The following is a 72,089-nucleotide window of genomic DNA, read 5'->3' on the forward strand; positions in this document are numbered from 1 at the left end:
TCCCAAGGACTGTCTCTAGAGCTCACCTGTGTGCTGCTTTCTGTAGCTGCTCATTCTCCTTCCTCTGAATTGAGCTGATTTTTCAAGACCCTGTATTAGGCCATAATTCTTTCACTTCTTCCTTCTGAGCCCACTGCTTTCTGTCTACCTGTAGATAAATATTTGAAGGTAACATCTAGAGATTATCATGCTAAGTGGAGTAAATGAGACAGAGATGAATACCACATTGTATCACTTCTATGTAGAATCTAAAACAAAATGATACAAATAAACTTATTTACAAAACAGACACAGACTTACACTTCAAAAACAAACATTGTTACTAAAGGGGAAAGGTAGTGAGAATGGATAAATAAGGAGCTTGGGATTAACAAATACACACTACTATGTATAAAATAGATAATCAACAAGGACCTACTGTATATCACAGGGAACTGTCCTCAATATTCTGCATATGAATATATTCCCTACTTGGGAGAAGAATCCAAAAAACTGGATGTATGTATAGGCATAACTGAATCATTTTGCTATACACCTGAAACTAACACAATATTGTAAGTCAACTATACATCAATATAAAATAAAAATTAAACTCAAGAAGAGGTGAGGCTATACAGACATGCTCTACACAGCAACTTTTCAAGAAACTCTCTAATCAGGATGTTTACTCAAGCCACTTGCTGAAGCCTGTGTGCAGGTGGCAGGGCCAGCAGAGACCCAGCATCCATCTCCCCTCTGAGGCCGCCGCAGGGCACCCACTGCCAGCCAGGTGGAGGGGAGTTGCTCTCCGAGAGCGCACACACGGTGCCCAGGTGAGGTGCTCTTAAAACCGGCTCATCACTTTGTGGTCTAGGCTCTGTTTTATTTTATTTTATTTTTTTTCTATTTTCACTGGGACTTCTATTCTCTATGTTTTTCACATGTTAAAGATTTCTTTAAAAAGAGAAAAGATAGTAACTTGCACCTAGGTGGTGCTGCTGGAGGAGGTGAAGGTGGTGGCTGGTGGCAGCCGAGGACAGGGTGGGGGTGTGGCGGGTTGGTGCTGTGCGTCCAGTGTGATATATGTTCTCACATGCCCTCTGCATGAACTTTGCATGTGTAATAAGCTTTCCCCTGTTGTCCCCCAATCCAGACACTTGTGTATGAGTTTTGGAACTTGAGAAGGAGGGACATATTTTAGAAGCATGCTTTGTACTCTCCTATGTCCCTGGAGTGGTTGATACTTTGGGATCCAGTCTCACTGGTTTCCTCTCTATACACTGGCAACATCTCATTCTTGCTAGGATACTTAGTCCTGGGCCATATTGGACAATGATATGAAAACCACAGTTTATTTCACTTGCTCTCTTGACTTTCCTCCCCTTTTTCTTCCAAAAAAAGATGAGAAACTCTAGGTGTATTCTCAAGAGAAGAACAGAAGCCTAGAAAAATGACTACTTCTCTGGGGTCTAGTGGGAGACAGAAATGCCAGCAGCTTGTTTCTTTTCTTTTCTTTTTTTAAAAATTTACTTTATTGAAGTAGAGTTGATTTACAGTGTGTTAATTTCTGCTGTGCAGAAAAGTGTTGAATTATACTTTTTTTCCCCAGGTCATTTTATTTTTTATTTTTTCCATTTATTTTTATTAGTTGGAGGCTAATTACTTTACAATATTGTAGTGGTTAGGCTCTGTTTTAAATTTGAGAATAGTTTACTAAATTATTCAGAATGTACCATAGGCAGAAGTGCCAAGTTCTTTTGCAGTCCTTGATGGATTTAGCTTCTGGCTTCCAACACAGGGATCCTGAGGCTTCCTACTGTTTAAAATCTCCAGTGATGAAAGAAATTACTCTGCCAAATACATGCATGCACACTCTGAACGCCACCTGTTCTAAAATCCCCGAGTCAAATTTCTAAAATGGTGTTTTTCCCAAAACGAATGGTTACCAATAAAGATCCCACCTAGTTTTGGGAATCAAATAAGTTAAAGGATGAGAAAACATCCAAAGTGCTGGGGAAAAAAATGTCATTGTATGGGATTTGCTCTCCAGAGGAGTCCTATCTTTCTGCCAAACTGATTTGCCAATAGTGGAAGTTCAAGTGCCTGGAAATAGGGCGGCCCTGCAATTCTTCAGATTGTGCCTTCTACCTGAATGTACCGGTTCCATCCTTGCTTACAGGACTTAAAAGCCCACCAGAATGCTGGTTATCTCCAGAGAAGGCAATCCAACAGCTACACTAGCAGGTGCTGGTCCACTCCACAGGTCTTGCATAAGGACACCATTTGAATCTGGCAAACATTTTTGAAGTACACACTCTGTGCCAGATGTTATTCAGAGTTATTTGGGCTTAAAAGTCAGGGATGGTTCTCAAATATCTCTCCTTTCTGGCTCAATGTAGGCTCTAACCAAATCTGATGGAATAAAAATGAGTCAGATAATGTCTCATCAAACTGTAGGTGAGAGAAGAGATGAAATAGATGCAAGCACCAGGCAAGATGTGGGGCGTCTTTTTTCTGACCCCAGCCGACACTCCCAACTTCAGACCCCCTGGCAGTGCCCACCAGCTCTTCCCAGGCTCTCTTTGGGGCCAGGGCTGGACGACAAATTTAGGTTAGTGTCTCTGACAACTAGAGAAATAAGAATTCAACTTCTGAGGTTTTGCCTAACCTTTCATGGCCATTGCTTGAACATCCGGCAAAAACCCATTCTTCTAGCAGATGCCCTGTTTACAATTTACAGTGACAGTTACTGCCAAAATGAATGGAACCTATTGTTCATCCTCTTAAGTTCAGTACTGAAGTCTTAGCCACTTCAGTGATGAGGACTAGCCTGCCCCCACAAATCTGATTCACGAGATCAGACATCCTCTTTCTAACACGCCAGTTATCCTTGGCAAGGGTGACCGAGGGTTGGGAATGGCCGGGAAAGCCCGGGTAAGTTCAGGGTGATGCTGAGCCTGCTGCACATTTGTGACCGCAGTTGGAATTTGTTTCCTATCAGATCCCTCAGCCCAGATGCCAATAAGTAGTAGTATCTTCTCACTGCCTTTCATCGCCTCTGTCTTTCTCCTTGTTCGGTGGCAAAATAGGGCACGCAGAGGGAGGCTGCAGCAAGAGACTTACACAATTCAGAGCTTTAGAGAAGAGCCGGTGGAGTTGCATGCCTTGGTCCTAATTATTTTCCCCTGGGCCCCAATTACAGGTCGGGAACTTTCAGTCTTTCCACACGTTTATCATCTTCAAATTCCCACGGATTATAGAAGCCGAAAAGCCTGATCCCAAAGCTTAACATTGTTTCCAATGCCAGCAGGAGGCTTAAGGGATTAGATCATGCGGAGCCGGGAGAGGACAGTTTCTGTCTTGAGTGGATAAATAACTGCCTTAAATAACTGGGCTGCCTTGCTGGAAAATCTCCCTTTTCTCATCATTGTCAGAGGGCCCACAGCATTATAGTTTCTTACGGTGACTCTGTGATCTTTGGACACAGGGCAAAGGCTGTGAGGGGCCAAGATTATTAATGCTTTACACCGGTCTGGCCGCTTGATGTTAGTGTTTTGCAGGGTCCTGACTTTTTTTTAAAGAGGACAATTGAAACTTTTATTAAATAGAAATTTCATTACATTACAAATGATGAACTAGATAAAGGAAAATTCCAGAAGATATTGAACCATGATTTTCCTTAGTTCTTAATCCCAGCACTTACCCTTCTTTCAAGGAGTCCTAAGTTCCTTATTTTCTTTTGATATGTTCCTGGAGAATTTGGGGAAAGTTGGGCTACTTCCCCTGAGTATATTTTTAGTGTGGGGATCATAGATATTTTCTATGAAGTAGCACAGGTCTAAAACAAAGTTTTACTTGGATAATTGTTTATTGAATTCTTATTTGGGGCCAGGGAATATTTCAAGGTGCTCTGGTCAGGAGGCTAGTGTAAGGCACAGCATACACTCAAAAGTAGTGATTGAAAGGTACTTAATGAGGGGAAATATCTGGGTAAAGTAACAGTGGATATTATCCTGCTAGCAATAGTCTTTATCACTCATTGGCCTGAAGGAGGGGGAATTTTAAAGTTCCTCGGAGAGGACGACCAGACCGGAGAACAGGGGCATTTCCTTGGCTGTCCAGTCTCCTGGAATGACTTCCCGTTGGGCAAATCCAACCAGAATTCAGGGGCCAAGTGAGCTGGATGGTACAGTCCTTACAGATCAGCATACTGGGGAGAGAGCTGGGTTAGACAGGACCTCATATTCACTTTATGGTTATCATCACTGTTTTATAGGGAAACAGGTTAAATAACTGGCCTATAGTCACCCAGGGAGATTGTGATAGAAACTGGGATTCTAATCCCAGAGTCTCCTTCTGGACTCTAAACTCCTTGTTACCATGTTATACTGCCACTGGGGGCCTCTGGGCACAAAACACTGAGAGAATCCCAGAGTTTCCCTAGACCAGTGCTGTTCTGCTTATCACTCTTGGCAAATGCAGGTTCATCTGTGAGTCCATCAGCCCCCAAACCACCCCCACCCCCCAGCTGACCATCTGTTCCAGGAAACACCCTTTTATTCACGGCTGAATTTCTAGTACAGAGCACATAGTAGACACCCACTCAGCATCATTTCTAAGGAATGAATGAATTTATGGAGAACCTCCCTTTGGGCCAGGTTCTATCCTGGGTGTCACCTCGCTCCTTTCTGTAGGATGGCTTTCAGCAACCCACTCTGTTGACTTGCTTCCAGGAATCATCTGTTTTTTTCAAGTAGAATATTTTCATGTCAGTTCTCCAGCCTGGATGGGCAGAAGTTTGGAGTTTCAGGCCACAGCCCCAAGTGGCTGAATAGGGGTCGCAGAGGCACTGAGCTCCTGCCTCCCTCGACCTGCTCGTCCTGTGCCAACTTCAGGTGGCCTGAGAGGATCTCGGTGTTCAGTCTGCTGAAGTCTTGGTTTTCTCCCTCTTTCTTTCCTTTTTTCCTTTCTTTGCCTCAAATATGCAGCTGAAAAGTGATACTCTCTGACTAAGGCTAGACCATATCTGGTCTTTATTTCTCCCATTTTTTCAAACTGGGAAAACCCCAGTGTGCCAAGCAATTGGATTTGATTAACCAATACTCAAAGGAGATTGGTGGTTGTACTTGCGGAAGGAAGCTGGCCAGGGCAGCACAGGGAGTTTCCAGCGGCTGATTTATTCATCATCGACAAGAACACTTGAAGACGCAGATGCTAAATCTCTCATTTCCACTGGCATCCTGTATTGGAAAAAGAAAAACTCAGTAATGCGCTTCCCTCTCCCACCTAGAGATTTCAAGCACATGCTGCATTATTGATGGTTTTCTGTGTTCTCAGGCAGGAGAATACCTTGGCCTTTGTTTTGGGAGAAACACTTCAATTTCCAAGATAGTGTAGTGGAGCTGATAAGTGTTTGTGTATGTGTGTGGTGTGTGCAGAAGGAGAAATTCTAAAACATCTTTTGGTCCATTTCTGTGTTTCTGGGCCAGTTCACATCATCCATGACTGATGTCTCTCTCTCTCTTTTTTTTTTTGTAAATAAATTGTTCTAAAGGTTTTTTTTTTTAAACAAACAAACAAATAAAACACTAGCATGATGAACTGGCTTTTTGGAGCTGTTGTTTAATCAACTTAATATATTTAAAATCTAATTTTTTAAACTCTAAAAATAATTTTAATACTTTTTCTAATGAAATTTTCTAATACACACAAAGTACAATGCAGAGTACAATGAACTCCCATGTAACCTCCACCAGATTCAACAATTACCAAGATTTTGCCAAACTTGCTTCATCTATTTCTTTTTTCTTTTTCAAGTTTTATTATAGATTTATTCCAGTATTCTTGCCTGGAGAATTCCATGGAGACAGGAGCCTGGCAGGCTCTAGTTCATGAGGTCGCATAGAATTGGACATGACTGAGTGACTAACACTTGTATGTACTTGTATGAATTTATTATGAAGCAAGTATCAGAAGTCATTTTGTGCCTACACACTGCAGTATAAACTGTAGTACTATGTACTATATATATATGCATCTATAAAAATTATGGCCACTGGAAAGAAAAATTATGGCCACTGATTTCCACAGGATTAATGTCAGCTAATAATAAAAATAATAACCACCATCACATTATTGAATAGTTATGATCTAGAAACTACATATTGCTTCAGCCAGGGCATGTTTATGACAAGAGGCTGAAATTTCTTAGAACTAATTTTAAAAGCAGCATCTGTGCATCATTATCTCCCTGAACCAAGGGCAAAGGTATCAGGTTGAACCCAAAGGCATGAAAAGCAGGAAATGCGCAGTTGTCAGTAAAAGAAGTTTCTCAGAGCTGTCATGTGCGTCTCCGGCAAATCTATAGCAAGAGAAATCTCTGGCCCCTCTGCTTTTGTTCAGTCTTATCAAACTTTGCATGTATCCACTACTCCTACACAATCCTCAGAACCTGAGGGTATGTGGTGAGGGAGTTGTTATAACAACTTCAATCTGCAGCTCAGCTTTTAACAATGTGTTGCTGAGCTTCGCTGGTCTTGACGCTCAGGTTCCGAAGCTCTGGTTTTATGGGGTCATCTGTCTCTGGGTAGAGTTGTTTTCTTTCCCAGTCTCGTGTCTCTGATACTGGAGGATTCCAAAGACTGGACTCTGCAGTAAGGGTTTAGCATAAATAGTCAAGCATAGGGGACCCTTCGTCTCCCTGGTTTCTATGCTTATCCATAAGAGGATGTGGGTGCTTGAGGGACCGAGATGAGTGTGCAGCCTGGAAACAAGGGGAATGGTTCAAGAGTGTTCCATCCAGCAGGAAAAGACTGCTTTCATTCTCTCCACATAAATATCTTGCTACATGTCTGTTCATTATTCTAAGTCTACAGACCAGTTTCTTCTACCTTTGCTTGTGACCAAACAGGTGGCTCAATCTAAGTGCCTCAAGTTAATGAACTAGAATTTCTGTTCCATTTTCAGTAATTGAGGGGAAAGGGGTAGTTTGCCCAGGACAGATTTGGCATTTGGTGTCCATGCTTTATGCCATCGATTGTGGCCAGAGCAGAGAAGGTTGAGAGACCTGCCCCGGCTACCTCAGGAGCTGGGGGACAGTTTTCAGAGAAAGGACTTTGGGATGGGCAAGCACACCTAGACGGTGTTTCTCATCTCTAATTTAATCACCCTAGCATCTCACTGGGAAGATAATTTTATTCCCATTTTACAAAAAGTTTCACTGAGGCTCAGAGAATTGCCAAGACTACATGTATAGAGGGTGTGAATGCAGCTCTCCATGATGCCAAAGCTCATAGTCTTGCCAAACTCTAGTCTACATGATTTTCAATCTTTAATCTATTAATTCAATATTTGTTCCCTCAAGTCTGGAGGGTTGAGTACATTTTTAAAATAACCTCTATCCTATTAGAAAAGAGGAGTGACTATTTCTGTATTTCAATATGGGAGTCACAGAATCATTTTAACTATTAGGGTTCAGCTGAAAGGTTAAGAATATATTCCCTACAGATGGAACCCCAAGAATGATAAAAGTAACATTTTATCAAGGGATCAACAAACTTTTTTGTGAAGGGCCAGGTAGTAAGTATTTTAGATTTTGTGCCATAGGGTCTCCATTACAACTACTCAACACAGTTGTTTTAGCAGAAAATCACTGAAGGGTAAAAGCTACATGTTACAAAGACACTATGTGGGTGAATGGGGATCACTGCGTTCCTAAAAACTTTCTTTGTGGGTACTGAAACTTGAATTTCAAACAATCGTCACATCACATGATACCATTTTCTTTTGATTTTTTTTAACCATTAAAGAAAGTAGAAACTATTCCTAGTTCAGAAATCAAACAAAAATAGGTGGCAGGCTACATTTGGCTAGTGGGCTATAGTTTGGTAACCCATGGTTTAAATTTTTCTCATCCTAATATTAGTTTATGTATACAACAAACATTGAGAAGACACCAGCTATATAATAGGTAGTGTGGTGGGCACTGCATACATGATGAAAATAGATTTAGACTTTGCTTTTCTGGAATGCACCATTAGTGGGAATGCACTGTTAGTCAAATAATCATGCCAAAGTTTTAAAAAATTCAATAGTGATAAAGCCCCCTAAAGAAAAGACAGAGGAACTTGAGTATTCAAGGGAGTCAGAAAAAGCTCTTATGTATTTAAGGTAATGTTTCTTGATTCTCCCATGGGCTCCTTGACTGAAACTAACATTGTTAATTCCTCTACCCCCTGCTCCCCCAGCATGGCGCCATTGGCTCTGGAACAAATGGTTTACCTACTACGATTGTATCCAGATAGTCTTATCCACCTTCGCAGCTACTTGGATTTTCACTGAGATGAGCTATCTTTACATTTGTTTCTACCATAGTTTATTTCATTTCTAACCAGCTGCTTTTTAATTTGTCCAGGATTGTATTGAATTCTAGTTTTGTCCCTTGACCCCTTTGGAACTCCATCTAGTTTCATCTTGCTTGCTGTTTTAATCCTTATTAATTCTCAATTCCTTCAGCTAGGCAATTGATAAAGGTATTCTATATCCAGAGTAAAATATTCTTCCCTCTTGGGTGCATAGTTCTGGTGCACAATCTAAGGATTGTTTATTCCATTTTCTTTGCTCAGAAAGGCAGCAAATAATTCATTTAGTTGGCACTAGTACAATACCCAGCTTAAGCAAATGGGTCAGAATATCCCAGGATACAGTGCAAGGAAATAAAATATCCTAATGTTCAAAACATCTAGGGGCTTAATGAAGAATTGGTCACTGAAATGACTGATACTCATGTAAACTCTGAATTCACAGAATTGTAGCTGTAAACATTGAACTTAGGGTCAGAAAACGTAAGTTTTTAACCCTGCAACTTAACAGCTAGGGGACTGTGAGCCTTCTAGGTTTTAGTTTCTTCAAATGGAGCAGTTAGATAACAATGCTTCTTCTACAACATTATCAGATCAAGGATCTGTTTTCATTACAGGGGAGCATCTTGTTGCTTCTTTGATAATAAATATTGAAGAAATTTTGTTATTTGTTTTGCATTTCTGTGACTACTTGTTACTTTCTAGGTGAAAACCCCAGGGAACATTGGTATAAGGAAGCAGTCGGTTACATTTAACATAGTTATTGTTTTGGTCACACAGCATGACCAAAATTATTAGAAATTCATTGTTGCTCCTCCCCTCCAAAAGTGGGGTCTAATCCCCTCCCCTCTAATTTGGGTGGGGTTGTATCTCACGTGTAACTAACAGAATGCAACAGTAGTGATGCTGCACATCTTCTGAGTCAGTGTCAGTTCCCCTGGGTCCTCAGGGAACACTCACTGTGGGGAAGCTAGAAGTTAGGCACCCTTTGAGAAAGCCAAGAAAACGGGTTCTTGTCAGAGCGCGACCTGGAGTGGGACTGGGCAGCTGCTCCCGGCATCTGCCCTGTCCCACAGTGGCTGCAATGGCCCCTCTTCTTCACTCACCCACACTGGGGATACAGTGGAATGTTTGCTGAAAAATCCGAAGCTGCCAGTGCTATGCTCACAGGAGCGTCGCTGCTGTGTTCACTTGTCTTGAGGCTACTGTAAAAGAAGGACTGAAACCCAGAGGCAAGGAGGCTTAACTCCAAAACTTTAGAGAGTCAGAGAACTCCAGACTCCAGAGAACATTAATAGACAAGAGCACACCCAAAAGTCTCCATCCCTACACTGAAATCAACCTCCACAGAAAAGCCAACAAGTTCCAGTGCAAGACACACCACGATAATTTTCCAGCAAAACAGGAACACAACTCTGAACATTAAAAGACAGGCTGCCCAAAGCCATGCCAAGACCACAGACACCCCAAAACACTCCTGGACACTTCACTGTACACAGAGAGAAGATATTCAGCTCCACCCACCAGAATGCAGACACAAGTGCCCCCAACCAGGAAATCTTGACAAGCCACTGGTCCAACCCCACCCACAGGGAGCAGACTCCACAATTAAGAGGAGCCGTGAACTTCCAGCCTGCAGAAAGGGCACCCCAAACACACCAATCTAAACAAAATGAAAAGGCAGAGAAATATACAACAGAGGAAGGAACATGATAAAAACCCACCAAACCAAATAAAAGAAGAGGAGATAGGGAGTCTACCTGAAAAAGAATTCAGAATAATGACATTAAAGATGATCCAAAATCTCAGAAACAAAATGGAGTTACAGATAAATAGACTAGAGATAAGGATTGAGAAGATGCCAGAAATGTTTAACAAGGACCTAGAAGAAATAAAGAAGAGTCAGTCAATAATGAACAATGTAATAACTGAGATTAAAAGCACTCTAGAGGGAACCAACACTAGAATAACTGAGGCAGAAGAGAGGATACGTGAGGTGGAAGACAGAATAGTAGAAATAATTGAAGCAGAGAGGAAAATAGAAAAAAGAATTAAAAGAAATGAGGACAACATCAGAGACCTCTGGGACAATGTTAAATACCCCGATATTCTAATCATAGATGTCCCAGAAGAAGAACAAGACAAAAAGAAAGGGCATGAGAAAAATATTTGAGATAACAGTCAAAAACTTCCTAAAATGGGGAAGGGAATAGCCACTCAAGTCCAAGAAACCCAGAGAGTCCCAAACGGGATAAACCCAAGGCAAAACACCCCAAGACACATGTTAATCAAACTGACAAAAATTAAACACAAAGAGCAAATATTAAAAGCAGCAAGGGAAAGTAACAAATAACACACAAGGGGATCCCTATAAGGATAACAGTTGATCTTTCAACAGAAACTCTTCAGGCCAGAAGGGAATGGCAGGACATACTATGAAAGAGAGAAACCTACAACTGAGATTACTCTACCCAGCAAGGATCTCATTCAGATATGAAGGAGAAATCAAAAGCTTTATAGACAAGCAAAAGCTGAGAGAATTCAGCATCAACAAACCAGCTCTTCAACAAATGCTAAAGGATCTTCTCTAGATGAGAAATATAGAAAAGGTTTATAAAAATGAACCCAAAACATCAAAGTAAATGGTAACAGGATCATACTTATCTATAATTACCTTAAATGTAAATGGGCTAAATACCCCAACCAAAGGACAAAGACTGGCTGAATGGATACATGAATAAGGCCCCTATATATGCTGTTTACAAGATATCCACCTCAAACATAGGGACACATACAGACTGAAAGTGAGGGGCTGGAAAAAGATATTTCATGCAAATGGGGACCAAAAGAAAGCAGGAGTAGTGATGCTCATATCAGATAAAATACACTTTGAAATAAAGACAATGATAAGAGACAAAGAAGGAAACTACATGATGATCAAAGGATCAATCCAAGAAGATATAACAATTATAGATATATATGCACCCAACATAGGAGCACCGCAATATGTAAGGCAAATGCTAACAAGTATGAAAGGGGAAACTAACAGTAACACAATAATAGTGGGAGACTTTAATACCCCACTCACACCTATGGATAGATCAGCCAAACAGAAGACTAGCAAGGAAACACAAGCTTTAATGATACAATGGATCAGTTAGATCAATTGATATCTATAGGGCATTTCACCCCAAAACAGTGGATGTCACATTTTTTCTCAAGTGCACAGGACATTCTCCAGGATAGATCATATCCTGGGCCATAAATCTAGCCTTGGTAACTTTTGAAAAACTGAAATAATTTCAAGCGTCTTTTCTGATCACAGAGGCAAGATTAGATGTCAACTAGGAAATAAAAACTATAAACAACACAAACATATGGAGGCTAAACAGCACACTCCTGAAAAACCAACATATCACAGAATAAATCAAAAAGGAAACCAAAATGTGCATAGAAATAAACGAAAATTAAAACACAACCCAAAACCTATGGGATTTAGTAAAAGCAGTGCTAAGAGGGAGATTCATGGCAATGCAAGCCTACCTCAAGAAACAAGACAAACATCAAATAAACAACATAACTACACATAAAGCAACTAGAAAAAAAACAACAGAAGAACCCCAAAGTTGGTAGAAGGAAAGAAATCATAAAACTCAGAGCAGAAATAAATGAAAAGAGAAACGAAGGAGACTATAGCAAAGACCAACAAAACTAAAAGCTGGTTCTTTGAGAAGATAAATAAAATAGAGAAATTATTAGCCAGACTCATCAAGAAAAAAAGGGAGAAGAATCAAATCAATGAAATTAGAAATGAAAATGGAGAAATCACAACAGATAACACAGAAACACAAAAGATCATAAGAGACTACTATGAGCAATTATATGCAAATAAAATGGACAACTTGGAAGAAATGGACAAATTCCTAGAAAAATATAACCTTCCAAAACTGAACCAGGAAGAAATAGAAAATCTTAACAGACCCATCACAAACAATGGAAATTTAAATTGTAATAAAAATCTTCCAACACATATATATGGAATTTAGAAAGATGGTAACGATAACCCTATATGCAAAACAGAAAAAGAGACACAGAAATACAGAACAGACTTTTGAACTCTGTGGGAGAAGGTGAGGGTGGGATGTTTCAAAAGAACAGCATGTATACTATCTATGGTGAAACAGATCACCAGCCCAGGTGGATGCATGAGACAAGTGCTCCGGCCTGGTGCACTGGGAAGACCCAGAGAATCGGGTGGAGAGGGAGGTGGAGGGGGATCGGGATGGGGAATAAGTGTAAATCTATGGCTGATTCATATCAATGTATGACAAAACCCACTGAAATGTTGTGAAGTAATTAGCCTCCAACTAACAAAAAAAAAAAAAAAAAAAAAAAAAAAAAAAAAAAAAAAAAAAAAAAAAAAAAAAAAAAAAAAAAAAAAAAAAAATCTTCCAACAAACAGAAGTCTAGGACCAGACGGCTTCACAGGTGAATTCTACCAAAAATTTAGAGAGGAGCTAATGCCTATCCTACTCAAACTCTTCTGGAAAATTGTCAAGGAAGGTAAACTCCCAAATTCATTCTATGAGGCCACCATCACTCTAATACCAAAACCAGACAAAAATGCCACACAAAAAAGAAAACTACTGGCCAATAACATTGATGAACATAGATAGAAAAATCCCCAACAAAATTCAAGCAAACAGAATCCAACAACATATTAAAAATATCATACATCATGACCAAGTGGGCTTTATTCCAGAGATGCAAGGATTCTTCAGTATTCTCAAATCAATCAGTGTGATACACCATATTAACAAATTGAAAGGTAAAAACCATATGATTATCTCAATAGATGGAGAGAAAGATTTTGAAAAAATTCAACATGCACTTATGATAAAAGCTCTCTAGATAGCAGGCATAGAAGGACCATGCCTCAACACAATAAAAGCCATATATGACAAACCCACAGCAAACATTATCCTCAATGGTAAAGAATTGAAAGCATTTCCTCTAAAATCAGGAACAAGACAAAGGTGCTCACTCTCACCACTACTATTCAACATAGTTTTGGAAGTCCTAGACACAGCAATCAGAGAAGAAAAAGAAATAACAGGAATCCAGGTTGGAAAAGAAGTAAAATGCTCACTGTTTTTAGATGACATGATCCTCTACATAGAAAACCTTAAAGATACCACTGGAAAATTACCAGAGCTAATCAGTGAATATAGTAAAGTTTCAAAACATAAAATTAAGACACCAACATCCCTTGCATTCCTATACACAAACAATGAAAAAACAGAAAGAGAAATTAAGGAAACAATCCCATTCACCATTGCAATGAGAAGAATAAAATACTTTGGAATAAATTTACCTAAAGAAACAAAAGACCTATATATAGAAAACTATAAAGCACTGATGAAAAAAATCAAAGAGGACACAAATAGACGGAGACGTATACCATGTTCGTGGATCGAAAGAATCAATATAATGAAAATGAGTATACTATGCAAAGCCATCTATCAATTCAATGCAATCCCTATCAAGCTACCAATGGTAATTTTCACAGAACTGTAACAAATTATTTCACAATTTGTATGGAAACACAAAAATCTCAAATAGCTAAAGCCATCTTGAGAAAGAAGAATGGAACTGGAGGAATCAACCTGCCTGACTTCAGACTATATTACAAAGGTACAGTCATCAGGACAGGATGGTACTGGCACAAAGACAGGAATATAAATCAATGGAACAGAATAGAAGCCCAGAGATAAATCCATGCACCTATGGGCACCTTATCTTTGACAAAGGAGGCAAAAACAGACAATAAAGAAAAGACAATCTCTTAAACAAGTAGTGCTGGGAAAACTGGTCAACCACCTGTAAAAGAATGAAACTAGAATACTTTCTAACATTATACACAAAAATAAACTGAAAATGGATTAAAGATCTTAATGTAAGGCCAGAAACTATAAAACTCTTAGAAGAAAACATAGGCAGAACACTCTCTGACATAAATCACAGCAAGATCAGCTATGACCCACCCCCACCCCCCAGAGTAATGAAAATAAAAACAAAAATAAACAAATGGGATGTAATTGAACTTAAAAGCTTTGCACAATGAAGGAAACTATAAACAGTGTGAAAAGGCAGCTTTCATACTGGGAGAAAATAATAGCAAATGAAGCAACTGACAAAGAATTAATCTCCAAAATATACAAGCAGCTCATGCAGCTCAATACCAGAAAAACAAACAACCTAATCAAAAAGTAGGCAAAAGAACTAAACAGACATTTCTCCAAAGAAGACATACAAATGGCTAATAAACACATCAAAAGATGCTCAGCATCACTCATTATTAGAGAAATGCAAATCAAAACCACAATGAAGTATTATCTCATGCTGGTCAGAATTGCTGCCACCAAAAAGTCTACAAACAATAAATGCTGGAGAGGGTCTGGAGAAAAGGGAACCCTCTTGCATTGATGGTGGAAATGCAAACTAGTACAGTCACTATGGAGAACAGTGTGGCGATTCCTTAAAAAACTGGAAATAGAACTGCCATATGTTCCAGCAATCCCACTGCTGAGTATGCACTCTAAGGAAACCAGAATTGAAAGAGATATGTGTACCCCAATGTTCATTGCAGCACTGTTTACAATAGCTAGGACATGGAGGCAACCTAGATGTCCATCAGCAGATGAATGGATAAGAAAACTGTGGTACCTATAGAGAATGGAATATTACTCAGCTATTAAAAAGAATGCATCTGAATCAGTTCTAACGAGGTGGATGAAAGTGGAGCCTATTATACAGAGTGAAGTAGGTCAGAAAGAGAAACACCAATGCAGTATATTAACACATATATATGGAATTTAGAAAGATGGTAATGATGATCCTATATGAAAGGCAGCAAAAGAGACACAGATCTATAGAACAGACTTTGGACTATGTGGGAGAATGGGAGGGTGGGATGATTTGAGACAATAGCATTGAATCATGAGTATTACTACATGTAATATAGATTACCAGTGCAAATTCAATGTATGAAGCAGTGTGCTCAATGCCAGTGCTCTGGGACAACCCAGATGGATGGGGTGGTGAGGAGGTCAGAGAGGGGTTCAGGATGGGGAGACACATGTGTACCCATGGGTGATTCATGTCCATGTATGGCAAAAATCACCATAATATTATAAAGAAATTATCCTCAAATTAAAATAAATTAATTAATTTAAAAAAAGAAAGAAAATCAAGAAAACAGAGTAAGTCTCCTACATATGAATGACTTCAATTCTAAGAGCACATTCCTAAGTCCAATAAAGTTAGCTTAGGTACCCAACTAACACAATTTTCTATATAGTACTGTAATGACTTATAATACTTTTCATACAAATAATATATAAAAAACAAATACAAAAATTAAAGATAATATTTTTAATCTTACAGTATAGTACCTTGGAAAGTACAGTAATCCAGTACAACAACTGGCATACAGGGGCTTGCATTGATTAAACAGGCAAGAAGAGTTACTGACTGGAGGCAGGAGAGAAGGTGTAAGATGATAGAGCTAACAGACCATCAGCAATAGAAGGCAGAGGGCGAGCTGCCCTTCAACTCATGCCTGACATTGATGGCATAGATTCTGGTTCCTTGCTGGGTTCAATTCTATCTACTCTCTTGAAAAAATGTCCCTGTGATGTCTGGGTAGTAGCTCTTTTTTTCTCATCATAGATGACATGGTAACACTGGATTGCACTCTGAACAACTGCTGCAAACTTCATATACTCTTTTACATTTGGGTCCTAAGCCTCAGAAGCCAACAGTGACTCCTCAAAGAAAATCCTATTGCCATTTCCTGCATCATGAATCTCCTCGGTTACTTATTCTCCCTCTTGTCTCTCTTTGTCCTTTCTCTGGGGTCCAATTCCATCAGATCTTCATTAGTAAGCTCCTCGTGTTCCACAGCAATGAGGTTGTCCTCTTGCATATCTAACTCCAGCTTATGTAATTGGATATGTGAACACAAACACGCATCTTTATAAGTTCTCAACTTGAAGGTTTTTATGTAGGAGACTTACCATACTCAGAGACCATCATGCTGAGGAAGCATGTGTAAGTGCTCTGGTTACCAGCCCTAGCTGAGCCTAGCTGACAGCATGTCCCACTGGACAGGCATTTGAGTGAACAAGCTTGAATATCCAGCCCAGTTGAACTTTCAGATGACTGTAATCCAGCTATCACCTGATTGCAACTACCTGAGAGACCCTAAGAAATAACTGCCCAGCTGAGCTATTCCTGAATTTCTGATCCACAAAACCAAAAGCAAAAAAACTAAAGCTGCTATGTTTGGGGGGTAACTTGTTATGTAGCAATACTACCAGCAGTAAAAACCCAAAGTGCAGTAACAATACCAGATGGATATGACTGTAACCATACCAGGATGGTTGGTAAAGATGCTGGAAGTGACAGTGAAATAACAGCTTTAAAATGTTACATTTACACTTACTGATTGTGACTCAGTTGTGTCACCAGGGTAAACTCAAACAAAAAGCATGACAGAAGCACTGGGTTGTGGTCCAAGCCTTGGTTGCCTCCCATCCCCACTGGGGTGTTAGAGATAACATTTTAATTGCAGTATTGACTTCTTTGAGCTTATAAATATCATGACTGCTTCATACTGTCAAGCAAGGACTGGTTTTGCTTCCATGCATTATCTATGAAACATGGACCACGTTTGAACCTTAGTAACCACTTTAAAATGTGATGTTTGCTTACAAAACAAAAGAAAACTGCAATAGATATGAGGGAAGAAGAGGATTCCAGTTTCAAAAATGTCTGTGTAAACTCCATTTTTGTAAAATGGTTTTAACCTGGTTGAATGTAAAGATGACAAATGACAAAACTCAAGACACATTTTTTTTCAAAAGTATATGGGGAGTACCTGAGAGCTCATTCATTACCTGAGACCTGATTCATTACCTGAGATCTCTAAACTTTGAGAGATCTCTACAAGGGTCATTAAGTGCATTGTTTGATTTTTAAGTGGACACTTTATTGAAATATAACATTTATATATATATAAATTTACTAAATATGGTTCAGTGATTTATTTTTACTGCTTAGCACTCCTAGGAAATGAGAGCCCAGGTATGAAAACAGAACAATCCCATTTCCCTAGTAGTCTGTCTGTATTTTCCTCCAATTTCTACCTTATCTTGAGGGGTAACCACTGTTCTAACCTTTAACATAATAAATTAATTTGTCTTGTTTTTGAACATCATATAAAAATGTCATTAATTATGTATTGTTTGTCTGGGCTTCTTTTACTCAGTATTATATTTGTGAAATTTGTACGTATGGTCAGATGCAACTGAATTTTGTTAATTCTCATTGCAGTATGGTACACCAGTATGCCAGTATATAATACCATAATTTACTTACCCATTCTATTGATGGCCTCAATGGGTTTATAATATTTCATTCAGCTTAATGAAGAATTTTCAGCTTTAGCTGGAGTAAGTCCACTGAAGATCTTAAACATCCAATGTGATAGTTTTTGGAATATGGGCTCACTGTGATCTTATTGTTGATCTCCCACCATGGAGAGTTTCTGAATGGCAACCATTGTCTGATGATTTTTTTCAATGGCAAAAGATGCAGGGATGGCTCTTTGTATGCCATGTTAATGATCCTGGTTGAGTCATGGAAATCCTTTGGACCCAGCATCCATTAGCACACAGCTCTAAAAATGTCTATGCTTTCTGTTGAGGGTGAGTTTATGGCAAGAAAAACATTGAACTAAGGAAATCATCGAGTTCATAAGGCTTCACAGGAGAAACAAAATCAAAGTTTTGATTGCTGTTTACAGTGTTAGTGGACTCATGAAGAACAAGTTAATGTTAGCTTCAGAAGCCATGCTGTGTGGTAGCTCTCTATATGTGAAAATATCAAATGACACTACATTCATATTATGAAATAGAATCCATGCAGTTCACACCTGTTAGAAAAAAGCAAGCTCAATAACACTTTCCAACAGCAATGATGACTGTGATAAATAAAAGAGATCTTTCAGGATCCACCAGGGTATGGGACAGAAACAGGCTGTGATGTCTCCCTACAACTTAGACCCCTATCTGACTGGTTGACTCTTCTTTTGTATAAACCTAGGAAGCATTTTGTCAAACCTAAAGATTCTCTTTACTCAGACTCCTTAAGGCACACCTTTATGCAATGCTATTTTAGGAAGGATTCTACTTCTACACCCTCTAATTAATGTAGCATTAATTCTGCATGTTGCCACAATGTGAATCCATTTTTCCTTAAGTTGGTTTCTTAAAACCTAGACATTGCTTTTTGGCTTGGGTCATTTTGTGGTTTGCTGGGGGTGATTTTGTATTAACTGAGGGAATATTAACTGCTATTTCAAATAAGCCCCAAATATCAGTGGTTCAGATAATAGACATTTATTTCTTGCCACATAGTAGTATAATGCAAGTATCCTTGGTCAGCAGATAGCCTTGAAGGTGACATCCAGGAGTCCCATTCTGTGCTTCGCCCTCCCCAGAGAGGGAGAAGTTTAGAGACTTTTGCAATTTAGATAGCAAACAAAGAGAGAAAATTAGAGCAGATAATTGAGTCTGGAAAGGACATACATCGCCTCCATTGACAGGAGGGAACTAATCATCTGACCCTGGTGAGATGCAGAGGACTCTGGGAAATATAGTCTGTTTGTGGGCAGCTGCTTTTCAGTTAAGTAGGGAGCACAAATTTTGGCGGAGGGCTATCCATCTCTTCTATAGAAAGGTTGGGATAGTACATTTTACCTTATTTTATAAGGAAATAATTATAAAAGTCAATGTGGGTTTTAAGTAAAGTATAAGATCTAAGACTTCAAAATTGGGTGTCCAAGTTGAGGTTTGACAGGAAACAACAAAATTCCATAAAGCAATTATCCAAAATTTAAAAATAAATAAATTTTTAAACATTGGGTGTGCAAAACTATATAATTTTACTTTTTATAATTCAGAATATCTTACATTTTGAAGCTCTATGCCTCTAGTATAGCACAGTCATTTAATTTGGGGTGGGGGGCAGCTATCCAAGTAATTCTTTTTCCAAAATTTATTTGGAAAAATTCTGACATTCTAGAATTCTAGAGGGCAGGGAGCAGGGCAGGAGTATTATCACTGATTCATCTGTTGACATAAGTCTTTGAGAAATGTCCTCTATAGCAAAAGTTTAGCTCTTCTCAGGGCATGGGAATTTTCATGTGTTTTCCCACAAATGAATCTCTTAGAAAAGAAATACTGAAGGGATGGGGTTCCATTCCTCTTTGTGCTGAGATCCCAGAATGTTCTCAAGCACTAATCTCCTAATCCTAATTCCAAATAGAGGAATTTAGTTAGAAATCTTAGCAAGGGAAATCCTTCTTCTTTCAAGTTTCTGGCCAAGATGTTCCATGTAAACCGAGATCCTCTCTTTTTTCCTGAAGTTTAGATTGTTCTTCAAACTTGCCAATTATATTACTGCCTTTGGACCTTTGCACTTTCCATCAATAATGGATATCCAGGACTTAAAAACAGTATTTGGGACCTAGTCATCAGTCATTAATTTGTGGGGAATTAATTACTTTCAAGACAGATCATACAATTTCCATTTTACAGAAATAAATTCTGTGACTTCATAATACTAAGAAATCTGCAAAAAAAAAATTCTGAAACTAGTAAATGAAAAGTCCAGAATTTTTTCAATTGAAGGATACTTGCTTTATAGAATTTTGTGGTTTTCTGTCATACATCAACAAGAATCATCCATAGGTGCAACCGTGTCCCCTCCCTCCTGAGCCTCCCTCCCATCTCCCTCCCCATCCCACCCTTCTAGATTGTCACAGAGCCCCTGTTAGGTTCCCTGAGTCATATAGAAAATTCCCACTAGCTATCTATTTTACATGTGGTATTGTAAATTTCCGTGTTACTCTCTCCATACATCTAACCCTCCTCCCCTCCCCCCATGTCCGCAGGTCTGTTCTCTATGTCTGTTTCTCCATTGCTGCCTTGAAAATAAATACATCAGCGTCATCTTTGTAGATTCCATATATGTGTGTCAGTATATGATATTTATATTTCTCTTTCTGATTTACTTCACTCTGTATAATAGGCTCTAGGTTCATCAAACTCTTTAGAACTGACTCAAATGTGTTCCTTTTTATGGCTGACTAATATTCCATAGTATATATGTACCACAGCTTCTTTATCCATTCATCTGTTGATGGACATCTAGGTTGCTTCCATGTCCTAGCTACTGTAAATAGTGCTGCAATGAGCATTGGGGTACACGTGTCTTTTTCAATTGAAGTTTCCTCAGGGCATATGCCTAGGAGTAGGATTGCTGGGTCCTATTGTGGTTTTATTCCTAACTTTTTAAGGAATCTCTGTACTGTCTTCCATAGTGGCTGTATCAATTTACATTCCCACCAGCAATGCAAGAGGGTTCCCTTTTCTCCATACCCTCTCCAGCATTTATTGTTTGTAGAATTTTTGATGATGGCCATTCTGACCAGTGTGAGATGATATCTCCTTGTGGTTTATTTGCATTTCTCTAGTAATAATCAGTGATTTTGAGCATCTTTTCATGTGTTTATTAGCCATCTGTATGTCTTCCTTGGAGAAATGTCTTTTTAGGTCCTTTTCTCACTTTTTGATTGGGTTGTTTGTTGGGCTGTTTGTTTTTCTGGCATTGAGCTGTATTAGCTGCTTGTATATTTTGGAAATTAATTATTTGTCAGTTGCTTCATTTGCTATTATTTTCTCTCATTCTGAGGTTTGTCTTTTCACCTTGTTTGTGGTTTCCTTTGCTGTGCAAAAGTTTAGGTCCCACTTTATTTTTGTTTTTATTTCCATTACTCTAGCAGGTGGGTCATGGAAGATCTTGCTTTGATTTATGTCATCAAGTGTTCTGCCTATGCTTTCCTCTAAGCTTTTTATAGTTTCTGGTCTTACATTTAGGTTTTTAATCCATTTTGAGTTTATCTTGGTGTATGGCATTAGGAACTGTTTCACTTCATTCTAATTTCATTCTTTTGTACATAGCTGTCCAGTTTTCCCAGCACCACTTATTAAAGAGTCTAACTTTGTCCATTTTATATTCTTGCCTCCTTTGTCAAAAATAAGGTACCCATAGGCACACGGGTTTATCTCTGGGTTCTCTATCTTGTTCCATTGGTCTCTATTTCTGTTTTTATGCCAGTACCTACTGTCTTGATGACTGTAGCTTTATAGTATAGTCTGAAGTCAGGAAGGTTGTTTCCTCCAGCTCCATTCTTCTTTCTCAAGACTGTTTTGGTTATTCAGGGTCTTTTGCATTTTGATACGAATTGTGAATTTTTTTGTTATAGTTCTGTGAAAAATGCCGTTGGTAATTTGATAGGGGGTCACATTGAATCTTTAGATTGCATTTGGTAGTATAGTCATTTTCACAATATTGATTCTTCTTACCCAGGAACATGGAATATCTTTCCATTTGTTTATGTCATCTTTGATTTCTTTCATCAGTGTCTTATAATTTTCCATATACAGGTCTTTTATCTCCTTAGGTTTATTACTAGATATTTAATTCTTTTTGATGCAATGGTGAATGGGATTGATTCCTTAATTTCTTTTTCTGATTTTTCATTGTTATTATATATGAATGCAAGTGATTTCTGTGTATTTACCTTGTATCCTGTGACTTAGCTGGATTCACTGATTAGCTCTAGCAATTTTCTGGTAGTGTCTTTTGGGTTTTCTATGTATAGTATCATGTCATCTACAAACAGTGAGAGTTTTACTTCTTCTTTTCTGATCTGAATTTCTTTTATTTCTTTTTCTTTGTCATAGCTAGGACGACTTCCAAAACTATGTTGAATAATAGTGATGAGAGTGGATACCCTTGTCTTGTTCCTGATCTTAGACAGAATGCTTTTAATTTTTCACTGTTAAGAATGATGTTTGCTGTGGGCTTATAATTTATGGCCTTTACTATATTGAGGTAGGTTCCTTCTATGCCCATTTTTGGAAGAGTTTTTATCATAAATTAGTGCTGAATTTTGTCAAAGTCTTTTCTGCATGTACTGAGATAATCATATGGCTTTTATCTTTCAATTTGTTATATGGTGTATCTGATTGAATATATTGAAGAATCCTTGCATCCCTGGAATAAAGCTGACTTGATCAGCTTTTTAATGGATTCTGTTTGCTAGAATTTTGTTGAGGATTTTTTCATCTGTGTTCATCAGTTGTAATTTTCTTTTTGTATGTGTTATCTTTGCCTGGTTTTGGTATCAGGGTGATTGTGGCCTCATAGAATGAGTTTGGAAGTGTTCCTTCCTCTGCAATTTTTTGGAAAAGTTTCAGAAAAATAGGCATTAACTCTTCTCTAAATGTTTGCTAGAATTCCCATGTGAAGTCATCTGGCCCTATGCTTTTGTTTTTTGGGAGATTTTTTTATCACAGTTTCTATTTCAGTGTTTGTAATTGAGTTGTTCATGATTTCTATTTCATCCTGGTTTAGTCTTGGGAGGTTGAACTTTTCTAAGAATCTGTCCGTTTCCTCTAGGTTGTCCATTTTGTTTGTATATAGTTGCTCATAATATTTTCTTATCCTTTAAATGTCTGTGTTGTCTGTTGTAACCTCTCCTTTTTCATTTCTAACTTTGTTGATTTGATTTTCCTCCCTTTTTTTCTTGATGAGTCTGGCTAGTGGTTTGTCAATTTTGTTTATCTTCTCAAAGAACCAACTTTTAGTTATTAATCTTTGCTAGTGTCTCCTTCATTTCTTTTTGACTTATTTCTGCTCTGATTTTTATGATATCTTTCCTTCTGCTGACTTTGGGACTTTTTTGTTCTTCTTTTTCCAGCTGCTTTAGATGTAGAGTTAAGTTGTCTGTTCGATGCTTTTCCTGTTTCTTGAGGTATGATTGTATCACTATAAACTTCCTTCTTAGAACTGCTTTTGCTGAATTCCATAGATTTTTGGTTGTTGTGTTTTCATTGTCATTTGTTTCTAGGAGTCTTTTGATTTCCCTTTGTATTTATTCAGTAACATCTTTGTTATTTAGTAATATATTGTTTAATCTCCATTACTTAGTGTTATTTCAGTTGTTTTTTTTTTTCCCCTGTAGTTGATATCTAGCCTCATAGCTTTGTGGTCAGACAGGATACTTGAAACAGTTTCAATTTTCTTAAATTTACTGAGGCTTGATTTGTGGCCCAAGATGTGGCCTATCTTGGAGAAAGTTCCATGTGCACTTGAGAAGCAAGTGTGTTCTGCATTTGGATGGAAAGTCCAGAAGATATCAACTAGGTCCATTTGGACTAATGTTTCATTTAAGGTTGTGTTTCCTTATTGATTCTGTTTTGATGATCTGTCCACTGGTGTGACTGGGGTGTTAAAGTCCTCCACTATTATTGTGTTAGTGTCGATTTCCTCTCTTACGCCTGTTAGTGTTTGCCTTAGGTATTGACGTGCTGCTGTGTTGCGTGCATAAATATTTACAATTGTTATATCTTCTCCTTGGATTGATTCCTTGATTATGTAGTGTACTTTGTCTTTCATAATATTCTTTATTTTAAAGTCTATTTTGTCTGAAATAAGGATTGCCTCCCTGACTTTCTTTTGGTTTCCTTTCACATAGAATATATTTTTCCATCCTTTTACTTTCCATCTGTATGAATCTCTAGATCTGAGTGGGTCTCTTGTAGGCAGTATATACACAGATTTTGTTTTTGTATCCATTCAGTCAGTCTGTATCTTTTGGTTGGTGCATTTAATCCATTTACATTTATTGATACATATGCTTCTATTGGTATTTTCTTGATTGTCTTGGGTTTTTGTAGGTCTTTTCTTTCTTTTGTGTTTACTGGCTATATAAATCCCATTAGCATTATTTCAAGACTGGTTTGGTGGTGCTAAATTCTCTTAACTTCTGCTTGTCTGTAAAACTTTTTATTTCTCCATTAATTTTGAATGAGATCTTTGCTGGGTATTGTAATTTTGGTTGTAGATTTTTCTCTTTTAGTACGTTTTATGTCCTGCCATTCCCTTCTGGCCTGTAGAGTTTCTGCTGAAAGATCTGCTGTTAATCCTATGGGTTTTCCCTTGTATGTTACTTGTTGCTTTTCCCTTGCAGCTTTTAATATTCTTTCTTTATACTTAATCTCTCTTAGCTTGATTAATATGTCTTGATGTGTTTCTCCTTGGTTTATCCTGTAAGGGACTCTCTGTGCTTTTTGGACTTGATTGACTATTTCCTTTCCCATGTTGGGGAAATTTTCAACTATAATTTCTTCAAAAATTTTCTCAGTGCCTTTTTTTTCCTTCTTCCTCTAGTAGCCCTATAACTTGAATGTTGGCACATTTAATATATGTCCCAAAGATGTCTGAGACTATCCTCAGTTCTTTTCATTCTTTTCCCTTTATTCTGTTCTTCAGCAGTTATTTCCACCATTCTATCTTGCAGTTCACTTGTCTATTCCTCTATCTCAGTCATTCTGCTATTAGTTCCTTCCAGAGTATTTTTAATTTCAGCAATTGTGTTATTTATCTCTGTTTGCTTATTCTTCATTTCTTCTATGTCATTGGTGATTGTATTCACTGTATTAAATGTTTCTTGCATTTTCTTCATTCTATTTTCAAGTCTTTGGAACATCTTTACTATCATTATTCTGAGTTCTCTTTCAGGTAGATTGCTTATTTGCTCTTCACTTATTTGGTCTTGTGAGTTTCTACCTTGTTCTTTCATTTGTGCTATATTTCTCTGTCTTTTCATATTTTTTTTCTAAGTTGCTCCACTTGAGGTCTCCTTTATCCAGGCTATAGGGTTATATTCCTTCTTCCTTTTGATTTTTGCCCTTGGAGGGAAAGGTTGGTTGAATGGTTTCTGTTGATTTCTTGTTAGGGGTGACTTGTGCCCATGTTCTCATTTCTGGGAGCTTAACCTGTCCCCCTGGAGGCCTGGGGTCTTCTGCTGTCACCTAGAGGTTGCTTTGTAGGAGTCGTTCCATATCTTGATGAATTGTTGAAGTATTTGTGGGGAAGCTGGTGATCTCCTGTCTTACTCCTCCACCATCTTCTTCTGCCTCTAGCTTCCACCTTTTAAAATAAAGGCAGCCACCACCAGGGCCAGTGTTATGATAATGAAGAACCAGGAGACCCGCAATGCCTTCTCTCTGTAGTTTTGGGCTTTATGAGGTTTTAGCTGAGTGCTGCTTTCTAGTAAGCTGGTCTTGCTTCTGTCTTCTGAGGTAGACAGCCTTCAGGTATTCACAGACACATCCACACACAAGCCTCTTACTCCCTCCTGAGAGTCCAGAATTTTAACCTGTACAGTCAATCTGTATTCACATGTATTTTAAAAATATGTATAATATGTTGCTTTCTCCCAAGTCATCTGCAGTGTCTTAGAGAGAGTCCTAGACTTGGACTATGAAAAGTCTTTGTCTTAGTATATTTGTGATTTTGGGGAAATCACTTAGTGTTACTATGTCTCAGCTTCCTCATCTGCAGACTAGAAATAATGATACATCTCTTACTGATGACTGGAAGCTTTCAATGGTTGTACCTGCATGCATGCTCAGTTGTGTCCAACTCTTTTTGACCCCATGAACTGTAGCCCACCTGGCTCCTCCATCCATGGGATTTTTTAGACAAGAATACTGGAGGGTTTGCCATTACCTCTTCCAGGTGGTGAGTTAAGGCAATTATGTCAGGTGTCTGTGGTTGCAACAATATATAACAGTGACAACCACACAGCCAGAGTGGCATACAACAATAAACTGATTGCTTATATATATGGGGTCAGCGGGAGTTCAGGTGAGCAGCTCTGCTCTTGACTGGACTTGTTTATGTACCTGGGGTTAGGCTGGCTGTCAGCTGATCTAGGCTGGCCTTGGCTGGGATGACTGAGTAATTTGGTTCTGTTCCATTTATATCTCATCCAGCAGGTTAGCCTGAAAATGTCATTATGGTGGGAACAAGGGCACAGAGGGTAACAGAAACAAGAAATTCTCTTGAGCAAAGGCTCAGAAGTAGCACAACATTGCTTCCAGTACATTCTGCTAACTGAAGCATGTCACACAGCCTAGTCCAGGCTTAAAGACTGGGAATATTGACTCTATTTCTTTAGCAGAAGGAATAGAATGCAATTCACAAGTCCAAGGGCTTGTCTACAGAGAGAAAAAACAACTGGGTCATTTACACAACATTTTCTGTAGTGATCAATAAAGTTTAGTTTAATCCAAGGGGCATTTGGGCACAATAAAAAACTTGGAATCTGTGTGACTGTCATTCTGGAGTCAATTTCATTAACTCATTTGGCTTCTTCCATTTCCATTCCATAGGGTGAATTTCTAGCTACCTTCAGAAAGGGGAAAAGAGGGTAGACACCTCTCAGTGGAGAAAGGCCCACTCATCTAACTGGAGACTGTCCCTTACTGCCAGAAAATTCACAATGAGTAAATTACCAATGTCTATGTCACTCTGTCATTTCTCCTAGTGAAAGAAAAGTCACTCTCTGTCTCTAAATAAACTTAAAGCGTTTCTACATTCAGAGGGCCAGGCAGAAATTCCATCAGTATAGTATCCAGGACAGTTAAGAAGTTCCTTCCTACACTGTCTCGGGGTCTAGTGAGCATGCCCTGGGTATCCTAGTGGACTTGCTCACTTTCTGACCCTTCTCCATTATGCTGGCTCCAAAGACATTATGAGGTTAGGTGAACTCCAAGATCATGAGATAATGGAAGAAGCAATAGGCACTTCTACTCTGGACTCCTGTTTGTTCTCTAACAGAGTATCTGACGTAAAACACACCCCAGATTACAAGACTGATTTCCTTCTGAAATCTCCATCTGGTCTATCTGTAATCCTTCTAGTAGTATAACTATGACTTTTTCCCCCCAATGAACAAATTGCTCTGACGCTGTTTGCTGAAAGAGCATTTGTCTCCTACCTGTTCTGGGCTTCATTGTTAAGCTTTTGTTACACTTCACCTAATTTTCCTAATTGATTTGAGGTCTATAGGTGAGTAGTGTTGGTTTATAGTATCACGAAAAGTAATCAAAAAACAATCAGTAATAATAGAAAAGAGCTTTATCTGAGCCAAACTGAGGACTGTAACCTGGAAGCCAGATTATTCCCAGATTACTCTGAGAAATTGCTCCAGAGAAGCATGGTTTTCAGTACAGTTTTGTATCTTGTCAGAACAAAGAACATTAAACTGTGAAGACCAGTATGAAGGTTCCTCAAAAATTAAAAATAGAACTACCATGACCTAGCAACCTCACTACTGATACCCAGAGAAAACCATAATTCAAAAAGATACATGCGTACCAGTGTTCATAGCAGCACTATTTACAATAGCCAGGACAATAGAAGCAACAAAAGCACCCATCAACAGAGGAATGGATAAAGAAGATGTGGCACATATATATACAATGGAGTATTATGCAGCCATTAAAGTGAAAGTTGCTTAGTCATGTCTGACTCTTTGCTACCCCGTGGACTATATAGTCCATGGAATTCTCCAGGTCAGAATACTGGAGTGGATAGCCTTTCCCTTCCCCAGGGGATCTTCCCAACCCAGGGATCGAACCCAGGTCTCTCACATTGCAAGTGCATTCTTTACCAGCTGAGCCACAAGGGAAGCCCAATGTAGTCATAAAAAGGAACAAAATTGGGTCATTTGTGTAGATGTGGATGGACTTAGAGACTGTCACATAGAATGAAGTAAGTTAGAAAGAGAAAAACAAATATTTTATATTAATGCATATATGTGGAATCTAGAAAAATGGTATTGATGATCTTATTTGCAGAGCAGAAGTAGAGACACAGATGTGGAGAACACATGCATGAAAACCAAGGGAGGAAGAGGGAGTGGGATCAATTATATTGGAACTCACACACACACACACACACACACACACACACACACACACACATTTATGGGTGTGCTTAGCTGCTTCAGTCGTGTCTGACTCTCTGTGACCTTAGGTACTGAAGCCCACCAGGCTCCTCTGTCTGTGGAATTCTCCAGTCAAGAATCCTGGAGTAGATTGCCATGCCTTCCTCCAGGGGATCTTTGAGACCCAGGGATTGAATCTGAACCACTGGGGAAATATATATATATATATACCCCGGAGAAGGAAATGGCTACCCACTCTTGTATTCCTGCTGGGGAATCCCATGGACAGAGGAAACTGTTGGCTCCAGAGGACTGGTGGGCTACAGTCTATGGGACTGCAAACAGTCAGACACGACTGACCGTCTTCCTTGTCTTTGCTGCTATGCATAAAATGGATAACTAGCGAGTGCCTCCTGGACAGCTCAGGGAACTCAGCGCTCTGAGCTGACCTAAGTGGGAGGGAAATCCAACAGTGAGGGGCATCCGTATATGTGCACCTGAGCCTCTGTGCCGTATGGCAGGAACCAACTCAAGGTTGCAGAGCGACTGCTCCAGCAAAAACGAGCTTCCAAACAGGACAAGGAACATTAAATAAGTCAAGGACAGTTTCCCTCAGGATTAAAACAAAACTGAAAAACTAGACTAACACATACACAGAGATCAGCACGGCCTTGGCACCTGAGAAGGGGGTCTTATTATCAAAGAAGGGCCAGGAATTCTTCCCAGAAGAGAGGCATTGAACCTTTATTTTTAACATGGACATTCTTTGCTTCTGGTCAATGTGCCCTTTTGTTTAATAGTTAAAGAAGGTGTGAAATATATGTTTGCTAGGCCACAAACAGATTGTTCTAGTCAGTATAAAATTCAGTTAACTCGTGTGTAAGCCAGAATGACTTCACCATACTTCAACGTATGAGAATTTCTTTTCGCAGTAACCCACTCCCTAAATCCCTTTCTGTATAGCAAGACTTTGATAGGTTAACTTCATCTTTTTTCCCATACATATTCCACCCATGTTATATATAAAACAATATTTTTATGAACCTGCTTTGTTGACTATATAATAATGAGCAATTTCCCTCTCCAATAATTTCTGTCTATAATGTCCTAACACAACATCCCTTTGCACATATGGACAGCAATTCATTTAACCAAGTCTTTTGTTGAGCACTTAGATGTTTTCTAGTTTGTCATGTTCATAAATGAAGGAGAAAGTTCTGAATGTCATATTTCTGCAACCAGTTCTTATGGATGAGTTATTGTCATTGCATTCAATGTTTACACTGAGCAGAGGATAGAGTTGAAAAGCTATTAAGCCAGACACCTGGTTATTATCCCAGAGCTTCGATTTATCCTAACGAAGCCAGCCTGAAGTCCTCTACACAGGGAAGTCTGAAAACCTACATTCACAGGAAAAGATGGTGGGAACTCTCCAGTCTCCTTCTGGTCATCAGCATTTTCAATAACTGTGCCTCACCCCCACTCCTCACTAGTGTCATGGAAGAGGGAAGACAGATACTCATAGGCCTGTCTTGGAGAAGGGGGCTCTGAGAATGTGAGTGCTTGGTCTGAGTCACACTCCTCAGAAGTCGTGGGATCTGTCCTCCAGCTCAGACTTTTGACACTCAGGCTGCTGTTTTCCACTGCAGTGTGTTACATGGACTTATTTGCAATAATAATTGTTGTAACAGGTAACTTTTATTAGACTTGTATTATATGCAAGACTGTGTTCTCAATGCTTTTTATGTTTTAACTCACTGAATATTCAAAACAATCATATGTAGTAGGTGTTATTATTGTTGTTATTATTTCCATTTTGCTGAGGTAGTGACTGGGAGAGATTAAGCAATTTTCCAAGGTCACAGGGTAGATAGTAAAAGAACTGCAATTCAAACTCAATTAAGAAATCAGGCTCTTAACCTCTGTGATCCATGGATAAATATTGACTGTTAAATATAATTCAGGGTTACATGAGGTTAACCTGGAGCCTCACCTATCAATATTACTGCCATGTAAAATCCCAGGAAATTCCTCTTCATCTTCTTTTTCCTTTTCATAATTCTCCTGAGAACACACACACAATTGGAATGTTGCTTGAGCTAACTCCAGATCACAGAAGAATGTCCTTATCATCAAAACAAAGTAATCCCTTTTGGTAATCCTTCCATCCACCCTACAAATCCCTTCTGGGCCAAGTCTCCTTCAATCTTATTGCCTTCAGCTATAAATGATAAATTAATTGCTCATCTGTATTTTATTTCTTCTTATTTAAAATATTACTTATTGTTTTCTTCTGATTGTAAAAGTAGTATACATTTACTGAAAAAAATTTGGGAAACAGAAAAGTATGAGAAATAAAGTAAAACCATCCAAAATCTCTCTGTACCTGAGAGATAACACCTGTTAATATTTTTTTCTTATCTTCTTCTGCACCTCCTCCATAGAACTAGATCATACCATAGTACTATTTCATGCTGGCTTTTTTTTCACTTAATGTGTCATGAACATTCACTTGTTTTTTTAACTACAATGTGGCTTCTAACAACTGCATAATATCCCATTGTATTAATTAATGTAGTAATTTAATTAATACACATTGATGAGAATCATTTTACACACATCTGTGTCTTATTCCCAATAATTTCTTTAGGAATGATTCCTAGAAGTAAAATTGCTGTGTCTAAAGTGCACATTTTCAGGGTCTCAGTGTACCAGTTGCCAAATTCTTCTCTAGAAACATGTACCAGTTTGCACGTATTTCCATGTGGATTTAAAAATGGGGAGGGAGGTGGGAGTGGTGTTCAGGATGGGGAACACATGTAAATCCATGGCTGATTCATGTCAATGTATGGCAAAAAACCACTACAATATTGTAAAGTAATTAGCCTCCAACTAATAAAAATAATTGGGGGAAAAATGGTGCCTGGATCCTTTTTGAGCCTGTCTCTAAAGGACCAGAGCTCCTTGGTACTTTCTAGATCCACATCTGGCCAATCCAACCCCTGGGGATGACATTTGTGGTCACTGTGGGGCCACATACACCCAGATCCCCACAGTCAGATAGACTAATCTCTGCTCACACTAAGGTTTTTATTGACCCCATTTCAAAATGACAAAAGGAGTCTAGCCCATGAGACACTTCTGTCCATGGGATTTTCCAGGCAAGAATACTGGAATGAGTTGCCATTTCCTTCTCCAGACAAGTTCAGAAATAACTACAGACTTTGTAGGTAGAACTAGAACATGCATCATCAAGACTCTGCTAAAATAAAAGCTGGAAGTCAAGGTTTCAAGGTAAATGAAACCTCAATCTTAACTGGTGTCTGTTCACTGAAATATTTATCAATATGTTAGATGCTGGACAGAAAGACACAGCGGAGAAGTGGAAACAAACAACTAGACCCATAAGAAGACCAGGGCATTTACAATAAGCAGAATAGTATCCAGGACTTCTCCTGTTGTCTTTGAACAGCAGATGGTAGGAGGTAAATACTAATAGACACTGAAGAGCTGCCAGACACGTCTCAGAGGGTCAGGACCAAACTTTGCTTCAACCGTCTTTTCATCCCTCCCCATTGCCAGCCTAAACAGTCTTAGTGGAATTTGTTGGAGACGCAAGGGTTGAGTTTTCAGTGGAAAATTACTCCCTCCTATGAGATGTGGGAAGGGGATACTCTTTCCTCCCCACAGCCAGGTGAGAAGGGCCTACAAGACTTGTTACCTGGAAGCAACAGGGACTTGCTTGCTGTGCCTGACAGCTCCATGCATGCGTAGTTCTGATCACTGACACTTTGCACAAGCGAAGGTAATTGGCAAGACATGGAGGGGAAGTAGAGCAGCCCGCCTCCACCTTGGGCACAGAGAAGGTTTTGAGGTTTTGAGTTTGGGTCATTTGCCCAATGGGGGCCTGGTCTGGAGCCGTCTTTCCGTTACCCTGAACACTCGGGTGGCAGAGGGACCACAGCAGAGGAGATTGTGAAGTGCTCTGTGGGAGCATGAAGGGGTGTTTGATGAGCTCCCCTGGGAGCAGAGCTTCTTCCTGCCAGGGGCCTTGCCCTAGAAACAACTTCAAGCATGCCCCACCAGGAGTCGGCATTTGGACCACTAACCCATCAGGGCAGGATCACGGCAGCATCTGTGAAGATACCCTCTCTGCTGTGGGTGTCTGGCTCATTGGCTATCCTCTCAGTCACTCTAAATGAGCAAGAATGACTCATCTAAGTGACATATTTCTATGCTTATGCAAAGCGTGGCTGGAGACACTGTCCTGGCTGTAAATATGCAGACAAAAGTAGATGTTGGTTCCTGGGAGGAGCTTGCCTGAAGAGGCGAATATGAGATCAGGTCATGAAATGGACACATTTTTCTTCCTCACAGCCAGTAACCTCAGGGTCAAGTCCTTGACTAAGGATGGCTATTAGCCCATCTGCTGTATCTAGGAATTTCAGCCTTTGCTCTTTTAAAGTGGCTTCTGCTATTTGATACTTTGCTTCATTTTTCAAACTGTCTCAGGCCACTTTGTAACTGTTGAGGCAAATTTCAGTTGTGTGTGTGTATGTGCATGCGTGTGTGTGTGTATCCCAGTGTGGGATGTGAAGATTTACACACTGACCAGATACCTTAGATCTACACCAAAGGGGTACACTCTCATAATAAACAAATGACTACAGCTGAAAGCTGGAGTGTAAACTGACTAATCAGCAAGCATAGGTCAATGTTCAAGAAATTAACCCCAGTTTATTCTTATTCTTATATACAGGTTTATGTTCTAAGGTCTCTGCAGTTAGGAAAAGCCCTAATTTGTAATGCCTATTTCAGCTATAAGCAGAAAAATTATCACATGAAGTCAGTTAGGGAAACTTAGTAACCATTTATTTATTTCTGTGATTTAAAAAGATAACCAAAGCTAATTTGTTTTAAAGCACAAGAGCAATAATGCATTTTCCAAATTTCTTATGGACATCTGCTGTGGGCTTGACCCTGAGGATACAAGGGGGAATAGAGTGGATGTGGCTTTTCCCTCAGAGAGCTTGCAGTCTGCCAGAGCATTTGCTTGCAGTGTTGATGGTCATTGTGGTAACTATTAACTCTTTCCCAATAATCAATATTTTGTTTCAATAGTTCATGAATAAGTTGCCACAAAATGTGGCAGCCTAAAACAGTCCCTTAATTTTTACTCACAGTCTTGTGGCTCAGAAATTGGGAAGGGTTCTCCTGGGGATTCTCGTATGGTTGAAGCCAAATATCTGGGGCAAGAGTCATCCAATGGCCTGACTGACGTCTGATGCCTGATGGGTCTGAGGTCCAGGAGGCTCCTGCCACTGTCAGCCAGAAGCTCGTCTTGGTTGATGATGGGAGCAGCTCCATGTGGCCTTTCCAGCATGGTAGTCTCAAAGAAGCTGTGTTTCTTGTATAATAACTCTCTTTCCCAGAACAAGTGCCCTAAGAGAGGCAGCAGAAGCTAGATAACCTTTCCTGACTCAGCTTTGGGAGTGGTATTCTTTTAATTTCAATCAAGTCACTGTAGTTGGCTCAGATTCAAGTGGAGGAGACATAGAGCTCACCTTTTGATGGGAAGGGTCCCAGAGAATTTCAGGTCATGTTTTAAAACCACCACAATCCTGTAAGAAGATTTTTCAGGTGGTAAATGATCTCCCAAGGATTATATGACCATTTAGGGAACCTATTACATCAGAGAAGGCTGAGGCCATGCTCAGACAGGACTGGGATTTGAATCTACACCAAGATAGCCTCCTCTGCTCTCTCTCCCTCTACAGTTTCTGCAGAGCTAATTGAAGCAATGATTTCTCTACTTATTCCACTTGATATCAAGCTTGTTAATAGCTATTTTGGGACAAAAGCCTACGCTGTCACAACCAGTACTGGCGCTGATACTGGTAGCATTTTGGAAAAGGGGAAATTTTGCCCTGCTGAAACAAGAGCTTTCTTGTTCAGATTTGCCAATCAAAACCCAAATGAGCATATTTACTCTTTGAACTAGTATAAAGTTAAGAGCAGAGAACTTAACAGTTATTAAGGACAGCAGGTGTCACATGCTTGTCATATTACAGAAAACACCCCTGAGGTATATTCACCGAGTCAATCTACTTCTACCTATAAGCTTTGAAGTTTCTAAGCATAGACTTTCTCACATCCACCTGATGCCTTCCACTCTGGAAGGACTTTCCTGGGAAATAAGACATTCTCTGATGAAATTTTGAGGGTTAGGTTTTTTATTTAAGAAAATATTTTATTACTAATATAACATTTTGACCTCATTGGGGGTAGAGATATTATTTAATATTACAGTATATTCCTTACATATGAACAAATTCTGTTCTGAGAGCGTGTTTGTGAGTCCAATAAGTACAGCAAAGTTAGCCTAGGTGCCCAGCTAACACAATCAGCCGTACAGTACTGTACAGTAATAGGCTTATAATGTTTCACACAAATGATACACAACACACACACACAAAAGATAAAGAAAACATTTTTATCACAGTACCTTAACAAGTACAGTAGTACAGTGCCAGCTGGCATTCAGGGGCTGTCGATGAGGAGGGATAGGAGGTGGAGATACAGTGCTGAAGGAATGTCAGTAGGAGGTGGAGGGCAAGCTGCAAGTTCACTCACACCTGCTGTGATCAGACATGCGCATGCCGCTCACATCTTTGTAAGTTTACAGCCTGAAGGTTTGTATGTAGGGGACTTACAGGATACCACGTTTGCCACAGTCTCACTAAGTAAGAGACCTCTTGAGGCTCCTCTCTCCTTCCTAAATTGTCTAGAATTCCAGTGCAGATGGGTCACTAGCTCAGGTCAAAGGGTCAGCATTATTTCCCATGACCAGGCAGAGAGGGGTACAGAGGACTTGGTCAGTTTAAGGCTTTTATCTGCTATCATGTGGTGTCATTGCTAAACACAGCTCCTTGAACGCTGCCCGCTGATGTAGGATGCTGGTCTCAATCTTATAGGTGCTGGCATTATGCACCAGGTTATTCTCTGAAAATCACTTTTGTTTAGTGTTTATGCATGTATGTGCATGCTAAGTTGCTTCGGTCGTATCCAATTCTTTGTGACCCTATGAACTGTAGCCCACCAGGCTCCTCTGTCCATGGGATTCTCCAGGCAAGAATACTGGAGTGGGTTGCCCTGCCCTCCTCCAGGGGATTTTCCTGACCAGGTATCGAACCCACACTTATGTTTCCTGCATCGGCAGGTGAGTTTTTTTACCACTAGTGCCACCTGGGAAGTCCTTAGTGTTTATAGTAAATGATTTTTAACCTTTTTATCAAGACCCTAAAAAGAAATACATTTTGCATACAATTTTACGTATACAATATGTACACACAAACCAAATTTCATGAAACAATGCTTAACTTCACCATATGCAATGCATTCTGACATTTAAAAAATCTAGTCCTGTTGTATGAAAATGCTGACTGGGAAAAACTAAACTGATGTCATGACCCATGTATTAGTCTGTTCAAGCTACTATAACAAAATATCATAGATTCTTAAGCAACAGAAGTACATTTTTTCACAGTTTTGGAGGCTGGGGACTTCAAGATTGAGGTGCTGGCTGGTTCAGTTCCTCAGGGAGCGTACTTTTTCTAGTTTAGAGATGATCACTCTGTATCCTCACACGGACACACCTCTTGTTCTTCCTTTTCTTAGAAGGGTACTAATCCCATCATGAGGCACTACCCTTATGATCTAATTAGACTCTAATTATCTCCCAAAGTCCCCATCTTCAAATATTATCACATTAGGGATTAGAGCTTCAACATATGATTTTCAGGGGAACACTATTAGGTTATGATAGGCTTCCCAGGAGGCTCATTGGGTAAAGAATCTGCCTGCATTGCAAGAGACGCAGCAGATGCAGTTTCAGTCCTGAGGTCAGGAAGATCACTGAGTTCCCTGTATCTTACAGTAGGGCCTTGTTAGTTATCTATTTTATACACAGTAGTGTATACATGCCAGGCCCAGTCTCCCAATTCATCCTGCATCCTCTTCTCCCTTGGTGTTCATACATTTGTTCCCTACATCTGTGTCTCTGCTTCTGCTTTGCAAATAGGCTCATCTCTATCACTTTTCTAGATTCCACATTTGTGCATTAGTACACAAAATTTGTTTTTCTTTCTGACTTACTTCACTCTGTTTGACAGTCTCTAGGACCATCCACATTTCTCTTTACTTACTCAGATATTGTTAGAAAATATCACCATAATGCCAAGGAGTTTGGGTTTAGAGGATTTCCAAATACAGCCAGGCACAGAGCTAAACACCTACCTGCCTTTCACCAACTTCTAGATCTTAGTTACCACCATATTAAGAGTGCTTTGAAGAATTTGGTTTCCTTCTCTCTTGATAAACCCTGGTCAAGATCATTCTAGACTTTCACAGAATCTTACTGAGTTAGAACTTCCAAAGACACAGGTCATCTCTAGATAATTTGGCTTCTAGAATACTTGTTGGTTCCCAGTGGAATCTTCCCAACTTTTCTAAGACAAACACAGTACAAACCAAAGGACTGAGGAAGGGGCAAACTCTGGCCAAAAGGAAATAAGGATAATAGTGATGACAATAGTGATTTTAGCAAATAATACACCTTATGTGTTTACTATGTGCTAGGCATTGTTCTAAGTACTTTATATTTCTAACCCATTATATTCTCACAGTGATTTCTTATCTTAACAGATGAAGAAACTGAAACATGAATAGGGCAGCAGCTTGTCCATGGTGACATTGTTAGGAATGTCACCAGGACATGGACCTACTAAGTATTTTGGCTCCAGAGTTCAGGTTTTTACCTGGACTAAGATGAATGGCATCCTTTAACAGTGGGCAAAGTTTGATCTATGGACCCGCATCACCAGTAGGACCTGGGAGCTTGTTAGAGATGAGGAATCTCAGGCCCTTCCAAAAGTTGTTGATTCAGACCCTGCATTTTAACCCCTGGTGATTTTGATTTTGGACATGCAATGGCAGCTTGCAGAAGCAGCAGTGAGCAGTAGCTGGAAGCAAGGTCTTAGTTTTCCAGACCGGGAGTCCTAACCACTGGACCAGAGGGGCCAGCAGTTAGGGCTAGTGTCCCTAGTTCCTGCCTGCCTAGTCAAGAATGAACTCAGGTGAGGAGGTACAAGGTAAAGAGTAAAGTAAGCTTTTGAAAAGTGCATGCAGAAAGGCACATGGGCAGGCTGAGAGAGTCACGCCTTTGGGAAGTTTAAATTCTTTAAAAGGGGCAGTTTTCTAGGACTTGTTTTCCCTCAGGTCCATAGTCTTGCTTTGTCCCCTCCCCTGGTTGATTTGCCTTAGGACCCTCCCCTGGGGTGTGCACACCCCTTAGCCAAGATGGATCTTGAAGTGAAGGCTTCTGGGAGGAGCAAGACTCCTTATGGCCTGGAATTATCCTCTGACTTTCGACTGCAAGGAGCCTTTCTGCACACGTGTCGTGTCGTGTCTCTCTTATCCTAGAAGGGGGGACGTGGAGATCCCTTAATCCTTTGCTCAGACAGGGTTTTGCCTCTCTTTGTCCTTGCCATGATTATTTTCTTGAGATGCTTACAAAGACTGGCTATTTACCCTGTTTCTGCTGTTACTTCCATTTCAGAGGTCAAACAGGAGACTGGTCGTAAATTCCTCAACTGAAGCCCACCTCTCTCTTGTCTGAGGAAATGCAAAGAGGAGGCTGGCTGACTGTAAATGTCCAACCTGGAGCCCATCTCTCTCCTTTGGGGGCACATTCATGTTGGAGGAGCGCTGCTCCAGAGTAGTATATGTCTGCTCACCTTAACTTTGCATAACTTAGAGTCATCCTAAACTCCTTTCCTTCTGTCATAACTGGCATCCAAGCCATCAGCAAATTCTGGCAACTGTTGCTTAAAATACACTCAGAATCTAACACTCTTTCACCTCCTCCACTGATATCACCCTGTTCTCAAGCTCCATCTCTTCTCCCTGGATTTGTCAGCAGACTCCTTGTCTACTTCTGTCTTTCTGCTTGTCTCCCAACTAGCAGCCAGCCTATGAAGAGAGGGTGTCATTCTTAGAATCATCATAGTTTCCTAGCCTACTCAGATCAAAACCCACAAGGCACTGCATAATGGCCCCTAGTTGCTCCTCTGTGACCTCAGCACTTTACTCCTGCTCACTTGCTCCATTCACACTGACTTCCTTACCCTTTAATGTGGTAACAAACCACTCTGAAGTTACCTTTTCACATTTGCTAGAATCACCTTTGCTGCCTCTGTCTGCACAGCTTGTTCGTTCACGGCTCCCGGTGCAGCCTTCCTCAGCCACCTTGCATAAAGTAGCCAGACTACCCCCATCCTAGCTTTCCTGTCCCCTTTCTCTGTTTGCTTTTCCTCTACTGCACTTTGCCAGCATCTGAATACTTTACACTTAACATTTTTATTTATTATCTCTTAGCTACATTGTAATACAAGGTCCATTCACTGCTATGAATGGTCCTGCACACACAGTAAGTGCTCAGATACCTACTGTGAATGAGGTAATGAATGAATGAAGGAGGAGATACTTAAGTATTGAAGTGAGAATTAGAGGTAAGTAGGAAATGGCAGTTCCTATTAAAAAAAAAAAAGTCATCCTTAGACCCTCCATGGGCTAAAATAACAGATTTTGCTTTAGAGGATATTGTAGTTCCCATGGAAATAGCAGGCAATAATAAACAATTCAAAGTTCTTTTTGAGGCCAAATGAAGCAATGAAACAACTCTGAGTTTCTGCCTCCTAACCTAGATGGCTCAGAAGGTAGTACAGAGATTTGGTTTGGTTTTTTGAAATTCAGCTCATCTAGGGGATGCTCTGATGGGTGGGGCTGTGGTGGTTTCATCTGGAACAGACCAAGCAACTGGTTGCTGGTTGACTGGCTATAAGCTAGTCTTGGTTTCAGAATGTGCCAGAGACCATGTTTCAGCCTTCACGTGGTTTCCTTGTTTAGTCCTCATCACAACTCAGTGGGGAGCATGCACTCTCTCAGTTAAAGATGAAATAGCAGAGGGCAAATGTGCATCCTGAGTCCCTTGGAACTAAGCGTCAGGATTCCCCCTTCTGCAGAGCGTTTCCCCTGGGCTCTTACTCAAGTCTTGCGATGCTTTGTGGGTGCTGGGGGCACATTCCCTAATACCTGGTTGAAGATGAAAGACCAAATGGTTCCTAAAACTTTAGAGACTGGGCTGAGATTCGGCACTGTATCACGTGAGTCCTACTATCTCATCTCCTCTCTCCACATTCTACATCTTAACAAGAAGGTGAATAGATACTACTGGCAATTCTACACTTCCAACAAAGAAGTAAATTCCAGCCACTCTCCAGAGGTATTGAATGTGAGGTGTTTGTTACTTTGGAGAATTTTAAATGACCATGAGATCTCCAGTGCAAATGAATCCACTCACCTGGGGTTGGACTTAGCATAGCCATATTTGTTAGTTTAAGAGGCACAGAAATCTGAACCTCTCCTTTTTTTTGCCAAAACTTGGCCTTTATTCACTGGTGTGAATTGGCCTTTATTCACTGGTGTGAATAGAAATGTGGAGACAGTTTTGGGTGAGGTGGAAAAGAGTGGCTTTTATTGCTTTGCCCTACAAAGGGGGCCACAGTGGGCTAACGCCCCCAAGCCTGTGTGGCCCACCCTGGAGCAGGTAGTGAGTTTTACAGTGTTCAGGGAGCAGGCTGTGGTCAGCTCGTGGACAATTCTAGGATTAGTTGGTTTCAAGCTGAAGTTTCATGCATTATCAACCTCCTGGTTCCAACCAGTCTCGGGTCAATGTTCTTGTGGTCAGCAGTGTTCATCCAGAGGTCTGCTTCCTGTGAAAACAACTTAGGAATGTGTGTCCGGCCTTTATCTATATTGTTCCGGAAACTGAGAGTTTGGTGGTTCGGCTATGTGGCAGAATTATGATCTACACTGTTAGCAGTTTCCTAGCCCAAGAGCTATTTTGTTTCTACATCTTCACATTTCCCAGCCATTAACTCTTGAGTCAGTCTTTTACTTCAATGTACATGGTTTCACTGTCTCCTTGTGAACAGGACTGGGGCTACATTGCTGGGGATGGAACGTCCCTGTGTGGTCCAGCTCCTACAGTTTCCCAGAAGCAGAGCTCACTCCCAGGGATTGGCAAAGTAAGCCCAGGAGGCCAAGCCCAGCCATGCCCCTGCATTTAGGGAGGGCTTAGGGCTGCTTTCTGCTACAAAGGGAGAGTCGAGCACAGATCAAAGATGTGACAGAGATCGTAAAGCCCACAAAACTGAAAATATTTGCTGTTTTTAGAAAAATGTCCTACCTTCCCTTCAAACCTCAAAATGCCCTAGTAGAATGGACAGTGGCCACCTGGCTCCTCCTCCAGGGCTCCATGGCCTCCACAGGGCCTGCCCGGGGATCACTGCACATTTACAGCTTTGACTGTGAGAAATCGTATCTCCTGCCTTCATGTCATCTCAGTATTCAGATTTTGTTGGAAGACAAATGCTTGCAGTGCAGAAGCTGTCCTCGCTGGGTCATTGCAGGGGAGGGAATTTGGTGGGAGGGAGGGGTTTTGCTTTCGTATTAGGCCCAGTGTGACTCCAGAGTATTATAGCAACTGTGACCGTGGCCCACCTCTCTGCTAGGGAAAAAGTGCAGGCAGCTCTCGGCCAAGCTGTCTGAGGCTCTTTGGGTTCAACCCAGAGGTGGAGAGATGGGCCAGGATGCATGAAGAGCTCCCTGGGTTATTCAGGAACAGGATTGGGGCTGGGTTATGCACTGACTTTCTCCAGTGAAGGCTGAGCCCATCCTTGCTGGCAAAGCTGGCATAATTCTGGGTCAGAAATGTTGGTGGTACCTAATTCTCTGTTGCCCAGCTTCAAGCTAGAGCTTGTGTTTCTCAGGGCAAGAAATACATGGGAGAGAGTAGAATTCAAGTTAGCGACTATGCGTGAATTTTAGGAATTTAACAAAATTTTATACAACCCCCTGAATTTGTACAACCATTTCTTTATGGTCAGAGTTCTGATTTGATCTGATTCTTAAAGATGTCAATGACCAAAAACCAGTTAAATTTATAGGATTCTGTTTCTTTCCATAGAACCCACTGGATATGTTTAGTTGCTTCCTACATAAAGTTCCTTAAGAATCAGCTAAAATAACCACAGAATCGTATGGAACTTCTGAAAGTGATTCATCAGACATGAGTTGAGCGTGTACCGAATGACATTCATGGTACTAGTGTCCTAGTCGGCTTGGGCTGCTATAACAAAGTGCCACACTAGATGGCTAATAAACAACAGAAAAGCATTTCTTACAGTTTTGGAGGCTGGAAGTCTGAGACCAGGATGCAAGCTTAGTTGAGTTCTGGTGGGAACTCTCTTCTGCGTGTTAGAGACTATTTAATTCTCCCTGTATCCTCACATGCCTGAAAGAAAGCAAGCTAGTTCTGTGGCCTGTTCTTATAAAGGCACTTATTCCATTTGTGAGGACTCCACCCTTGTGACCTCTTCGTCTCTTAAAGACCCTACTTCCAAAAACCATCACATAGGAAATTAGAGTTCAATATATGGAAGGAGGGCAGTACTGCTACATGATTTGTGAGGTTCAGGGCAAAATGAAAGTGTGGGAGCCTGTATAAAAGTTACTAAGAGTTTTAAGACACTGTCAGCAGAGTACTGAACCAAGCCTGGGCTTTGTGTGACTGCATGGGCTGAGTACCCATGAAACCAGCCTGAAGGAGGGAGATCTCACTGGATGGATTTTCTTATGGAAATGAGAAGAAAGAGAAGGCACTGGAGAAGCTGAAATGAGGGAATGTGTGCAAATTTGGAATTGTCCTTCAGGGGACTTGGAGATCATAATGACTATGGACTTGAAAGAGAGTTACTGGGCAGAGATGAAAGCCCAGCCTTTATCAGAGAACCTGATTTTGTAAGAATATGGTTGTGGCTTTTCACTATTGGATTTCAGAAGATTAGTTATAGGGCTTTAAACAACCTGAATAGTAGGAGTGAGGCTTTTCTAGATACATGTTATTAAAGATCAAAAGAACAAAAGAATAAAAGTTAGTAATCAGACTAGTAGGAATTACTAAATCCCCGAGGATGGGTCAGGGGAATTACCATGCATAGAAGGTATTCATATAATGCCTGAGAGTTGCACCGCCTGTGGGTCAAGGTCTTAAAAAAAATAAATAAATAAGTGTAGAAAAATGATGAAAAGGAAGGAAAATTGAAAGATTGTGGACTGAGATGGTGTTACAGGGATTTTAGATTGTAGGTGTGGAGTTCTGAGTTTGATAGGTCCAGGATCCAATTCTGTTGACTTGAGGCTGCTTGAAATGATAATGACTTGACTCACAGAGCATCAAACTTCAAAAATATTAATCTTATTATCTAATTGAGGTGAGTTATTCTCCTACATGGAAGGAGCGTCCTTAACTAAATACAGCAAATTGGGTGTTGATAGATGCTGCAGCATATGGTGTGACAGATGGGAAAATCGGGGAACGTGTTCTTCCCTTGTCACAGAAGTGTTTTCTCTTGATGGCTTTGCTCCTTTATGGGCATAGCTGTGCTTCTCACAGTTCTCATCTTCTCCCCTGTCTGCTGCAGAGAAAGGATGAGCCAGAGGGCATTGAGGAAGCTAGCTGGCATGTCACTGTCTGGGGAACCACAATACCATTTCTACTCTGATTTAGTAAATACATTTTTCATAAAAGTTTATAAAAGTGCTACAGACCATGAGTTTACACACACTGGAGTCCATACATTAGGCCCCAAGGTCCCCTTCCCATTAAAACTCCTCCATAAGGCTAATGCTTTTCCTTGTTTCTAACAGTGAAAATTAGTTTCTCCTGTTTTGTATTTTATAAGTAAAATTATGCAATATGTACACTTCTGTATTTGACTTCTTATGCTCAACATTGTATTTGTGAGACTTATCTATGTTGTTACATTAACTGAAGTTTATCCATCCTCATTGTTGTATAATATCTCCTTGCATAAATACACTATGACTTATTTGTCCATTCTACTATAGGACACTTGAATTGTTTCTAGCTTGAGGCTACTTAGAAGAGAGTGGTTTCTTGTATGTCTTTTGTGAATTCTATTTACATTTCTGCCACCCCCTTCTCCTTTTGCCTTGACTCTTGCCCAGCATCAGGGTCTTTTTCTTCACATCAGGTGGCCAAAGTATTGGAGCCTCAGCTTCAGCAACAGTCCTTCCAATGAACACCCAGGACTGATCTCCTTTAGGATGGACTGGTTTGACCTCCTTGCAGTCCAAGGGACTCTCAAGAGTCTTTTCCAACACCACAGTTCAAAAGCATCAGTTCTTCGACACAGCTTTTTTATGGTCCAACTCATATCTGTACATGACTACTGGAAAATCCATAGCTCTGACTATACAGGCATGAATTTGAGCAAACTCTGGGAGATCATGAAGGACAGAAGAGCCTGGCATGCTACAGTCCATGAGGTTGCAAATAGTTGGATATGACTTAGCAACTAAACAGCAGCAACTTTTACATTTCTATTGTATCTGTACTTAGCGTTGGCATCGCTGGTTCCCAGGATATACCTACATATTCAGTTTTACTCAATAATGTCAAATAGATTTCAAAAATGATTGAGTTAATTTTCATTTTCATGGCACTGTAGGAGAGCCTCAGTTTCTCCACGTCTTTGCCAACATTGGTCTTGTTTGTTTAAATTCAGTCAGTTGTTTCAGTTGTACCGTGTTGCATTGTATTCCTTCCTGCTAACCTGGTGTGGGCTAGGACTATGATGGATTCTGAGGGATGCTCAGGACTTCTCTACTTGCAAGTGAAAGAAACTCAACTTGAACTGCTGTAAATAAAAACAAAAAGAGATTTTTTTTTTGGTCTGAACTAAGGTGTGGGAAGGAGGCTGAAGTGGAGGCTTGAGCACTGTCGGGACTCTCTTGGCCTTTCATCTCTGCATTTATCTGAGCTTGCAACTCTAGTTTAAATAGTGTATGTATTATGGGGGGATTTGGGTGCAACAGAATGACAAAATAAATGTAATTTTAAAACAGTCTAGTAGTGGTGTGTTGAACTGAGAATATGGAGACAGGAGGCTAAGGCGCTAGATAAAGTTTATCATAAGGATATTTGGAAGACGTTGCAAATATCATGTATCTGAAGACCTTGACAACTGAATGGTTTGTCATGATGAAAGTGGAGAAATTAGTCAAAATAGTTATGAGGGTAGAGTGATGCTTGGTTTATAAGCATAAGCATAATATTAATAGCATCCATTTCTAATGATGAATTACTTATTCAGGACAGAAAATTCAGTTAAGCACAGATCACAGCTTCTTCTGTGCTAATAAATATAGGATGTTGAGTGTTTGATCCACTACTGTGTAATATATAACCCCGACACTGGTGGCTTAAAGCAGCTGTAGATTTTCTTGTTGTCTCTCATGATTCTGAGGGCTCAGAGGGCTCAGTTTGGCAGGGCAGCTCATGGGGCTGCAGCCATGCTGTCAGGGAGGCTGATGTCCTCTGAAGACACTTCCTTGGGCATACGTCTGGTGATCAGCGGCCGGGAGCTCAGTTGGCAGTGTCAGCTGAAGCACCTACACGTGGTCTTCCCTTGTGGTGTGACTTCCTTACAGCCTCGTGGCTGGGTTCCAAAAGCAAGTTTCCCAAGAGATCAAGGCAGAAGTAAGTGCCTTACTTATGATACAGTCTCAGAAGTCTTACAGTGTAACTCCCTTCTGTTCTATTGGTAAAGGCAATCACAAAACATCTGTCCAGGTTCAAGGGGAAAGGAAACAGCCTCATGACCTGATGGAATGGATGCCAGCATCACATTGTAAGAAGAACATATGGGACGTGATTTGGTGGCCATCTTTGAAAAATTCCATCTGCTACACACCTACAGTAATAACAATTTAGAAATGGAGGTAATTCTTGTTTCTTCTCTTTTTTTTTTTGGTGTATTTCTAAGAATTGATAACATGAACCAGACTGAGGGCAAAATGTATGGACAAAAAAAGGAGAGATCAGAAGTATGAATTGTTGCCATAAGGATTTAACCAGATTTAAGATTCTGGACTGATACAGCTTTCTATCTCAGTAAAAGAAAAGTAAACTCAGAATGATTAAACTGCTGAGGTGAAGCAGGTCATTAGGGAATATCTAGCACATTCCCTCAACTCCAGACAAAACCACCCTGTCTGGAATGCACCCGTACATGGAGACTCTATAGAATTTTTTGATTGTGTGTTGCAGGTTTATTAAAGAGTTTGAAACATTTAAAAATTTTAAAATGCTATCAGTGTTTATATTTCCCTCACCATTACATCTCATGGTATCATTGCAACCTAGATCTGAATCTGAAATATGCGAACAGATTCTATCAATATCCATGGGGTGAAAAATCTGCTCCAAACCAAAATGTAGCTTTTCATTCTCTGAAATATTTCTCTTTCCTTTTATCATTGCAAGAAGGGGAACCCCTTCCAGGGCTGGAGAGTGGGCTCTTGTCTAATGCTTGGGGATGAGTTGTCTGAGGAGACACGCATGCTGACAAAGGGGCTTTATTGAGAAGGGGTTCCCTGGGTACAAAGCAGCAGAGTGAGGGAACCCAGGAAAACTGCTCCACCACAGGGCTCACAGCCTCAGGCTTTATGGGGATGGGTTAGTTTCTGGGCTGTCTCTGCCAGTCATTCTGACCCAGGGTCCTTCCTGGTGGCTCATGCATTGCTCAGCCAAAAGGGATTCCAGCAAGTAGGATTCTGGGAGTTTGGTAGGACATGTGATGTCTCCTTTTGATGTTTTCTGAGTTCTTCCAGTTGGTTGTGGCTTGTTAATTCCATGTTCCTTACCAGGACCACCTGTTGTAAAATAACTCACGCCCATTGTTACTATGGGGCCTGGCCAGGGTGGGCGGCTTCTGTGTTTCATCTAACATTAATACTAGATATTCCAAGATTTATTAACTATACAACCACCGCAATAACTGAAGGCAATGGTTTACTTTAAGAGGAGAATTTATGTCCAAATAAAACTTATTTGCAAAGAAACAGTCATTCTTTAATATAGAAAACTGATCATTGAAAAGATGCTCACTCATCCTCATCCTCTGGATAGTAGCCTCATTCTGTGGAGTTTGCCAAGCTGTCCAGTTGCCTCCTTTCCCACTGTCTGTCTCCCTCTGTTTCCTCCTCTTCCCCTGTGTGACTGTAGGACCCAGGGCTCCACAGAACTTGGTTTGAAAGTCATGGGTTCCTTAAAATTCTGAGCAGATGGGTGAGAATGATTAGGAGGGCGCTTTTGAAGTACTCTCTGCATGGCATTACCATCACGGTCATCATCACCATTGTAATCATCTTTAGAAACACTAAAAACCTCAACCTGCATGTTCATAAGCTCCATGCAAGGTCAGATAGAGAGTAAGTAAACCGTTACTTCATTCAAAGGAAAAACAGCCCAGGTTGACAAGGCACAAAACACAAAGCATAGGGGGAAATTATTTCCCAAATTCATAGAGTTAATATTAATATTTTTTAATCTATTCTATTTTTATTCTATTCTATTCTATCTATTCTATATCAAAGTATCTAAAGTACTTAATTTCCCCAGTTAACAGTTCTAAGAGAGGGAAATGGATCTGGGAGTGACCGGCCTTGCATTGATTTCAAATCCAAGAAGAGAGATACAAGATCTGTGCTGGGCTATGGGAGTCTCCTCTTTGTTAGATGTCCAGCTTCCTTTTCTTAGGCCTAAGCTACCTCTCCGGGTGTAGTGGGGCAGTCTATCACAGAGTCCTGTAAACTTCGCTGCAATCATGGCCTGCCAGCCCAAAATATTGTTAAAAGGCAGATCCTGATTCAGTAGGTCTGGGGTAGAGACAATGTCCCATATTTATAATAAGCCCCCAGATGATGTCCAAAGACCACACTTGGGGAGAAAGGGTTTAGAAAGACATCTTTAGAGTGTTTGAATGCATTGATTTACCAGGTTACAACTACCTGGACAAGAAGGGGAGTACTTGGGAATTTCTGGCTCATCAATTGGAAACAGTGACAAATTCCATCTACTTTCTCTTACTGGTGGCTAGACAAGGTTAATTACTAGTTATAAGTACTGATTAAAAAACAATGGAAGAGGTTCTGTATATACTCCTGAATTGTAGGCAGATTCTTTACCATCTGAGCCAAAGCCTGACTCTATACATACACGTATGTATATAAAGAATACACTGCACAATATTTAATATACTAAAGCAAGCACACATATGTGTGTAAATATAAAACTTTTTTCATCCATCAAGAATGTGCCATTTAGGAATCTAGAAAGACGGCAGTGATGAACCTTCATGCAGGCAGCAGTGGAGACACAGGCAGGGAGAACAGACTTATGGATGCTGGGGTGGGGAGGGAGGGAAGGGTGGGCTGTAGGGAGAGAGTAACCTGGAAACACACACACTACCATGTGTAAACTAGATAGCTAATGGGGATCCCTGTGTGACTCAGGGCACTCAGACTGGGGCTCTGTAACAACCTAGAGGGGTGGGGTGGGGAGGGAGGTGGGAGGGAGGTTCAGGAGGGAGGGGACGTTTGTATACCCATGGCTGATTCATGCTGAGATTTGGCAGAAATCAACACAGTAATGTAGAGCATTTATCCTTCAATTAAAAATAAATACATTTAAAAAAGAATGTGCCGTTTATACTTTCCTATTAATCTAATGTAGAACAAGTTTCACAGTGGGCTTTGAAAAGAAAGACAAGGCCAACTAATTGCATCACTTTAGTCCCTTCATTTATGGCATCAGCAAGAATGGATTGGGTGTCTTGTATCTCAAGCATTGGAAGCCAAGTAAGATAATGTCCTTACCTTTGGGGCGGGGAATGGTGATTCAGAGTCTTGTGCAAGAGACAGATACCCGTTTCTAAGCAGTGTGGTAATTTTATAACAGATAGCTCCACTGAAGTTCTCTCTCCATATGTCTGAGAAGACATTTCTGTTTACAAACTTGTTATTGAAACTTTCAACAAAGCAGGTGCAAAATGAGAAAGAATTCTTATCCTGGAAAGCATATGGCTCCAACAGATGACTGTTTTCTTAGTAGAGGAAACTGTCTAACAGTGAGAAAACATCAGAAGCTTAAGTGAATGAAACTAAATCACAAATTCTTGACAACCTGCCAGATTGACTCTCCTGTGAAAACTAATGTTGTTTTTTTGAAATGACGTACTTTCTCTTTTTTTGAGGCCCTCTACTCAATATGTGGGGTTTAGTCTATGGCCATTAGCTAAGCTTTCTCTCCTTGGTAGGTAAAGACTTCTATGAAAAGCCCTGAGAGTAATTATGGATCATGTCCACATAATAACTTCTTTCCTCTAAGGAGATCTAAGTTTCAGCCTTTCTCTAATATTCTCAGATCAGTGACCAGAAGGTTTATCAAACTCTCCAGAACTGTGGTCAGCTCCTACAGAACTTCTGTGAGAGTAATTTAAAAATACAGGCATCGAGTTATGAAAACGACATCCCGTCTGCTGCGGTTATGACTCAAGGCTTCGTTTCATCCTCCAGCACCCCTTCACTGGGTCCACAGACTACATTTGCCCATGCAGCTGTCCTGATTTCCTCAATTCAGAAAACCTCCTCTTGGGTTTGACACCAAGTTGGATAAATGGCAATCTATTCTAAAATCCAGATATCTTGGTTAATGCTCTCCAAGGACCAGACATTGCAGGCATGGTTTGATAGTCATATAAAGGAGGAAAAGACAAACTGAAGCTCAATGAAGTTTACAAGGGCCACCAACAGAGCAAACCTCCGAGTGGGACTGAGCGGGTATATAGAGAGATTCAGACAGCTCCTTGGAATTTGCCCTCTGTCAGTAATGATCCAGGGAGTCTAACTCACCCCCAACTATCTTTTTTTTTTTTTTTAACTCTAACTGTACTCCTAGTTCATGGGGAAGAACTCTCAACAATGGATGTCCTGCCTACAGAAGTTATGTGTGCATGCTTAGTCGCTAAGTCCTATCTGACTCTTTGTGACCCCATGGATTATAGTCTCCCAGGCTCCTCTGTCCGTGGGATTTTCCAGACAAGAATACTGGAGTGGGTTGCCATTTGCTCCTCCAGGGGATCTTCCCAGCCCAGAGACTGAACCTGTGTCTCATGCATCTTCTGCATTGGCAGGCAGATTCTTTACCACTGAGGCACTGGGAAGCCCTTTTCTCAAGGAGCTTTAATATTTCTTAAGTGTCAGGAGGAAAGTGAGGGAGCAAGTTCAAGAAATGATTTATCTAGGTAATATTTCCCACCTGGACTGTCTCAGGATTAGCACAGGTTTATAGAGAGCCCACTTGTCTCCAGATTTCATGTTCACTATATCATTTAATTTTTTGTTAGTTTTTAGTAATAGATCCACTTTTGTTTATTTATTTAAAATTGTTGGTCACACCCCATAGCATGTGGGATCTTAGTTCCCTGACCAGGGATTGAACCCTTACCCCTGCACTGGAAGATGGTGTATTAACCCCTGGACCACTGGGGAAGTCCGTGTATCTCAGCTATGATACTGTGATGTAGGAACTTTTATCCCTGTTTTGTTAGTTGACAAAACAAGTTAACAAAAACAAAGGAACCTGTACAAATTCAAACAGCTAGTTAAGTGACGGAACTGAGTTTTGACCCAAGATCTTCAGGTTGCATTTTTATTTTGTTAATCACAAATATGACTTAAAATTTTTAAAAATGTTATATTGGGGTATAGTTGACTTACACTGTTGTGTTAGTTTCAGGGGTACATACAGCAGAGTGATTTAGTTATACATATACATATTATATTCTTTTTCAGGTTCTTTTCCCATGTAGGTTATGATAGAGGATTGAGTAGAGTTCCCTGTGCTATGTGGTAGGTCCTTGTTGATTATTTATTTCATGTAACACACCATGTGACTTTGAATATGATGCTTGACCAAAGGGGCTTAGGGCCCAGTGTAAAAAACAACACTGGCCTGAGGGGTGAAAATTGATGAGAGCAAGTGTGCCCAGGATATACATTTCATCGATAATGTATCCATTGCCTCTGTACCTCCCAAGAAATCTCCTGTTTGTCCACTTAGGTTCTAGGTCTTGTGTGTGTGTGATTTTTGGATAAATAGAAAGAACTAGAAGAAACAAATATGATTAAATAGTTGCTGGGATATTTAGGACTTCAAAAAGCTGGTGGTGGGGAGAAAACTGTCTCATGTGATAATATTTACTTCTACCTTGATACCTTTTGCATCTTCTTGGAAGATTTAGATTCATTTAACTTTTTCTAAAAAAATTAGGGACTTGTATTTCTTTGGAATGTGATCACATACCTTGATTGATAGTTGGCCACGGTCATCCAGTTACCTCTGGGATCTACAGTGAATAGAGAGTTGCTGAGGAGGTCGGTCCTGTCTGTCAATCCACTCTGATTAGTATTTGCGTCAAGGTTTTATTGTGCAGCTTGGTTCCAGGATCTGCTATGAAACATTAGGGAATGCCGAGGTTGGGGGGTTGGGGGGCACTTCTGCTTAGGCTTGAATTTGCAATAAGTTCACCTTGCTCCACAATTTCCTCAGAAAAAGATATTTTAGGAGTTTGTGTCCTATCCCCTAGTCCCTTGACTCTGCCTTAGAGAAATGACATCACGAAAGTGGCTGACTTTTCTCCTTAGAATGCACCATGACAGTAGAATAAGTAACAACATTCATATCAAAGAACCTACTTTCACATTTCTTCCATTAGGAGGACATCTCTTGATGTGCCTAAGAAGTTTGCCTGCACAGATTACATCTGCGAAACTGGCCAAGGATCACGTTCTGTGCAGGACAGGCTGCCTGGGAACAGAGACCAAGACAAAAGGAGGATGAGAGACCTCAGGGGCAGGGACAGACGGGATGGGAAAACCTTATGGAAACTGCTCATAAGTAATTACTTGAACATCTCATATGAGGCATTTGAATGTCCTCACCAAGGTCATTAGCTGTGTACGGAGCAAAGTCTTATTTTTAAAGTTTGACGTAGTCCGAGGAATGCTTTGTTCCTGATTTAGAGCACTTGGACTGGGAGCTTCCAAGCCCCCGGCGTCCGCTGCCACCCACCGCGTGCTTTGCAGCAGGCCAGAGTCCGCTGGTGGTGAAGTCCCAGAGTTCGTCAGCTCCACAGGGAGCAAGCAATGCCTGGGAGAGAGGCTGTTTTGGGGAATTATTTAGAAAGAAAATGAGCTTTTGAAAAAGATCTCTTGGGTATTGGAATTTGGATTCTATTTCAGTAAATATTCACTTCTCTCCCCTTTCTGTTGTGGGCAGAGGATTCTTTTTTGCTCTTTTAATTTTGGGATTGGCCACGTAACTTAGTTGGTTTATAAAATGTTTGCAGGTAGCAGGCAGACAGAGGCCTTAACTGAACTTGTGCAGTTCAGCGTGGCTCTTTCACCCTGGTGATTTTTCAGAAGCGCTTCTTTTGGGTAGCTGCCTCTCCTATGAAGAGCAAATTTGAAATCAATGCATAGTCTAATGGACCCACAGCTTAATACAGAACCATCCAGCTGAACCCAGCCCAGATCTGTGATCTGTCAGGGTGTTTATTACATAGCATTATGATAATGGTAGATGACTAATACATGGAGTTAATCATTTCTATTTTTTTTTTTTTCTGCATAGGAGTGGACATTTATGTAGACTACTATCATAGAGTTAAAACTCCTTTCACACAAGGTATGGAAGGGAGCTTCAGTCTAGAATTCTGAAACCAGAGAAAGCAGAGGCTTGTAAACAGTGGGCCATACTCTAACACAAACACCAGTTGCCCCGAAGTGAGTTCACAGAGATCCAGGGTTAGCAGACATGGAAAGGCGGTGTCAGAGCACTTAAGTTAATTTGGTCCATAAGCCTGGAAAATTCATCAAACTCCTCTCGCCCATACAGACTACCTTAAAAACTGTCCAAAGTGTGAACTTCAGTTGAAAATTTTAACTTAAATCCAATTTAAGTTGAAAATTTAACTTAAATTTTTAAATCTCCAGCAACTCTTAAAAAAAATCAGAATGCCAGAAAATGGTGAGCTCACATTTTTTGCCGATGACAAATGTGGAGCTGAGTCGTTCCCTGTAGTTATGCTTTTCGGCTTGTGAAGTCGCTGCTGTGTTCTGTTACTCATTTTCAGCTGTCTAGTGTGATTCAGCTGCTTGTCTCATCCTTAAGGACCAGGCATTGGGGGTTTTGTAATCTCCTAACTCAACAACCCTCTCTTCCTTTTAAGGAAATCTACAGAGGTAAAGAAAGACTCCAGTGTTTAGCTCAGAGGAGAGTCTCAGTAGGGTGACCCTACATCAGTTTTGCCCAGGATAGTCCAGGTTGATGTCTATTGTTCTGGATTAGTTTATCAATTTGCATGAAAAGCTATGGAGCCCCATCTGGCAGGTGACACTGGCTTTTAGTACCTCAGATGCACCTCACGTGCCTGTTCATTCAGTCTTTTGCTCACAGCATGATGGTCTCTGGTTGTTCAAAGTCTTACATGGTGGCTCAAGGCAGAGGCTGTAACACCTAGCTGGAACTGGCCTTGGTAGTGACGTGCAGTTACTATCATCTCATTCTGTTGGTCATGATATCACCCAGATTCAGGGAACGGGACTTAGATACCACCCACTGCTGAATGACCAGGCAGTTAGTGACTAGAGCCAAATCTGTTATTCCACCCGATGTGCATTCTTTCATTCCAAGAAGCCCTATCTGTCTCCATTCTCCATTTCACTTTTGATTTTTCCACTTGCATTACACTATTACATATATTATATTATTAATGTGTGAGCACCTGTGTATTCTAAGAGAGGTAAGCCAAGAATGGTCTTCTAAAGGTCTTACAAAATATTGGAATTATGTGCAAAAGTTGTTTTTCATGTGTGGAACAGTCAGAGCTCTCTGTTACAGACGTAGTTTAAGACTTTATTAAAGGGTTTAGATAGCTCATCACATCCCTAAAAGGGTCTGAGAACTAGGCTTGGAAACTACACAGCTAGGAACAACTCCAATGTTATAGCTCAGACTGCTCTGGGGAAGAAATCCTGCCTCTGCTCTTGGATAAACTCACCACATCTCACCAGCTGCCATGGAGCACAGTGTCAGGACCTCTACGCATGCTGTTTCTGAAAGCTCACCATCTCTGCCTTTGTCCTAGCCAGAATGAATCTGGGACATCCCTCTTTCCAAATGCCTTGTACATTTGTACCTGAATGGTTGGTCCTAGGCCATGTGTTTGTACCATGGTTGCGTCTACAGGAAGTGAATTTCTAGCATCTCTTCTGGGGATATGCAGATTCATAAGATGGAAAAATCCTCAAGCACAAGAACAATGCTTATAAGGTACTGAGGAGGCAAAGAGCACAAAAAAGTCCACCATATGAATGTGTACATGCATGCACTTTTCTGAATCAAGGTTTCCTAAGTTTTCATTATATCTTCAGAGAGAGTCCTAATCCTTAACCTAATAAGAATCACTGTTATATGGACTTCCCTTGCAGAGACACAAATCTGTGTATTTGTGTCCATTTGTGTACATGATTCCTTTATACTTTTTAGAATTGAAGATTGTAAGGTTCAGTTTTCTACATCTCTCTACTCCAGTACCATAACTCATTAGTAAAAGCCAGATGGATACAAGAGTGGTATTTTTGTTTATTGCTAAACCTGTTTTGTGTCCTCCTGTGGGATAATGGTAAAATATAAAGCTCACTAAAGCCTTGATTAACAAGAATGCTTATTTTAATAGATTTTTTGTTTAACTTTTACTTTGAGAATAGAATGGCAAAATCAAAAGAAAACAAAAATCACAGACAGCTTCCAATAAGGATTTGTTCTAAAAATACCCTTTCTGGGGTGAGAGCAGCTTAGAATAAGACCACATTCAGCTCAGGTTTCTACAATTTCCAATACTTGATGCATAAGAAGATTCCTTGGAGGTGATAAATGCCCAACTATTTTAAAAAACCAACTTTTCTCACTATTTTCTTGCTATTTAGGCAAAATGTAGAGTAAAACATTTTGGGAGATTCCAGACAATTGAACTTAGATTCCAAACATTAGAACTTAAAGAAACCACAAATCTGAGACTTAGAGAAGGTGAAGTGTTTTACAAGATTAGCGAGCTATGGCAGAGACGGAACTGAAACTGAGGACTTCTTATTCTCAATGTGGTATCCTCTCCTCTAAAACACCTCAGGAAGGTTTGTAATAAAGATTTTGTGTCAGTTAGTTACTGTTGCATAACAAACCACCTAAAAATTTAGCAGCTGAAAACAAAATCATTTATTAATGTTTACAAGTATGTAGGCTGGATGAATGGTTCTGCTGCATTGGGCTCTCTCTGCCTCTTTAACTGGGCTCACTTCAGGTCCATGTTCAGTGGTTGGCTGGCTCTGTGGCTTAGCCAGTTGGGCTCTATCACACATTATCTGATACAATATCACATCTGGTGCTTCCGCTTGGAAAATGAGGTCACCTCTGCTTCATGAGCTTCTATTCTCCAGCAGGCTACACAGACCTTTGCTCATGGTGATCTCAGGGTTCCAAAAGGTAGAATCTAGTCTGTGAAAGGGATTACTGGAATCATCTCTCTCCATTATCCAAAGCCCATCTTAAAGCCTACTCAGATTCATAGTTGAAGATGAGATATCACCCCCTTGAGGGCAGAATCTACTAAGTCACAATACAAAAACATAGAGAAGCTGTAAAAAATTAGTGCCATTTGTTTTCAATCAATTTGTGTGTGTGTGTGTGTTTATCACTCAGTCATGTCAGACTCTTTGAGACCCATGATCTGTAGCCCACCAGGCTCCTCTGTCCATGGAATTCTCCAGGCAAGAGTACTGGAGTGGGTTGCATTCCCTTCTCCAGGGGATCTTCCCAATCCAGGGACTGAACCTGTGTCTCTTGCACTGTGGGCAGATTCTTTACCGTCTGAGCCACCTGGGAAGCCCTTCAATCAATCTACCATAACTTAATTCACTCATTCAAACTTTATTGTCTTCTGTCATACTTTATTGATTGTGTCTGGCCTGGTGCTACAATAAGCATTAGGGATATAATGAAGAATAAAGTCAATCTTCTACTTATTTCTTAGTCAAAAATATCATATAACCAAATCTTTTTTTTTTTTTTTTTTTAGGTAACTTGGTAACTCAGGATCAGTGTTTTTTTTTTTTTTTTAATCACTGTCCTGAAAGTCTTTAGTCCTTAAATTCAATATCACACCTTCTATTAAGAATCACACAAAAAATTTGGGGGTAATATAGTGTGCATAAATTAAAATTGACGTTAGTGAGACTAATTGACTTCTCAGAGGTGCAGCCAACAGGGAACTGTCAGGCTAGATGAGTTTTTACACATCTCAGGGAGAAATTGGAGCCCTGAGTGCTAAATTTAGCTTCCAGGTATATCATAGGTGCATTTGACAATCTGAAGGTCTTTAGATTATATGGAGAATTTTTGCCATTCCTATTTGATATTTCACTATGTAATTGCTATTTCAGGTGAGATGTATGGGAGACTGTAGAACAACAAATGAGCCACTTAACTTTTAGACTCCGATTGACTAATACTAACTGGTTATTGGTAGCAATATTTTCATGTTATCCAGATGTAAGACCTGGTCTAGGCAGGACTGAGGATGTCCTTTAGGCAAATAGCTTAAGATTTTCAAATATACCCAATAGAAACTGAGTAACTCTCCTGCAGAGAACAACTAAAATGTTAGATAAAGTAGAAACCAAAATATTTGCTTACAGGTAATGAGGAGATTGGGAAATGAAGAAATTTGGAAAGGAGTACATCAAGGCTGTATATTGTCATCCTGCTTATTTAGCTTATATGCAGAATCCATCATGAGAAATGCCAGGCTGGATGAAGCACAAGCTGGAATCAAGATTGCTGGGAGAAATACCAATAACCTCATATACACAGATGACACTACTCTTATGGCAGAAAGTGAAAAAGAACTAAAGAGCCTCCTGATGAAAGTGAAAGAAGAGAGTGAAAAAGTTGGCTTAAAACTCAACATTCAAAAAACTAAGATCATGGCATTCAGTCCCATAACTTCATGGCAAATGGATGGGGAAACAGTGACAGACTTTATTTTTGGGGCTCCAAAATAACTGCAGATGGTGACTGCAGCTATGAAATTAAAAGATGCTTGCTCCTTGGAAGAAGGAGCAACTATGACCAACCTAGACAGCATATTAAAAAGCAGAGACATTACTTTGTGACAAAAGTCCATCTAGTCAAAGCTATGGCTTTCCAGTAGTCATGTATGGATGTGAGAGTTGGACTATAAAGAAAGCTGAGTGCCAAAGAATTGATGCTTTAGAACTGTGGTATTGGTTAAGAATCCCTTGGGCTGCAAGGAGATCAAGCCGGTCAATCCTAAAGGAGATTAGTCCTGAATATTCACTGGAAGGGCTGATGCTGAAGCTGAGGCTCCAATACTTTGGCCACCTGATGCGAAGAACTGACTCATTGGAAAAAACTGGGAAAGATTGAAGGCAGGAGGAGAAAGGGACGACAGAGGAAAAGATGGTTGGATGGCATCACCGACTTGATGGACATGAGTTTAAGTAAGCTCCACAAGTTGATGATGTACAGGGGAGCCTGGTTTGCTGCAGTCCATGGGGTTGCAAAGAGTCGGACATGACTGAGCAACTGAACTGAACTATGTGGAGCCAAAGGAGGTAATAAATAAGACAAATAGCAAAAAGCATAACCTTATAACTTCAGAATTAGAATCTAGCACATAATAAGAATTATTCAATATACTGAAATTTTTTTCTATGAAAAGAATATACTCTTTTATTTATGTTCATATCTGTTGTCTTAACTTTCAGTAATAAAATTCAATAAATTTGATTCCTTAATCAGAGCAAATTGCTTTACACATTATTTATATTTTGCCAAAGTCTATAGCTATTGAAATAGAAAAGGCAAAGTATAGTATCAAGCATATTCAAGAGAAAATTCAGGTGTGCCCAGGTCTGGGTCTGTCCTTTGCTGTAGGTAACTGGGGAACCACTTAGGGAAGCAACTCTTTGAGGATCAAAAGGCATTAAATGCCATTTGATGCTGAAGACCCTCTGTTTCGGTCCGGGTGAGTGTGAGTGCATATGCATATGTGAGGCACACTCACAATAAAAGGGAAGTAAACCTTCCATTTTTATCTGTACTGGGGTACAGCCATGCAATATGATTCATTTCTAGGAGATAACCTTAAAGATATACTTTTCTGGGAACAATTATAATCAAGAAAAAAGCTGAGCTTCCAATCCAATTGAGTATGGGGCAGAACTGGTTACTGGGAACATAGTAGGTGTTTATTAAATTGTGTTAACTGAAAGTATGAAAAATGTTGCTACTGGAGTATTTAAAGCCTCTCCCAGTATAAGAATAATTCTATTTTTGCCCACTTCATTTATGAGTCTTTTGGGGGCTGAATTAAGCAAGACTGGAGCATTCAAGAAGGACAGGATGATTTACATTGGGAAGGTTAAAGGATTACTCAGAAGGTTAAAGAAAATAGGCTAAATCCAGAGATGAAGGTCTGGGGGAGAGAAGGCAAGAGCTTGCACAGACTGGTGTTTGAAATTTGGGGAGAAGTGCTTTTTCTTTTTAAATTTCAATTTATGTACATATATAGGTATGCATGTATTGTTTATTTAATTTTTAAGCAGTGTCATGCTTCCTGCAGGATTTTCGTTCCCTAAGCAGAGTTTGAACTCTGGCCACAGCAGTGAAAACACTGAGTCCTAACCACTGGACAACCCGGGAACTTCCAAAGATCCTTTACACCTGACAATCATACACAGAGAGACAGAAAGAAATGGGAAAAACAGTTTTAAGAGACTTTGTAGCATGTTATGAACCAAATCCTATTTTGGTACATTTTTTATAGATATTTCAGAACAAATTTATTTCCTTTGCAGCTATTTTTTGGATCTTGGACTGTTGCTACTTTGAATGCAGTGCTGTCTTAAGATTGAGAAATTTTAAATAAATGAAATGTACAACTGTAGGTTCTTATGAAGTAGAAATTTCTTTGAAATAAAGTGAAAGAAAGGAAATTATGATATCTTATTGATTCTAGAACACACTTTTACTTTTTAAAAAAGTGCTAAAATTTTTAATTGAAGTCTCATTGATTTGCAGTATTATACTGCTTTCAGGTATGCAGCGCAGCGATCCAGCATTTTTATAGATTACTCTCCATCAAAAGCTATTACAGAGAACAAGATGGCGGAGGAGTAGGTGGACGTGGAGTACATCTCCCTCCACGGATACATCAGGAACACACCTTTACACACAGAAGTGCATGCAGAACACCAGCTGAGAGTGGACAGGAGTACCTGACCAGCAGAAAAGAATATATAGAACCATGCAAAACTTGGTGGGATGAAGGAACTAGGGGGAGAAACAGGAGTGTTAGTTGGACTGGACCCCTCTGTTGTAGTTGTCAATTTTATTGGAACTATAAAATCCAATTAAGCTTTTGAGCTTCTTTTTGCTTAGTCACATTTTTTTTATTGTTGCTATAAACCTCTGCCTCTATGTTGGGCTTTTGCAGTTCTGTGGAGTTTTCTTTTTTAATTTTAATTTTTTAAATATATTATTATTTTTTCTACATCTATTCCTTTGTTTGCTTTTACTGCTGTTCTTTTCCCCTTGCAGTTAACTTTTAATGTATATAAATCTTTTTCATCTACCTCTATTTAACTTTGCATATCTATTCTTTCTTTCTTTCCTTTCCTCTCAACATATTTGTTAGTTTTGCTTTCACTGCTTTATTCCCCACTTGGTACCTTGCTATAGTTTCTTTTTCCAGTTTGTGCTTTAGTGAGTTTTGTTCTTAACTGGTAAATATAATTTTGATTTCCTTTGTTCACTGGATCAATCTACTTTACCTTATTTTGTTGGACTGTTTTGACTTTGCTTATGAATGTATATGTATATGTGTATATTCCATTATTTTAATTATTATTTGCCTGATTTTGTAACTGCCATTTGTCTGGGGTTCATCTTTGGTTGGGCTTCCCTGGTAGCTCAGATGGTAAAGTGTCTGCCTACAATATGGGAGACCCAGGTTTGATCCCTGGGTGAGGAAGATCCCCTGGAGAAGGAAATAGCAACCCACTCCAGTGTTCTTGCCTGGAAAATCCCATGGACTGAGGAGCCTGGTAGGCTACAGTCCATGGGGTTGCAAAGAGTCAGACATGACTGAGCGACTTCACCTCATCTTTGGTTTCTCATTTTTGGGTATTTGTTTTAATCTCACTTAATGCCATAACAAACCACTTGTGGAGTACTTGTTCCTGACCAGAGCCTTTGGAGTGGAAGCAGTGGCTCCAAGACCCTAGACAACCAGAGTACTAACCTTAGGGAGTATTGAATAGTGAAAACTCACACAGAGGAAACCATTTGAATATAAGACCCAGCATCACTCAACGACCAGTAGTACCCTGTGCAGGATGCCTCATCTAAAGAATAAACAAAACAAAAATACAAACCAAATCATCAGGAGACAGGATTACCACCTCACTCAGTCATGCCCAACAGAGGAAAAACAAGCAAACAAATGAACAAACAAAAACTCAGCACAAATCTCACCCTATACAAAGCTTACACAAACCGCTGGACCAATCTTGCTGCTGCTGCTGCTGCCAAGTCACGTCAGTCGTGTCCAACTCTGTGCGACCCCACAGATGGCAGCCCACCAGGCTCCTGTCCCTGGGATTCTCCAGGCAAGAACACTGGAGCGGGTTGCCATTTCCTTCTCCAGTGCATGAAAGTGAAAAGTGGAAGTGAAATCGCTCAGTCGTGTCCGACCAATCTTAGAAGGGCAGAAATCAAAAGGAAGAAAGAATTCAACCCTGAAGCCTGGGAAAAGGAGACCTCAAACACAATAAGTTAAAAAACAATAATGAAAAGGCAGAGAAATACCACACAAATGAAGGAACAAACTAGAAACCCAGAAGTCCAAATAAATGAAGAGGAAACAGGAAAACGGCCTGAACAAGAATTCAGAATAATGATAGTAAAGATGATCAAAAACCTTGAAAACAAAATGGAGAAAATGCAAGAATCAATTAACAAAGACCCAGAAAAATTAAAGACTAAATATACAAACAACACAATTATTGAAATTAAAAATACTCTAGAAGGAATCAATAGCAAAATATCTGAAGCAGAAGAACAAATCAGTGAGCTGAAAGATAAAATGGTGGAAATAACTTCTGAAGAGCAGAATAAAGTAAAAAGAATGAGAAGAACAGAGGATAGTCTCAGAGACCTCTGGGACAATATAAAATGCAGCAACATTCAAATTATAGAGGTCCCAGGAAAACAATAGGAAAAGAAAGAGTATGAGAAAATTTTTGAAAAGATTATAGTGTAAAACTTCCGCAATAAGGAAGAGGAAAGAGTCAGTCAAGTCCAAGAGGCACAAATAGTCCAATACAGGATAAACCCAAGGAGAAACATGCCAAGACACATACTAATCAAACTAAGAAAGACTAAACACAAAGAAAGAATATAAAAAGCAGCAAGGGAGAAGCAACAAGCAACATACAAGGGAAATCCCATATGTTTAACAGCTTATCTTTCAGCTGAAACTCTGCAGGCCAGAAGGGAATAACAGGATATATTTAAGGTACTGAGAGGTAAAAATCTATAACCAAGATTACTCTACCTGGCAAGGATCTCATTCAAAATTGATGGAGAAATAAAAAGCTTTTCAGACAAGAAAATGTTAAGAGAATTCAGTACCAAAAAACCAGCTTTACAAGAAATGTTAAAGGGACTTATATAGATAAGAAATACAAGAGAAGGAAAAAGATCTACAAAATCAATCCTAAACAATTAAGAAAATGGCAATAGGAACATGTTTATCAATAATTACTTTAAATGCAAGTGGATTAAATGCTTCAACCAAAAGACACAGACTGGCTGAATGGGTACAAAAACAAGACCCATATATATACTGTCTACAAGAAACTCACTTCTGACCTCAAGACACATATAGATTGAAAGCGAGAGGATGGAAAAATATATTCCATGCAAATGGAAGCAAAAGAAAGCTGGAGTAGCAATCCTCATATCAGATAAAATAGACCTTAAAATAAAGAATATTAAAAGAGATAAGGAAGGACACTACATAATGATCAAGGGATCAATCCAAGAGGAAGACATAACAATTGTAAATATCTGTGCACCCAACATAGAAGCGACTCAATACATAAGACAAACACTAACAAACATAAAAGGAGAAATGGACAGTAACACAATAATAGTGGGAGACTTTAACATCCCACTCACACGAATGGACAGATCATCAAAACAGAAAATTAATAAGGAAACACAAGTCTTACATGATACATTAGATGGGATGGATCTCAGAAATACCTTCAGGACATTCCACCCAAATGCAGAAAAACACACCTTCTCAAATACACATGGAACGTTCTTCAGGATAGACGACATCTTGGGTCACAAATCAAACCTCAGTAAATTTAAGAAAACTGAAATCATATCAAGCATCTTCTCCAACCACAACGCTATGAACTAGATGTCAATTACAAGGAAAAAAAAAAAACTGTAAGAAACACAGACACATGGAGATTAAACAATACATTTCTAAATAACCAACAGGTTACTGAAGAAATCGAAAGGGAAATAAAACATTTTCTAGAAACAAACAACAATGAAAACATGACAACTCAAAGCCTGTGGTATGCAGCAAAAGCAGTTCTAAGAGGGAAGTTTATAGCAATACAATCCTAACTCAAGAAACAAGAAAAACATCAAATAGACAACCTAACTTTACACCTAAAACAACTGGAAAAAGAAGAACCAAAAAACCCCCAAAATTAGTAGAAGGAAATAAATCAAAGCAGAAATAAATGAAAAAGAAATGAAAGAAACAGTACTAAAGATTAATAAAACTAAAGGCTATTTCTTTGAGAAGATAAACAAAATTGACAAACTTTAGCCAGACTCATCAAGAAAAAAAGAGAGAAGAATCAAATCAACAAAATTAGAAATGAAAAAGGAGAGGTTACAACAGACAATGCAGAAATATAAAGAATTATAAGAGACTATTATGAACAACAGTATGGCAGTAAAATGGAAGAAATGGACAGATTCTTAGAAAAGTTCAATCTTCCAAGACTGAACCAGGAAGAAATAGAAATTATGAACAACCCAATTACAAGCACTGAAACTGAAGCTGTGATAAAAAAAATCTCCCAAAAAACACAAGCCCAGGACAAGAAGGCTTCACAGGAGAATGCTATCAAACATTTAGAGAAGAGCTAATGTCTATCATTCTAAAGCTCTTTCAAAAAATTGTAGAGGAAGGAACACTTCCAAACTCATTCTACAAGGCCACCATCACCCTGATACCAAAACCAAAGACAACACAGAAAACTACTGGCCAATATCACTGATGAACGTAGATGCAAAAATCCTCAACAGAATTTTAGCAAACAGAATTCAACAGCACATTAAAAAGCTCACACACCATCATCAAATTGGGTTTATTCCAGAGATGCAAGGATTCTTCAATATATGGAAATCAATCAATGTGATACACCATATTAACAAATTGAAAGATAAAAACCATATGATAACCTCAGCAGATGCAGAAAAAGCCTTTGGCAGGATTCAGCACCCATTTATGATTAAAACTCTTCAAACAATGGGCATAGAAGGGACCTACCTCAACATAGTAAAGGCCATATATGATTAGCCTACAGCAAACATTATTCTCAATGGTGAAAACGTGAAATCATTCCCCTTAAGATCAGGAACAAGACAAGGTTTCCACTTTCACTACTATTATTCAACATAGTTCTGGAAGTCCTAGCTACAGCAATCAGAGAAGAAAAAGAAATAAAGGGAATCCACATCAGAAAAGAAGAAGTAAAGCTCTTATTCTTTGCAGATGACATGATACTGTACATAGAAAACCATAAAGATATTATCAGAAAATTATTAGAGCTAATCATTGAATTTAGCAAAGTTGCAGGATACAAATCAATACACGGAAATCACTTGCATTTCTATATACTAACAATGAAAAATTAGAAAGAGAAATTAAGCAACCAATCCCATTCACCACTGCAACAAAGAGAATAAAATATCTAGGAATAAACTTACCTAAGTAGACAAAAGAACTGTACACAGATAATTATAAGATACTAATGAAAGAAATCAAAGATGACATAAACATAAGGTATGTTCTGAGAGAAGTTCTGAGAGAATAGCACTGAAACAAGTATACTATCAAGGGTGAAACAGATCACCAGCCCAGGTTGGATGCATGAGACAAGTGCTCAGGGCTGGTACACTGGGAAGACCCAGAGGGATGGGATGGGGAGGGAGGTGGGAGGGAGGTTCAGGATGGGGAACACATGTAATAAAATGGAAATTTATGTTTAAAAAAAAAAAGATGACATAAACAGGTGGAGAGATATTCCATGTTCCTGGGTAGGAAGAATCAATATTGTGACAATGACTATATTACCAAATGCAATCTACAGATTCAATGCAATCCCTATCAAATTGCCAATGACATTTTTCACAGAACTAGAACAAAAACTTTCACAATTCATATTGATTCATAAAAGACCCTGAATAGCCAAAGCAATCTTGAGAAAGAAGAATGGAGCTGGAGGAAACAGCGTTCCTGATTTCAGATTATACTACAAAGATACAGTCATCAAGACAGTATGGTACTGGCACAAAAACAGAAATATAGACCAATGGAACAAGATAGAAAGTCTAGAAATAAACCCATGCACCCACGGATACCTTATTTTTGACAAAGCAGGAAAGAATATACAATGGGGCAAAGACAGCCTCTTCAATAAATGGTGCTGGGAAAACTGGACAGCTACATATAAAAGAATGAAATTAGAACTCTTCCTAACACCACACACAAAGATAAACTCAAAATGGATTAAAGACCTAAATGTAAGACTAAAAACTATAAAATTCTTAGAGGAAAACATAGGCAGAACAGTCGATACATAAATCAAAACAAGATCCTCTATGATCCACCTCCTAGAGTAATGGAAACAAAAACAACAGTAAGCAAGTGAGGCCTGATTAAATTTAAAAGCTTTTGCACAGCAAAGGAAACTATTAGCAAGGTGAAAAGATAACCCTCAGAATGGGAGAAAATAATAGCAAATGAAACAACTGACAAAGGATTAATTTCCTAACTATACAACCAGCTCATACAACTCAATACCAGAAAAACAACCCAATCAAAAAGTGGGGAAAAGACCTAAACAGACATTTCTCCAAAGAAGACATATAGATGGCTAACCCATGAAAAGATGCGCAACATTGCTCATTATTAGAGAAATGCAAATCAAAACCACAATGAAATATCACCTCACACTGGTCAGAAGTGGCCATCATCAAAATGTCTACAAAGAATAAATGCTGGCGAGGATGTGGAGAAAAGGGAATGCTCTTGCCCTGTTGGGGGGAATGTAAATTGATACAGCTGCTATGGAAGACAGTATGGAGATTCCTTAAAAAAACAAAACAAAACAAAACAAAACCTAGGAATAAAACCACCATATGACCCAGCAATCCCACTCCTAGGCATATATCCTGAGGAAACCAAAACTGAAAAAGACACACGTATCCCATTGTTCACTGTAGCACTATTTACAACAGCTAGAACATGGAAGCAACCTAGATGTCCATCGACAGATGGATAAAGAAGTTGTGGTATATATACATAAAGGAATATTCAGTTCAGTTCAGTTGCTCAGTCGTGTCTGGCTCTTGTGACCCCATGAATCGCAGCACGCCGGCCTCTCTGTCCATCACCAACTCCCAGAGTCTACTCAAACTCATGTCCATTGAGTCAGTGATGACATCCAGCCATCTCATCTTCTGTCGTCCCCTTCTCCTCCTGCCCCCAATCCCTCCCAGCATCAGGGTCTTTTCCTCTTCACATGAGGTGGCCAAAGTATTGGAGTTTCAACTTCAGCGTCACTCCTTCAAATGAACACCCAGGACTGATCTCCTTTAGGATGGACTGCTTGGATCTCCTTGCAGTCCAAGGGACTCTCAAGTCATCTCCAACACCACAGTTCAAAAGCATCAATTCTTTGATGCTCAGCTTTATTCACAGTCCAACTCTCATATCCATACATGACCACTGGAAAAACCATAGCCTTGACTAGATGGACCTTTGTTGACAAAGTAATGTCTCTACTTTTTAATATGCTATCTAGGTTGGTCATCACTTTCCTTACAAGGAGTAAGCGTCTTTTAATTTCATGGCTGCAATCACCATCTGCAGTGATCTTGGAGCCCCCCAAAATAAAGTCTGACACTGTTTCCACTGTCTTCCCATCTATTTCCCATGAAGTGAGGGGACCAGATGCCATGATCTTCGTTTTCTGAAAGTTGAGCTTTAAGCCAACTTTTTCACTCTCCTCTTTCACTTTCATCAAGAGGCTTTTCAGTTCCTCTTCACTTTCTGCCATTAGGGTGGTGTCCTCTGCATATCTGAGGTTATTGATACTTCTCCCAGCAATCTTGATTCCAGCTTGTGCTTCTTCCAACCCAACGTTTCTCATGATGTACTCTGCATATAAGTTAAATAAGCAGGGTGACAGTATACAGCCTTGACATACTCCTTTTCCTATTTGGAACCAGTCTGTTGTTCCATGTCCAGTTCTAACTGTTGCTTCCTGACCTGCATATAGGTTTCTCAAGAGGTGAGTCAGGTGGTCTGGTATTCCCATCTCTTTCAGAATTTTCCACAGTTTATTGTGATCCACATAGTCAAAGGCTTTGGCATAGTCTATAAAGCAGAAATAGATGTTTTTCTGGAACTCTCTTGCTTTTTCGATGATCCAGCGGATGTTGGCAATTTGATCTCTGGTGCCTCTGCCTTTTCTAAAACCAGCTTGAACATCTGGAAGTTCACGGTTCACGTATTGCTGAAGCCTGGCTTGGAGAATTTTGAGCATTACTTTACTAGCGTGTGAGATGAATACAATTGTGTGGTAGTTTGAGCATTCTTTGGCATTGCCTTTCTTTGGGATTGGAATGAACACTGACCTTTTCCAGTCCTGTGGCCACTGCTGAGTTTTCCAAATTTGCTGGCATATTGAGTGTAGCACTTTCACAGCATCATCTTTCAGGATTTGAAATAGCTCAACTGGAATTCCATCAGCTCCACTAGCTTTGTTCGTAGTGATGCTTTTTAAGGCCCACTTGACCTCACATTCCAGGATGTCTGGCTCTTGGTGAGTGATCACACCACCGTGATTATCTGGGTCATGAAGGTCTTTTTTGTACAGTTCTTCTGTGTATTCTTGCCACCTCTTCTTAATATCTTCTGCTTCTGTTAGGTCCCTACCATTTCTATCCTTTATTGAACCCATCTTTGCATGAAATGTTCCCTTGGTATCTCTAATTTCCTTGACTAGATCTCTAATCTTTCCCATTCTGTTGTTTTCCTCTATTTCTTTGCATTGATCGCTGAGGAAGGCCTTCTTATCTCTCCTTGCTATTCTTTGGAACTCTGCATTCAAATGGGAATATCTTTCCTTTTCTCCTTTGCTTTGCACTTCTCTTCTTTTCACAGCTATTTGTAAGGCCTCCTCAGACAACCATTTTGCCTTTTTGCATTTCTTTTCCACAGGGATGGTCTGGGTCCCTGCCTCCTGTACAATGTCATGAACCTCCGTGCATAGTTCATCAGGCACTCTGTCTATCAGATCTAGTCCCCTAAATCTATTTCTCACTTCCACTGTATAGTCATGAGGGATTTGATGTGGGTCATCCCTGAATGATCTAGTGGTTTTCCCGACTTTCTTCAATTCTTTCTGACAGAATGTGGTCCACTGGAGAAGGGAATGGCAAACCACCTCAGTATTCTTACCTTGAGAACCCCATGAACAGTATGAAAAGGCAAAATGATAGAATACTGAAAGAGGAACTTCCCAGGTCGGTAGGTGCTACTGGAGATCAGTGGAGAAATAACTCCAGAAAGAATGAAGGGATGGAGCCAAAGCAAAAAACAATACCCAGTTGTGGATGGGACTGGTGATAGAAGCAAGGTCTGATGCTGTAAAGAGCAATATTGCATAGGAACGTGGAATGTTAGGTCCATGAATCAAGGCAAATTGGAAGTGGTCAAACAGGAGATGGCGAGAGTGAATGTCGACATTCTAGGAATCAATGAACTAAAATGGACTGGAATGGGTGAATTTAACTCAGATGACCATTATATCTACTACTGTGGGCAGGAATCCCTTAGAAGAAATGGAGTAGCCATCATGGTCAGCAAAAGAGTCCAAAATGCAGTACTTGGATGCAATCTCAAAAATGACAGAATGATCTCTGTTCGTTTCCAAGGCAAACCATTCAATATCATGGTAATCCAAGCCTATGCCCCAACCAGTATCGCTGAAGAAGCTGAAGTTGAACAGTTCTATGAACTATTTTTAGAACTAAAACCCAAAAAAGATGTCCTTTTCATTACAGGGGACTGGAATGCAAAAGTAGGAAGCCAAGAAACACCTGGAGTAACACACAAGACTGACCTTGGAGTACGGAATGAAGCAGGGCAAAGGCTAATAGAGTTTTGTCAAGAGAACACACTGGTCATAGCAAATGCCCTCTTCCAACAACACAAGAGAAGACTCTACACATGGACATCACTAGATGGTCAACACCGAAATCAGATTGATTATATTCCTTGCAGCCAAAGATGGAGAAGCTCTATACAGTCAGCAGAAACAAGACTGGGAGCTGACTGTGGCTCAGATCATGAACTCCTTATTGCCAAAATGGTATATACTCAGCCATAAAAAGGAGCACATTTGAGTCAGGTCTGATGAGGTGGATGAACCTAGAATCTGTTATACAGAGTGAAGTAAGTCAGAAAGTGAAAGATAAATATCGTATTCTAACACATATATACAGAATCTAGAAAAAGGGTACTGAAGAATTTATTTGCAGGGCAGCAATGGAGAAACAGACATAGAGAATAGACTTACGGCCATGGGGAGAGGGGAGGAGAGGGTGAGACATATGGAGAGAGTAACAGGGAAACTTACATCACCATGTGTAAAATAGACAGCCAATGGGAATTTGCTGTCTGGCTCAGGAAACTCAAACAGGGGCTCTGTATCAACCTAGAGGGGAGAGATGGGAGGGAAGATGGGAGGGAAGTTCAAAGGGGAGGGGATATATGTGTACCTACGGCTGATTCATGTTGAGGTTTCACAGAAAAGAACAAAATTCTGTAAAGCAATTATCCTTCAATAAAAAATAAGTAAATTCTTAAAAAAGTTATTACAAAGTAATGGAGATAATTCTCTGTAGTGTACAATATATCCTTGTTGGTTACCTATCTCTATACATAGTAGTTTGTATTTCCTTGTCCCATAGCCCTATCTAGCCCCTCCTCCCTTTCCTCTCCCCACTGGTAACCACTAGCTTGGTTTCAATATCTTTGAGTCTGTTTCTTTTATGCTATATGAATTTGTTTGTTTTATTTTTAGATTCCAAGAATAAGTGATATCATGGAATATTTGCCTTCCTCTGTCTGACTTACTTCACTAGGCATAATATTCTCTAGGTCCATCCACATTTTTGCAAACAGGAGAATTTCATTCTTTCTATGATTGAATAATATGCCACATCTTCTTTTCCCATTCATCTGTTGAGAGGACTTAGGTTGCTTCTGTATGTTGGCTATTGTAAATAAAGATGTTATGAACATTGGAAAGCATGCATTTTTTTGAATTAGTGTTTTTTTGTTTTGTTCTGGTTATATGCCCAGGAGTAAAAGTGCTTGAACATATAGTAGATCATATGATAGAGATTATATTGTAAATCATATGGTGGAAAAGCTCTATACATTAGGCAAAAACAAGATCTGGATCTTCCTATGACTTAGATCATCAGTGCCTTATCACAAAATTCAGGCTTATATTGAAGAAAGTATGGAAAACCACTAAGCCATTCAGGTATGACTTAAATCCCTTATAGTAATAAGGGATTATACATTATACACTGGAGGTGATGAATAGATTCAAGGGTTTAGGTATGATAGACAGAGTGCTTGAAGAACTTTGGACAGAAGTTTGTAGCATCGTACAGGAGGCAGTAACCAAAACCCTCCCAAGGAAAAAGAAATGCAAGAAGACAAAGTGGTTGTTTAAGGAGGCCTTACGAATAGTTGAAAAAAGAAGAGAAGTGACAGGCAAAGGAGAAAGAGAAAGATATACCCAACAGAATGCAGAGTTCCAGAGAATAGCAAGGAGAGATAAGAAAACCTTCTTAAGTGAACAATGCAAAGAAATAGAGGAAAACAATAGAATGGGAAAGACTAGAGATTTCTTCAAGAAAATTGGAGATACTGAAGGGAAAACTTCATGCAAAGATGGGCACAGTAAAGGACAGAAGTAAAAGCCACTCAGTTGTGTCTGACTCTTTGTGGCCCCATGGACTGTAATTCTCTAGGCCAGAATACTGGAGTGGGTAGTCTTGCCCTTCTCCAGGGGATCTTCCCAATCCAGGGATCAAACCCAGGTCTCCCACATTGGAGAAGAGTCTTGAGAGTCCCTTTCACTGCAAGGAGATCAAACCAGTCCATCCAAAAGGAATTCAGTCCTGAATATTCATTGGAAGGACTGATACTGAAGTTGAAACTCCAATATTTTGGTCACCTGATGCGAAGAACTGACTCATTGGAAAAGACCCTGATGCTGGGAAAGATTGAAGGCAGGAGGAAAAGGGGACAACAGAAGATGAGATGGTTGGATGGTATCATTGACTCGATGGACATGAGTTTGAATAAACTATGGGAGCTGGTGATGGACAGGGAAGCCAGGCGTGCTGCCATCCATGGGGTCAAAAAAAGTTAGCTACGACTGAGCGACTGAACTGAAAGGGCAGAAATGGCAAGGACCTAACAGAAGCAGAAGAGATTAAGAAGAGGTGGCAAGAATACACAGAAGAACTGTACAAAAAAGGTCTTAATGACCCAGAGAACCATGATGGTGTGGTCACTCACCTAGAGCCAGACAGCCTGGAGTGTGAAATCAAGTGGGCCTTAGGAAGCATTACTGTGAACAAAGCTAGTTGAGGGGATAGAATTCCAGTTGAGCTATTTCAAATCTTAAAAGATGATGTTGTTGAAATGCTGCAATATGATAGCAAATTTGGAAACTTCAGCAATGGCCACAGGACTGGAAAAGGTCAGTGTTCATTCTAAACCCAAAGAAAGGCAAAGCCAAATGTTCAAAATGTTCAAACTACTGTACAATTGTGCTCATCTCACATACTAGCAAGGTAATGCTCAAAATCCTTCAAGTTAGGCTTCAGCAGTATGTGAACTGAGAAATTCCAGGTGTACAAGTTGGATTTAGAAAAGGCAGAGAAGCCAGAGATCAAATAGCCAACATCCGCTGGATCATAGAAAAATCAAGGGGATTCCAGAAAAACATCTACTTCTGCTTCATTGACTACACTAAAGCTTTTGACTGTGTGGATCACAACAAACTGTGGAAATTTCTTAAAGAGATTTGAATACTAGACTACCTTACCTACCTCCTGAGAACCTGTATGTAGGTCAAGAAGCAACAATTATAACCAATGCTCAGTGGGAAAAGAATTTGCCTACAATGCAGGAGACACAGAGATGCAGGTTTGTACCCTGGAGTGGGAAGATTGCCTGGAGGAGGAAATAGCAACCAACTCCAGTATTATTGCCTGAACAATCCCATGGACAGAGGAGCCTGGCAAGTTATAGTCCATGTGGGTCACAAAAACTGGACATCACGATGAAACAAAACAATGGAATAATGGACTCATTCAAAATTGAAAAAGGAGTATGTCAAGGCTTTATATTGTCACCCTGCTTATTTAACGTCTATGTAGAGGACATCATGTAAAATGCTGGGCTGGATGAATCCCAAGCTGGAAGCAAGATTTCCAGAGGAAATAACAACCTCAGAAATGTAGATATAAAAGAGCCTCTTGATGAGGGTGAAAGAAGAGAGTGAAAAAGAAGGCTTAAAACTCAACATTCAAAAACCTAAGATGATGGCATCTTGTCATCAAGGTGTCATGATGGCATCTTGCTATACTTTATGGCAAATAAAATGGGGAAAAGTGGAAAGAAGGACTGGTTTTATTTTCTTGGGCTCCAAATCACTGCAGAAGGTGACTGTGACCATGAAATTAAGACACTTGCTCTTTGGAAAGAACGTGAAAGTCATTCGGTTTTGTCTGAGTTTTTGCAATCCCCTGGACTGTATAGTCCATGGAATTCTCCAGACCAGAATACTGGAGCCTTTCCCTTCTCCAGGGGATCCTCCCAACCCAGGGAACGAACCCAGGTCTCCCACATTGCAAGTGAATTCTTTACCAGCTGAGCCACCAGGGAAGCCCAAGAATACTGGAATGGGTAGCCTAGCCCTTCTCCAGCGGATCTTCCTGACCCAGGAATCGAACTGGGGTCTCCTGCATTGCAGGTGGATTCTTTACCAGCTGAGCTATGAGGGAAGCCCAGAAAGCTGAACAGTTTTGCTTGCTGTTGTTCAGTGGCTCAGTTGTGTCTGACTCTGCAACCCCATGGACTGCAGCATGCCGGGTTTCCCTGTCCTTCACCATCTCCCAGAGTTTGCTCAAACTCATGTCCATTGAGTCAATGATGCCATCAACCATCTCATCCTCTGTCATTCCTTTCTCCTCCTGCCTTCAATCTTTCCCA

The sequence above is a fragment of the Cervus canadensis genome, chromosome 10 (assembly GCF_019320065.1).
Source record: "Cervus canadensis isolate Bull #8, Minnesota chromosome 10, ASM1932006v1, whole genome shotgun sequence".
Taxonomy (NCBI): Eukaryota; Metazoa; Chordata; class Mammalia; order Artiodactyla; family Cervidae; genus Cervus; species Cervus canadensis.